Here is a 63,948-nt window from a genome sequence, read left to right as displayed (position 1 = left end):
TTCTGGCAGTCCAGATTTTGCCAGTCGAAACCTTCATAGTTCTTCCGAGCGATGTCAATGTAGTCCAAAACCTTGACAAAGTTCATCCCCCAGTTCGGTCCGGAAACGTCCATGGCCCTAGAAAAAAAAATCAAAACAAAAAAAATTCAGTACAGAAAGCAAAATTCCAAATAGAACAAAAAAACTGTCTCAACTTTCCCACTCTTCAAAAAATCCACCCCACACATCACGCCTACCCACCAACCAACCCACGCTTCATTTTTACCTTCCCGTCATCAAAACCAAAAAAAATTCAGTAGGAAGATAAATTTCTGAAAAAAAAATCGTCTCAACTTTCCCACTCTTCAAAAATCTACCAACCTACCAACCCACGCTTCTTTTTTACCATCCCGTCATCAAAACCAAAAAATCTGTACAAATGAAAAATTTCCGAAAAAAAATCGTCTCAATTTTCCCACTCTCCAAAATCCACCCCTTCCACCCTACCAACCCACGCTTCTTTTCTTTACCTTCCCGTCGCATACTGGTATCCACCATTGAACCCGTACGGTTGTCCAGGGCTGGTATTATAGACCGCATTACTGGTCACGGGCACCGCGTCGTAGGCGGCGTAGACGTAATAGACATAGTAGCTGAGAACCCCCAACCCACCGATGAAGAGGACCGAGCCCAACACCACGGAGCCAATGATGTACGAATTATTCGTGAAATACGTCAACCAAGTGTCATCCACGACCGCGACGTCGCGCGTCGTGGACGACGACGACGACTTTTCCTTCGCCTCCTCTACACTCGCGGACTCCTCTTTCGGAGCGGCGAACGCGACAGAGACGAGAATCCCGAAGAGGAAGATGACTTGGAGAAATTTCCCCATTTTCAGAAAAAAGTTCAGAAACTTTGGAACTTTGTGTCGTGTTTGGAGTGAGGGCTGGAGAGGAATTGAGGAGGGGAGTGGGTGGCAGGCTTGGTTTTATATGGAGGAGACTTCTTTGTTTAAGGGCCAAGCCAGCCAGCCAGGAAGTGACGCAGGGACGGATTTTATTTTTTAAGGGAGAGGAGGACTTGAGATGCAGGTGAGATTTCTCCAGTCACAGGTTGCAGCAGGGATGCAACAAGAATGCACTTAAGGGTACCTGAAATGGTGGAGAACCTTGACTCGGATTTTTCATCCCTTATTCTCACTCATGCATCACAAGGGATGATGATGATGAGGGTAGAAGAGGATCTTAAAGATGTGACCATGGCCTTTAGACAGAGGTCGGCGAATTCGTTTCACGTTATATTTTGAAATAAAATAAAATTTCCCAACAAAAAAATGAATTAGGTAAATTCTAATTCTGAAATATTTTCTTTCGACACTAAACACTTTTGTATGTTCGTTTCATAAAATTGAAATAAAATTTCCAACCAAAAAATTATGAATTATGTGAATTCGAATTCTGAAATATCTACTTTTCCTATTTTTAACGCTAAACACTTTTTGTGACATGAGGATAAATATGAATTTTTTTTAAATGTAAGACTTTACAGCCAAAAGTAATATTATGTTGAAATACGTAATCATAATAATTAAATTGCAGATTAATCGTTTATGCAATATATAATTTGAAATCCAAACTTTACAAGATCTAAAAAAAAATCTATTCAAATTCTTAAAAACTTCAAAACGATTCCCGAATTTTGCCGACCTCTGCCTAAAAAAATCTCGCTATATCCAAAAATTTCTTCCACAATCTGAACTTTGAAGATGCGTTGTTTCGTGACTGCCTTATTTTTTAAAAGGTCGCCATCCACCTGAATTATTCTACATGAATATTTTTTTATGAGAGAAATTATATTTTTACTTTCTTAAGGTTAGCGAGAAATAGAAAGCGAACGTATAATTCCGTCATCACATAATTTTTCGAATTCATGCATAAAAAATCACTTCTTAAAGCAAAAATATGTAACTATCCAGCCATATTTTTTAGCTAAACGTTTCATCCGACACAAACTTTCTAGAAGAGACGACGACAAGAGACGAGAAAAACAATTAAATCGAGTTCAAGGTTGAGAAGAAGAAGACGACGATTCCGAAAGTTTTACCATGTTTCGAGACGAATCCCGTTATCCTTTATCCAGGTGAAGATGAAGAGACTGCATCTTTTTTGTCCATAACCAAGACCAACAATCAACTTGTTGGAGCCCTTTTGACGAGAAAATCCAACCTTATAAACAGTGCCCGCGGAAGGGTGGGGACAGAGGGACAATGTCCCCACGGTTGTTGGATGTCCGCATCATCTGCCCATCTTATACAAACCCCTCCCTCCCCTGTCCTACAATGTTAATGTCCCCAGATGTCCCAACGGCTTCCACGGCCACTGCTTACAAGTGAATCGTATCTTAACCTATCGGGGATTACCCAACTATTCCTCGTCCTGCCTTTTTTGTTGTTATTATTATGATGCACCTGGAAAAGGTGAGATGAGATGACGGTCAAGGATTCACCTTTTTTGGAATCTGCTGCACTTGCTCTCTTCGTAATAAATATAAAATAGTTAGTTTTTAGGGCAAAGTACTTCCTGATTATTGGACATTTTTTTTCTCGTTACGTAAGCATCAGAGTTTACAAAATCTACGCTATATCGAATAATTTGTAACCTTATGACATACTTCATCTGGCGTTGAGCCCTATCAGAAAATTTTTAAAATAAAAAAAATGTCAGAAATTCATATTTATCCACTTCCTGATATTTTTTTCTCGTTACCCGAATTTGAAAAATGGAATCTAAACGTAAATTGTTGTAAAAATGTCTAATTTCATGAAATAATTCATCCGGCATTGAACCTGAACCATCTTAGAATTTTTTTAAATTTCGAAAAGCATATTAGAAATTCAGATGTAACTACTTCATGATACTTTAAGATTTTTCTCGTTGCATGAATTTGATTAGTGGAATTTAAAGTATATTATTTAAATATGCATAATTTTATGAAATACTTCATATTGGCATTAAACCTTTCAAAAATCAAAACCTTAAATAAATATCACAATTCAAAATTTCAAATATTACTCATAAATAAAAATTTCAAAATAATTGCTGACAAATTTTTACCTGCTCGTCCCAACGAACGGGTCTGTCCCGTCTTTTGGAATATTTAGTAAGAGTGGTTTGTAAGCGTCTCCTCCCAACAATTCCTGCTCCCAGCCTTGCCTTATCCCTCCCTTGTTCCCCCCACCACCGCCCTTTCCGAACGTCTTGTAGGAGAACAATGTCCCAAAAATGATCAACCATCCCACCATTATCACAACGATGACTGCCTTCTTATCCAACACGATAAGGGACGAGGGATCCAAAATTTTCTGGTGTTTTCTAGACACATAAGTAAATATAACAATCTGTAAAGAACCCCATGAATTTGGACAGTGGCCGCGGAAGCCGTGGGTACATGTGGGGACATTGCCATTGGAGGATAGGGGACGGAGGGGTTCATATAAGATGGACAGATGATGGGGACATCGAACAACCGTGGGGGCATTGTCCCTCTGTTCCGCGGCCACTGGATTTGTACATCAAGTTTATGCATGACCACCTACTTGATAAGTTGATCAGGAACCATCGCCGGGTTTCCTAACGGGTTAAGGGCATTCTGGAAGGTCAAGGTCAATGCCAAGGTTAATTTCATTTCAAAATTTTGCATATGCAAATAAGTTTAAAAGCTCCACCCACCATCACAACGGGATGTTGCGGATCGACAATCGGTCTCCCATCCCGATCCGTGACGAGACCTCCTCCTCCGTTGAGTTCTTCTTCAGAATCGTCCTCCTCCCCGTCCCTCCTCCCCATCACGGAATTCAACCAGTTCTGCCCCCCTCCTCCGGCCGAACTCTTCTTCACGATCTTTTTATTGCTAATACTACTTTTCATCCCCCGGTTTTTCTCGTCTAATCCAAGGTCGAGTGACCTTGCCGAGAACTGGGTCGCCTCGGATGGCGCGATGGGGAGCGTGGTCATCCGTCGGGGACGGTGCTGTCCTCCGTACCCGTGGAGTGGTGGGGGTGGGTACGACACGGTCGGAATCATGGGGCGTCGTCTCGCCTGACGATGATTGTTGGGGTGAAAATGGGGCAAATTTTTACCCGGGCGTGGAAAACGATGCTGAGGATGATGATAACTTGGCATGATCAAATTATTGGACACGATGGGTATCGAGGTCGAAAATGGGTAGGGAGCGGACGGGGTGGGGGGACGAAGACCGATTATTTGTTGTTGTGGAGGCGTAAAGTGGAACTTGGTCTGACTTTCGCCCCCAATTGTGTCCCCACTTTTTTGTCCTTGTTGGAAATTATTATTCGGATTGAAAGATGGTCTCACGTCGTTCGGAGTGAACTGCATGACTTGTCCTGGACTCGGTTTGGGTTCCGTGTACTTGGCTGATGCTCCAATTAATGGACCACCGGAAATGGAACCAGTACCACTTTTCTGTACCTCGGCGTCATTATAAGCCGTGTAATACTGCTTTTTTATCGTCGTCTTATCGGGAAATGGGTCCGACGTGGCTTCACTAATTTGGAAGTAATTAGTCCCCGGCGAGGATAACATGTTATCCGCCGTAGAAATCTGGACAACTTTCAAACTTTCGGTCGTCGTTGGAGGAGGAGTAATTTCCGGTTTGCGAGAATTTCTTACCATGGTTGACAAGTCCTCGCCCCGATCCGTGTGGGTGGCAGGGACACCGGGCATCTTAGAGGCGGAAGTTTTCTCGGGGTGGACAACGGTTATCGGAGGTACGGTGGTAATATTAAGAACGTTATCCTGATTTGTGGTCAATAATTTTGTGTCACTTCTTATCTTAGAATAACCCGATTTAGACGAGGATGACGACGACGTCTTGTTAATAATGATATCCGACCTATTCTTCTTCTTCTTACTGGACGTTTCCGCCACTATTGAAGTCTGATTATTACTACTTTTTGCCAACTTGGTCGTCTTGTAGGAAGGAATTTTCGTCTTGAACGTATCCCCAATCGTACCAGGCTTACTTTTAAGTTCACTTTGATTATGAGACATGACTTCTCGAGAAGTTTTACCTCTCATCCTCACCTTCTGAGTGGTCGCCGTCGACATCGTCGCCGGCGCCCTTGTCGTCGTTGTCGTTGTACTCGTCGCAGCATCATAGATTTTTATCCCCCCGCCATTAAAACTCATCCCCTCGCTGGCATTATTTTTCTGCGATTCGAACAACCTCGGCCCTTCCAAGCCGACCCATCCGTCATCATTTACAACTAAACTGCCCCCCTCTCTCCCCACCAGGAAATTATTATTACCAATTCCTACCAAATTATTACCACCACCACGATTTTCATTATTATCATCTCCTCTGCTACTCATCTTCACCTGCGGAGACGGCACGAATCCATCCTTTCTTAGAGAAGAATCTGGATTTTTTCTCCCAAAAAAATCCAACTCGTTATTAACAACATTTTCAGGCTTTTTCTTCTCCTGCTCCTTGTAAAAGGTTGACGTGACGAAGGGGAGCTCAGATTTTTGGTGTTGGTGAACACTATCATTTTCCACAATCCCCTTCCGGGCAGCCCTCGAGGTGTAGGAAGGGTACGATGGATAAAAGGGGAGACTCTTAAATCCAGCCCTTACATCGTCATCTTGCTGGTGCTGGGGCTGTCTCAACCCAAAATTCCCTTGATCTGCTGGATGATTATTGTTATTGTTGTAAAGGTTAAGCTCGAGGTATTTCGTGTCTGCTTTTTCATCTTCTCCGTTAAGATGAGGATTCGAGTTGAGAATTCTTGCCTGTGGTGGTGGTAATGGATTCTGGTGTAAAATACGGATGTGATGGTGATGATTTAGTGAGGGTGAAGATGGAGGTAGATAAGTATGTTGCCTTATCAAGGATACTTGATGACTCGAGGGGGACGAGGTTGACCCCGGAAACGCCATGGACATCGAGACCGGGACAGAATATTGCGCTTGACCCGTGGGGACGGTGAATGTTTGCAAATTATTTGCATAGGGTGAACGATATTGTGGAGGTTGCCGGTTATTACCAAACTGGTAAAGATGTGGGTTTCGTAATTCATCAAAATTTCGATAATTTCTTCCATGTGGGGGATGATGATGATGCGTGGGGCTGGATGGTGAGGGGTATCCGAGTTGGTAACAATGGGCAAAATGCGGGATTAAAAAAAATATTATTGAAAATGCGAAACGCCGCAAAACGTTTTTTGAAAATGTAATCATTATTACAAATAAAATTAAAGATGCAATGTTTCTGAATGATTAATAGGCACGATTTTAATCACTGGGCACAAATTGGATTTATTTTTTTTTCACATTTTCTGTACGTCACGAAATTTCGAAAATTCTCGAAAAAACCGTTTTCAAAAAACTTCTTATTTATTTCACCACAAATTGCATACACGAGTCAATGTCAAGAATACAGCAAAATGAAGAGTGAAACAGGAAGTGAGCTAGTTTATAATAAAATGCGAGGATGTTATCAAAGACGAATGATACACATTTTCCCCCCTACTTTTTTGCAAAATTATGTATGTCGTTATTCTGCATTTAATAAAATAAAATGCAGGCATGCTTTTTTGCATGGGAATCGGATGCCCTAAATAAACGCGAAGCAAGCTTATACTTTATGAATATAACTTGTGGATTAGCTTACTTAGGTGTAAATACATACACATTTCCATTTTTACGACAAATGCGAGCTTTTGCTTTTCCCATGAAATGGAAACAAAACAATGGAGGAAAAGTGGACGTGGATTGGATTGGATTGTTTGTTACTTAGCTCAGATTTTTTTTTTCGTTATCCGGTGGTTTTCGTATCAGTATGTATGAAAATTAATCATGCAACTTATTCCGATGAGAAGGACCTCGTGATCTGGTCTTATTTCTCAAAATTCTTTTTAAAAAAGTACATAGAATGATTTAGAATTTAGTTGCATGTCCGACAAAATCACAAAATTATGGAAATTATGCCGTCTCAAAGTTGCATATGTGGGTTACATTTTTCATGAAAATGTGTACATACAAATCTGCTCAATAAAAAGGATCAATAATTTCCTAGACCAAATTCACACTTTAAAGTTATTCTAATTTGCATGAATTGTGTTAAGGTACGTTTACCAATTTGCGCCAAGGTTTTACTTTACGTATGGCCAGTGACCGCGGAAGCTGTGGGGACATCTGGGGACATTAACATTGTAGGATATGGGAGGGAGGGGTATACATAACATGGACAAATTTTCAGATGATATGGAGACCGAATCATCGTGGGGACATTGTCCCTCTGTCCCTACACTTCTGCGGTCATTGCGTATGGTGTAAGTTACTTACAGCTTTACGAACTAAAAGTGATTATCACTCAATAAATCAGAAACACACGCCCAACAACTCGTAAAAGTTACAGAAACGCTGTTATTAAATACTTAAATGTGTTATTGCATTTGCATACACATTACTTACTTATTTACATATTTGCTCACTATGTCATACATACATAAACACAAGAAACTAAACCACCGGACCGGACGACGAAGGAAGTGAGAAAGGAAGTTGTTTCTTCCTCTTCTTCACTAACTAACAAAAGACTTGTTATTTTCTATTTAATGCCGTTCTGTTGTTGCGTATTATCATTTTCAAATCGTTATCTTGATTAGTTAGATAAGTTTCTATTTAATTTCATAAATGTGCAAGCATTGCTAATAAAATTGCACTTTGTGACGTGAGGAAATATTGATAACAACAATGACATGATTAAGATTAATTAAGGCGTAACAATGCTTCCGATGGAAAATAATGTATTTATTTAACGTGGTGGAGGTACATAAACTTGGACTGAAGATACATTAGAAGGACTCGATCTGTGCTTTATACCTTCGGAATTTTGAAGATTTATTTACTACTAAATAGTTTGGTAACAATTAATAGTGGATTTTTAAATTGAGATTATTTAAGAAATTTTTGTATGAGATACGCGAACATTAATTAGATTTGTGTGTAAATACATGTTTAATTGTTAATTGAATGCTAATCAGAATTTAAATAAAAAGTACATACATTAATAAAATGAAACTTGGCTTTATTCAGATAAATGACATTCTGCCTTTTCAAATTGTGTCCACTCCATCACTTTTGCTTTTATTAAATAAAATGTGTAATATGTGTTTCAGGAAATAAGAAAGTTGACACAGTCATTTTTTTGTCAAGTTTGCACGCCGATTTGTAATCTTGCTCAAATATGAAATATATTTTATTAGCACAGATCTACGCAGCTCGAAGTCGAAAGGAATTATCATCCTATTCCTTTCAGCATATTTTGAAATCTCAATTTTCCACGTGCTTACAGAACCTGTAATAACATTTGTAAGCAGTTATCATTAATCGACATAATTTGAATTTTTATCTTCCTCCGATAAATGTAACCGGTAAAATGCATGCATATTTATAAGCTATATATGCTACATTTAATTATGTCAATCAATTAATTATGTGGTTTGCCTACTCATAAATCAAATGTCACAAAAACCTAAATAATATGCACTTGTTAAGCTTAATGTGCAAATAATACTAGAATTTTTCCAAGATGAAAATTGATTATTGGTTCGCATCGCCTGGCAGTTTATGCATACAATTTTTATTAGGGGTGAATTTAGTGTTTGTCGTTTCGTTTCGTATCTGTTATATTTGTACTGTTCAGAAATATAGCTTTGCATGTATGCAACTGGTTTCAAAGCTGATTTGTTGGAATAAAATGATACCTGAAGAATATGTAAGTGCAATTTTCCATATCGTGGTTATTTTGGTTGGGTTGGTGAGCAAGCAAGTTACCGAAATACACAACTTTCTCCATGCTTTTGCATATATGAATCCGACAGGTCGTCATTTCCGCACGAAATCCTTGTTTGATTTGTTAATTAGGTGCATTTTTAGTTGTATTTCTTATCTGCCACGGTATATGTATGTGTTCGATGGATGATTTATTTGCATATCGATGCCAAAGCGTCTTATTGGCCATTGGAGGGTTGGGTTGGACATCTCGGTCAACGATGTACACCTTCGGAGTAGACGCTATGCCACGTATGTAATATTTCCAACTACGCCAAAACTGCGCCACGGTGGCATTTCCAGCGTCAGTAGAAGCTTTCTAGTCTTTCCTTATCCACGTTGAATTCTAATCTTCTTCATTTCTCTCATATTCCGACAACTTTCACTCGTTTACGTCAAATTCTAATCTTATTAATTTCCAACTACTTTCACTCTTTTTCTCTCAATTATTTTGGGTTTTAACTTGGCAAGTAATCCTTGAGGTTCCGCAATGGAGGGGGGAACTGGTCCGCGACCGCGGGAACGACGCCGCTCGTCCCCTCCAAGGACGCGCATACGTCCGGTAACCGTGCGGGAGTGGTTTGGTCGAGTCTGGCGGTCACAGCCGGACCAAGAAGGGCACGTGGTGCAGGTACACATTTGTTGATTTTTATATACTTGATAATAAAATAAACCTAATATAGAATAAATGCTATCCTTCCAATGGAGGTATCCCAATGTATCCTCCGCGATTTTGATTTTGATTTTGGCGTGCCAATCGATCACAAACTTAATTAGCATACAATTGGCGAAGGGCACCATCTCCCTATGCGCACGTTTAGCAGAGATATTTGCATTTGGAGAGGCGAAAATGGGCTTTAAAGTTGACACAATTTACACTTTCTAAATTTATTGCTCTTCTCCTCTTCCAAATAACTTCCCTAAATCTGAGCCTTGGGAGATGGTGACATTTGAAAATTACATCATATGAAATAATTTGTGATCGATTAAATTGGAGAGCATACGCTGGGAGACCTTCATTGGAATTGTCCAACTCCAGGGTAATCATTTGAACCAATTTAAAACGTGGCGAATTAATGGCACGCAGGGCTTGAAGCAGATGAAGATGGGCGGACTGAAGGAAGCTCTTCGACCTAAAATTCACATAAGCAAGAGGTCAGCACAACGGTTTTAAATATCTTTTTGCATCGCATTTCATAAAATATATTGAACCAAACGAGCATCTTTCATACATCTAACGATAAGCTTTGCGATTTAATTGCTAATAAAAATGTGATTAACTGCGACATGATGGAGGCTGATTTGCACGTGTGTGCATACGTTGCGATTGATTCATAACCTCAAGTGACGCATCTAACCAAGTAGATTTTAGAGATTTATTAGTAATTATTTTTGTTTACAAATGAAAAAGTTGCATAGGTTGATGCGTTACGCGAATTATGCCAATCAAACGGCTAATTGTGAAAATAAAAACCTTTTTACAAGAAAGATGTGCTTATTTATTTAGGAGGTACTTGTGCACGATATTTGTGCACTGTCACGCCATATCACATCCAGTTCAGAATTGTTCCAAATTGCAAATGTTGCAATTTGCGTGTGTAAAAAATGACACGAGACTCTGAATGTTTGGTTCAATTCTTCCGTGCATTCTGTTTCGGGTCTTCGGGCGCTTACTGCTTAATATTGATTAATTAAGGTGTAAAAAATGTATTAGCAACATGTATGTACGTATGCTAAAATGTATCAGGGTAAGATTAGCTGTCAAAAAGGGTAGCTTTGTATACGTTCATACGCTGTAAATAAGTAATATGGAACCAGGAAGGGTTACATGCCTCTTGCAAAAAATGAGATTGGAGAAAGTGCGCCCTTAAATCGTGTACACTTTGATCACCTTCGTCCATGCATGACTGATTTATTGGCTATGGACATTTACATCGTGAATTTATAAGTTTAAGAATTTAACTTTAACGTGAATTTAACTTTAAATTGAAGTTAACTGACGTGGTTCAATGATGAGACGAGAAATATTTAAGTGATCATCTTACCTAAGAGCACCAGCGCTTAGGATTAATTCAAACTACACGAATTGACACATGACGAGTTAATTAAGTAACGCCGGTTACGGCCAAATCGATTATGAATTCATAAATAAGCTATCTAGATTTGCAGATAGCTTATTTGTAGGTAACGTGTCAGGCCTGCATTTACATGCACGATATGTTCCCCCATCCTCCATATGCGGCCACTAATTCGTCTATTTTTATTCGCAAAAATAAAGACGGCCTCATCCAATACATATTTGATTGAAGAGCAAGAGTAATGGAACATGATTCTCTTTGAACTCCGGATGTTAAAAAACAATGAAATTGAATTTTTGTAACTATTTATTCAATGAAAAGCTTGTTTGCGTCATTAACGCATTCGAACAACAATGCGTTATTATGCAATTTACTACAGTAAGGAATTTTAGGTACAATTTTTTTACACGTGAATGTTAAATTATTTATTCACTACGTCTGGAATTTCATTGAACAATTTGCTTTAGGAAAACTTGCATGAGCATAACGTCGTCACGAGGAGGAATAAATTGAAAGATCAGCGGAAATGGTGCATGAAAAAGATGAGTTACTGGCGGAAAGTGGTATTGACCCATTTGTTGTCGCCAGTTCTGGAACAAATATTAAATTAAAATACAAATGAGAATAAAATCGGGGTGAAAGTTGTGGAGAAAATGAAATCTCACATGCGAAAGATATGGAAGAGAGTGTCATCGTCCCTTATCGTGTCGTAAATGAAACGTCTTGTCAGCATATTTGTAGCCATCTTCGCGTTTAAGGAACCAACAGCCTTCGCATTTAGGAGTTTCAGGCATTTACACCTGACTATTTAATTTCTACTTAAATTCTGATTAAAGCTTATTTTCATATGCATAGTTTGCAAATTATTCATGACCAATTAACCAATTGCCTAATTGTGAAGTGTTAAAATGAAATGGAACCAAGGAAGAGCTGCGTATGCATAAAATGAGGCTGGAGAAAGTGAGCAATTTCGCCCGCATCGTTGATTAGTTAAACATGCGCATGGAATTTATTCATATGAATTTCAACTGATTTTTTTTAAATTTCGCTAATGTGAGAAGACAAATAATTATACGGTCACTTCAAAAATAGAAGAATTTAGAAATAACTAAAAGGAATATGAAAGCTGCAGAAGTTAACAGTAAAATTTATAACTGTTTAACAAGAGGTTGTTATTAGAGTTTGGAATTGTAGCTTTATTTTCTATTATCATCTGTGCATTAACTGCATGAAATTTCATCGAATAATATGTTTTTTTAGAAAACTTGCATGAGCATAACATACAATCACGTCCCGAGGAAGATGGTGTGGGGAATAAATTGAAAGATCAGCAGAAATGGTGCATGGAAATGACGGGTCGCTGTCAGTGGGCTACTGACGAAATGTGGTATTCACCCATTTGTTGTTGCCAGTTCTGGAACATAAAAATCAAATCAGATTAGAAATGAGAATAAAATCAGGGCGAAAGTTATTAGGGCAGGCGAAATCTTGCTTGCGAAAGATGTGGAAAAGCGTATCGTTGTTCTTCCTCGTGTCGTAGTAAAAAGTTTTGTCCGCGTATTTGTATCCATCTTCGCGTTTAAGGAACCAACAGCCTTCGCATTTAGGAATTTTTCCGGATTCGATATCTTAAGTGAATTTGAGTAATTGACTTCAAACCAATTTATTCCATAAATCCATCTGTTGCTTTCAATTACCTTTAAATAAATACATTCCGTTATGCATATCAATGCAATCGGCAGTGAATCCATCGCCAATCGCAACTCTGGCACATCGCGAATTTGGGCAATAATTAAGCACTCTGGCGACCCGGTTGGGACCGTTGATGCATTCGTAAACGGCGTGGGTCATGCAGTCAGGGTTGGTTTTTGAAATCTAATAGCCGCAGTAGGTCTCAAGCTGCATTCCGGATGAGTGGCAGATGCAGAACGAAGTAAAATTGAAACTCCTATTTTCTGAATGCACAAAATCAGGAAATAATAAGAAGAGGGAGAACAATAGTTGGTGCATTTTCACAATATTTAGATGCAACTGCCAGAAATATGTCTGAAGAAATTATAAAGTTCAAGCAAAATGATGAATGATGGAAGTGGGCTGGTTTAATTCATGCGTCGATCTCTACTTTTATCCATAAACTATACAAATGTAATAAAAACTGCAAAAACAGGACGAACTTGAAGTCAAGAGAATTGAACAATATACACTTATTAAAATTATGGTGTATTTTATAGGGCTTTATGGGCTTTTATCTTTGGGGTCCTAGCTGCGTATGGTTGCTGGTTGTGCAAGAATGCATCCGATGACTACGACGCTCATGCACTGCACTTGACACGACATGAATCAACGGATGTGGCAAATGTGGCAATGGCGGCGGTGACCCTGTGTCCGAATTTTATGTTTAAAGAGGAGAAACTTAAAGAAGCAAAGAGGTACATATATAAATTTATTAGCGTAAAAACAAAACAAAACGACTAATACCATTATTATTATTATATATCAAAAGAATTTGGGCGGCTACCAAAGCCGGAGATAAAGTCATTAATGGGAAGAAATGGACACGCGAAGACGCAAGGAAGCTCCTGAGTTTCATATATCACACCTGTCAATCGGGAAGGACCTACCTACGAAGATCTGGAATTCTACGGAATGAAATTTATGTAGGGGATAACTTGGAAGAACTGGTGAAAATATATGACAACCACAATGACAGCGCTCTGACGGACAAAATAATTCCGTTCTTGGCCGAAGTACTAAAATAATATTGACATAATTCTTTTATTTTATGTGATATTTACACATATTTTAAAATCAGGGAACTGTTGACTGCACAAAACTAATTCTTGTGTGTCACTGGAATGAAGTTGAAATGGAGGATTGTTCCAAATTGTTCCGTCCGACGCAGACTGATGTCGGTCAGTGCTGCAGTTTCAACAAGGTTCCGGACCACATTCTTAGAGAGCAAGTGCATATGTACGTTTGCAACATTGTAGATTGTCCACTTTCAAAGTGAGCTTTGACAATTTATAGGAGCAATAGCTTTGGAAAATCATTGGTGCTGGCGTCAAAGGGATCGAACAAGGACAAGGATGATGCCGAGTGGGAGAAGTGGAATATGGATAATGACGAATCTCTAAAAGATAAGGATGCTAAACGAAATGGTAACGGTGTCCCTAAACGACAACTGCAAGCTGGGCAAGACTACGGCTTATCGATCGTTGTCAGGATGGGCAAAGAACCACAACTTTGTCCCCTATCTGATGGGAATGGATTAATGGTATGACTTTAACTTTGTGAACTGAAAATTTGAGGATTATTAAAAATTAATGATTTATTTGTCATAATTCAGTTGAGCATCCAAAATCCTGCCGAACAACCGCAAATACGAAGATATGGATTTTTGGTTCGACCAAATCATGAGACTACTGTCCAACTAACGACAAACTTGGTCAAGTCGACGGCCAACATGGAAGGGATGAAAGTGGTAATTTCTTTAATTAAAAAAGTATTAAATTAGATTTCAAGGTTGACATTATTTTATCAGGCTGATAGAAAATGCTACTTCAACGACGATTTTGCAAAGGGCGAAGAAACCCACAAGCCAAAATTTGAATATTCCAAGTACACCGAGGGCAACTGTCAGGAAGCATGTTTTGCTTTAGTGATTCAGAAAATGTGCGAGTGTGTCCCTTTGTCCTTGAGTGGTGGGTGACAACAATTGCTAAAGTTTTTCAATTTTTAAACTTCTTCAATTAATTTTAATGAAAAATTACTTTGTTAAAGCTGGAAATAAAAGTGTCGTTATCTGTGGACCCGAAAAGGAGCAATGCATCCGAGAAACTAAAAGTTCGTCAAATGAACGCAAATGATAACCCGTATCAAAAGTACTGTATGCAAAATATTTACAATTTCAGTTAAAGCTGTGGACACCGGTTTTTCTGAGAAGACTTGCAACTTGAAATGCTATCCAGAATGCAATCGAGTTTCGTACAGTGCGGAGACGTCTTCCGTGCCATATCACGACTTTGTAGATGAAGCCGTGAGAAAAGTGCTTAAAATTCCGTAAGTTTTAAAATAACTCATTGTCAAAATTATGACATTTTTAGCCATTTCTCAGATGTGGGAACTGATTATAAAATTTAGACGACTGTAGTCAGTGAGTTGATTAATAAAATGGGGGTGAAATCGAGACCCACGTTAAGTGCATAGCAAGAAAGAATGTCATTCATTTTTGAGTGATTCAATTTTTGATGTGAATGAGCAGGGAGGAAGAGGAATTTACCACGATTCATGTCTACCAAAAATATGACGACATCAATACCGAAGAAGCCCAGAATCTGCGCATGTTTATCATCTTTGTTGGTACGTTGTGCTTCAAAATATGCATTTAAATACTCCAGTCTGGATAAGAAGAAGATCAATTTTTTAAATTCCTAATATTTCAGGAACAATCGGAGGAATTCTCGGACTGACGAGTGGATTCAATCTGATGACGCCATTCAATCTGGCGGAGGGACTGTTGCACATCGTTCTCTCCTATCTCAAGCATATTCCATGCTTCAAGAAATTCTACGAATCGATCTTTGGACCCTATCCCGAGGATGCAAATCTTGATGCCAACGCGATCCCTCCGATACCCGACAGTCCTCCACAGAGTGACCACCCTGACGAGGACGACACAAATAATTCGGGGCAACCAGGGGGCGAAAATGACACCGTCAATGGCGAGGACGACACCGTCTCGACCAGCCAAGTCCGACAAGATCCCGTCGTCCCATTCGACGCAGCGACACCATCTCTTCCACCGAGGTCCGCTCATCGACAAATTTGATCTGCCCCAGCAGCAGGACGATCTGGATCTGGAAGATTCCCATCTTTCAAGAGAATGCTAAATAGTATAAGAAGACGCAAGACTCTCGACTCTGGCGATGACCCACGTGACATGATCCCACTCGTACCACTCGTCCGATCAGAGACCACAAGCACCATCGTCCCACCAGCCACCCCGGGGGACAAGGAGGAGTTAGGACCACTCGAGTCTGAAGTGTTGCCCCCGATCAAGAGAGACTCTGGATCGTCATCATCCTCCGCTGACAATGACGCGACTCCGCCACCCAAGCCAATGCGAATAAAGCCAATGGCCCCATGGTTTTTGAAGCAGTACTCTTGGCGCAAGAAGGTCAAGCCGACTAACGACCCGACAGCAACAGCGTCATCCACGACGCCAGCCGCCCTTCTTCCCATGATTAATCCAGCATCTGCTGCTGAACCCATAATTCCGGAACGCCAACAGCTTGAAGAAGTCGTCATCGTGCCAAGAACCGCACCCCCGTCGCCCGTCCTCTTCATCCCCCCAGTTCCGGCCATCTACTCCCAAGTTTCACCCCAAGCTGTGGAACGGGCTGAAGAAGGATCATCGACTTCTGGGGAGATTGCACCACTCCCAACGCCACGTAATAAATTGCCATCTCCACCACGCACTCCCAAAATTTCGTCCAGCTCCTCCGACTCCATCGACTGGGATGAATATTTGTAAATTGTAGACTTTGCAGTTATAAAATGCATTGTAAATAAGCTGTGAATAAGCTGTTCTTAAATTATAGAGTTCTAAATGATATGCAATTAATGCAATAATGTTAGCGACTAAGGATAAGATTATTTACTAATTCTGCACATTAATTTTATGTATATAAATAGTCAGAGTTTAAGAATTGCCATATTATTAGACTAAGGAGATTGCGAGTGAAATTGGAGCTTTTATCGTACATTTTTTGTGAAATTGCTCAAAATTATCCAGTGCTCTTAAAACCAATTTACAGATTGTGATCTCTAACATACACTTTTTGCACAGAAAAAAGAAATATTTAAAAAATGACTGCAATTGTTATTCTGTAAATAATCTGTTCTTAAATTATAGAGCTTTTAAACGATATGCAATAATGGTAACAACCAAAATTATTTAATGATTCTATTTAAATATTAATTGTATGTAAATAGAGTTTAAAAATTGTGCATATTACAGATATTAATATGTGAATTATTGTGCGTGAAATTAGAGCTTTTTTCGTACAATATTTTATCAAACTGCTCAAAATTACCATGAATTGATCCTAAAACCGATAGTGATCTCCAGCCTGCTCTTTAAGCACAGAACAATGAATATGTACAACTTCAATCGCTGTTAAAGATTAAGAGTTAGCAAAATATTTGTATGTATAAAATGGATTGTTGGCCAATTTGCACAACAAATTGCACATTATGTAATCCATTCGCATTTTACTATGAAAATCCAACTTTAGCCAATTAAGCATGTATATAATCAATCGCTTGCTTAATAAGTACTAATTTTATTAAGTAACTCCAAGAAGAATGTGCATACAATTTAAAATTGAGATTGAATTGAAAGTGCCAAAGAGCAACACGACGACGACCTGAGCTGTGTACATACATATTTATTAAATATTCAGAATTTTAGATTCGTTTTTACTTAAATTAGGAAAGTTATGACACGCTCGACAAGTAGGAATTACGGTAGTTTGCTAATAAACGCATAATGAAACTAAAATTGTGATCATGTCATGTAATGTTATCTACATACTTTATTGCATTTTTGCACATATCCATGAAATCATTTTACATATATGTATTTCGAAAAAGCTAAACGACCAGCGCCGTACAATGTAATGATCGCGTACATATGTACAATTTTCAGAGAAAAAGATATCCAGTTGACATGATTAAACTCTGTATTATCGAGCTTTATATGTAAATAGCTTCTAGTCATAAAATTCTTGTCTACTTTACATATCTAAAATTTTAAATAATATAATAATATTTAAAATTTTAGTCATTGTTTTGATTGATGCACCACTTAAAATTAACAATAATATTTAATACTGTATATAAATTGTTCGTTTAAAGTAACTAATTTTGCCGAGCAACTGTTAGAAGATTGTAGGCAATTTAAAATTGAGATTGAATTGAAAGTGTGCTAAAAAGAGAACACGACAACAAGCTGTGTACTTAAGTTCAGAACTTTAGATTTTACTATGGAACTTGTGACACGCTCAAGAAGTAGCAATTAAGCACAGTAGTTTTCCAATAAATGAAACTAAAATTGTGATCATGTCATTTAATGATCGCATAGATAAGTATGAAGAATTTTCAGAGAAACAACATATCAAGTTGATAAAACTCTGTATTATCGAGCTATGTAAATAGTTTATAATAGTCATACAATTCTAGTCTGATTTACATATCATAGTTTCGGTCGATGCACCACTTACAACTAAAAATTAACAATAATGTGTAAGTATTTAATCCTGTAAATTTTGTCATTGTTAAAGAAAGTAGATAGCTACGTATTTTTTGTTCTCAACCATTAATAAGGATCCCAAACCGATATTTTAGAAAGTTTGGTTTTGGAAAGAGCAAATCCTAAATATAAGATTTACCAAATATAAATATGCGCCTTTTTAATCACTTCATTGACTAGAATTACAGTTATTAATTGGTGTGTACCGTATTCGTAAACTTAAGTTCCCTGGGCTCAGAATTATTAGCGAAACCGGAAGTTTATGGGAGATGCAGATGACTTGTGAAGCATACTTACAAACGTCGTGGAGATTTTAGCGAATTTCAAGATAGGCACCTTCAAAGCACTGTTCGAGATCGTCACTTCTTAATTATAGAATGCATTTAATGAAATTATTAATTCTTTAAAATATTTATAAGCAATGAGATTTGAAAAAATTAGTCTTCAATATGTAGAAATATGTCACACTTTCATGAAATTGTGTTTTAATGTTTATCTCAAAGATGTTTAAAAATCAGTCAGATTTTGATCTTTACCAATATGCATAAACTAATTTGGATTATTTATAGATAACTTGTTCAAAATATGCATTATTTTCAATCGAAATTGTGTTATGCCTTAATTTTATGTTTATCGGGAATGATTAATCTCTATGAAATGGTAACCAAATACTCGTCACATTTACGATTATAAAGCTTAATATTTAGAATATTAGAGAGGTTGAGCAAGAGTACATGATTGTATTTTGCGATTGTAAACACAGCGGGAAAATCAAAATTAGTCAGACTTTTAGTCAAACCCAGGATTACAAATCTCCGTCTCCAGGCAGCATTGTATTGTACTCATATACCCAACTTACAGGAATTTCAAATCTGCCGCCGGAAATTAATGAGAATTACAATCCTCCCATAAAATATTCTTGCTCAACCTCAAGAACATACAATCATAGATTGTGATTGTGATTCTAGACTACAATGATTTTTTTACAATCATGTACTCTCGCTCAACGTCTCTATTATCTAAAGAACCGACTGTAGGATAAGGTAACCATTTAAAAATATGCATTCAAAAATAAATTTATTTTGCAGTTGTTTTTCCACGAAAGAAACTACTTTCTTTTTTCCTCCGTCGTCTGATTTAGCTTTATTTCAATGGCATTGTTAATAAGTGAATAATCTGGAAATGCAAGAATTCACAAGTAGATTTAATAATAATAAGATTAATGGCTACACATCTATCCAACTTTTTGACTGTATATACGTATATGTGTTTCACATAGTAAAAAATGTACACCAGTTCTGTCACATAATGCAATTTATCTAAATAAAAATTTTGCAAATATACACATGTAAACTTGACTTTGGAAATCAATGAGCAGACCGGATAACCTTGTAATGCTTATCTTTATCCCTAGTTAATCATATAATTTGAATGGCCAGATTTTTTAAAGTTCAATTGAAGTTCAACACCAGAAATAATTTTTAATTTCAAAGTCACAACTAATTTTGTTATTTTTTAACCAACCAACGGATGTTAGTGTGGTTTGAAGTTTCAAATTACAATTAAAATAATGAATTTTACTTGATTTAAATATTTAAATCAAGTTAGTGTTGAATGTAAATATTTTAGGCTTCATACTTTCAGTGTCAAAAAATTCATTTGCTCTACTGGTTAATGATAAATTAACGATATTTGCAATTTGCTTGGTCATACCGGCCAATCTGAGCCTAAACAAATTGTAAGACTGATTCGAAAACTGGTGTCATGCAATTTTATCCCTTAACTTTTACATACACCTTTATTTCATGCATCAACTTTGTCATCTGTCTTTTCTCCAGTATATTATCCGCTCTTCTTCTCCAGTATCTATTGTAGGTCACATAAATAGGTGAACATTTCTATCGTGGTATGACCAAGGAAAAGTTTCACATCTTTTCAAAAGAATGTTTCATATTCATATCTCTAGCAATGAATGAGACTGGAGAAAGTGTCATCAAATCGTGCATACAGGCATCACACGCGACCATTATTCTTAAAAATAAAGACGGTTAATGCAATATTTTAAGTTCTTCTTTAAACTCCGGAAGTTGGTAAACTATGAAATTTGTAACTATTTATTCAATGAAAGGGTTGCATCATTAACGATTTTAAACAACAATGCGTCGTTCAATAATTTATTACTGCAGAGAATTTTAGACTAAAATACATACATACATGAGCGTCATCCATTCATGAATTCATGCATACATTACAATGTGACCGAAATACAAGAAATATCATATATTTATAATATGCCATCATGAGATAGGAAATAAAATGAAAGTATGTAGCTTAGATTTTCTTAAAACTGCGGAAGTTAAAAATAAGTTTTATAACTATTGAATAAAAGGCTTGCGTCATTAAAGATTTTTAGTGACAATGTATTGTTAGTTAATTCATTGCATTTTTTAATCATGAATGTAAAGTTAATTATTAACTCATATAAGGAATTTCATTAAACAATTTGGTTTGGGAAAACTTGCATGATTACAATATTTCATCACGAGGAAGGTGGTATGGGGACCAAATTGACCGGAAATTGTGGATGAAAAAGATGGCTTATTGTCGGAATGTGGTATTGACCCATTCGTTGTTCCCAGTTCTGAAACACAAATATTAAATAAGAATACAAATTAGAATAAAATCAGGGTGAAAGTTGTGGAGAAAGTTACCTCCGAAAGATATGGAACAGCGTATCGTTGTCCTTTCTCGTGTCGTAGTAAAACGTCTTGTCCGCATATTTGTAGCCATCTTCACGTTTAGTAAACCAACAGCCTTCGCATTTAGGAATGTTTCCGGAATCAATTTCTTAAACAAATTTTCGTGATGGGCCTCAAATGAATTTGCTAAAAAATCTAAGTCATTACTTTTACTTACCTTTAAATAGATCTTCCTTATGCAAATCTAAGCAATTAGAACTGAGCCTATTTCCGACTGAAATTTTGCCACATCGCGAATTTGAACAATATTTCCACGCTCTGGTAGCCTTGTCAAGGCCGTTGATGCACTCGTAGAGCGCATGTGTCATACAGTCTGGATTTGTCGTCGAAATTTCGTGGCCATAGTATGACTTATATAGTTTTCCAAAAGAGGGACAGATGCAGAACGAGGTAAAATTGAAACTCCTATTTTCCGAATGCACAAAGTCAGGAAATAAGAAGAGAGAAAATATCGTTAGAAACATTTTTTCAATCTTTCTGCACTGTAAAATATAAATCGATCCCATTTCCTCCTCTGCCAGTAGGTAAATTGTAAAAATACTCCAAGACAATTGCTTAAAGTGAACTTGTTTAGTTTCATATTTCATTTATAGTCTATGTTTAAGTATAAAACAAAAATTTATGCAATAGCAATAAAATTCAGTAATAACAAGAGTTCGACAAGAATTAAATAGTGTTGAACAATGCAAAAATCAACTTTATATTTTATAACCCGACATTCTGAATCTTTGGTTCAATTCTTCTACCCAGTACCCGCAAAAGAACTGTTATAAGAAAAACTCATTGTAGCGGACTCAGTGATTTGAATTTCGAAAAAATAAGTACATAATTGAAAAGCCAATGAAATTTCATATGAGAAGCACTATTCACTTTTCAAAATGTCAATCTGTTAAGGCTACACGAGCCAGGAGTCTTGGTATCCACCACTCAATCGGAGTACACAAGCGTTCCGGGGGAGATTTACCTCATTTCTAGACCGTTGAATTTTTTATGGATTCCAAACTTGTGTGAGGTCTAGCACACACACCTAGCTCCAGTTTGTAAAATATGTCATAGTTCAGGAGCCTAAGCTTCGGCGACAGTGAATTTTTTCCTTAATCCGAAATGGAGTCAGGAATTTGGGATTTTAACCTAAAAATTTCCATCATGCCACATGAGCAGGACCTGAGCCGTGCTTGTATGTTATTTCGCTGTTTTTGGACAGGTTGTGGTTCACGGGTGTCACACTTCTTGAAAACTAAAAAAAATAATTTTTGATACCAAATTTCAGCCCCAGAGAAAGAAAATTCACTTTTTCGACCCAGTCCAAGTTATGTCCAACAAAAAAATCGTAAAACCCGGATGGTAGGTACGATGAAAATTTTTGAAATTTTTACGAATAGTCTAGACTGGTGGGGTGTTGAAACGGTATTTTTGCTATTTTATTTGGCCTCAGCCATAAAGTTTGGCTCATTTGTTGAAAATATCCGTTTCTATTTTTCAAACGCGTACCGCATGATCAGCGCCCGGGTTCTGATGGGTCTGTTTTTACTTGGCGTGTAGTTAGGAAGTGCTTCTCCTCATGTCTTGAAGACATAGGTCCAAGGTCCAGATTATGGGCCCGGGACACGGTTTTACTTGATCCATTCATTTGCGAGGGAAATTTTCTTAGGGCTCGGCATGGATTTTGGCGAATCCAGTTTTTTCGCGCCTTGGTGAATTTTGGTGACCTTTTTGGCCGGTTCCTTCCACTCCTTTTGCGGTTGCCAGTGTCACTGCATCATTTTATGGTACGGTCGACCAATCAATTCCGATTTTTATTGAACAATTTAAAAATGTCGATTTTTTATGTTCACTAAAATGTTGCTGAAAAATTGAAACAGGCCAAGTTCGCTGATCTATCATTTTGGCACCTTGGGTCACAAAAATTTTCGAAACATGGTTTCTGACGGACAATTGCATGGAGATTTCAATAAAAAATAGTACAACTTCCTAAAAGATTGGTTTGCCTGCTTAATTTACCCGGGAAATCTTATAACAGAACTTTAGCGGGTACTAGGTATATCTGTTTCTTGTCTTCGGGTGACAAGTGCTAGCTAAATAAATATTTATGAAAATAAGCTGCAAACAAATTCACAAGCACAATGTTATACATCGTAAGTAATTATGGGACAAAGGGAAAGTTGTGTATGCATGATATGCGGCTGGAGAAAGCGAGCTGTTTAGCCATCATGTATGTACTTTTTGATCAATTTAGTACATGCATCATTCATTAATTTGTTAAACGTGGAATTGATTCAAATTTCAATTTACTTTGATTTACTTTTACCAGTCGAGAGAAGAGAAATATTTTAAAATCATATGAGCAACACATTCCATCAATAATACTTAATTGACTAATTAATCATATTATATTTAGCTTTCATTTTTAAAACACAAGATTTGTATTTTAAAAGCTACATCGAAATGGAAGACGATTTTCTTGAGGCTGCCAATACAATTTGTAACTATTGAATGCAAGGCTTGCGTCATGCATTTATTAGCCATTTTGAGTAGCAATGCGTTGTTACTCAACTATTTTAGCATCAAATTTTTACAAATAAATATCAAGTTATTTATTAACGCATGTAAGGAAATGGTATTGAACAATTTCCCTTAGGAAAACAAAACATACAATTACGATCACGAGGAAGATGGTATGGAGAATAAATTGAAAGCTCAGCGGATATAGTGCCTGAAAATGATGGCTCGTTGTCAGTGGGTTACTGACGAAGTGTGGTATTCACCCATTCGTTGTTATCAGTTCTGGATTAAATGAGAATGAAATCAAAGAAAGTGAAAATCGAAGATGAAACTGGGAAGAAACTCACCTGCGAAAGGTATAGAAGAAAGGTTCAGAGTTATTCCTGGCATCGTAGTAAAATGTTTTGTCCGCATATTTGTATCCATCTTCGCGTTTAAGGAACCAACAGCCTTCACATTTAGGAATCGTTCCGGTTTCGATTCCTAAAAAATGGCACAGTTGAGACCATTTGATTTAAGTAATCTACACAATTTTCAATTACCCTTGAAAAATTTTGTCTTATACGGGTCTATGCAACCGGCAGTGAATCCATTTCCAATTTCAACTCTGGCACATCGCGAATTTTCGCAATATCTCAGCACTCTGGTGACCATATTTGCACCATTGAGGCATTTATAAATTGCGTGTGTCATGCAGTCAGGGCTATCTTTTGAAATTTCATGGCCACAGTACACTTCGGTTTTTATTCCGGAGGAGTGACAGATGCATTACGAAGTAAAATTATGACTCTTGTTTTCTGAATATACAAAGTCAGAAAATAAGAAGAGAGAAAATAATATTTGATACATTTCAATAATATTGCTATTCAACTGTAAAAAATAAATCTAACTGGACAAATTATAAAGATATTCAAAGGAAGGAATGATCGAAGTGTGCTGATGTATTTTTATGTTTCAATTTACGTTTTTCCATGAACTGTATAAATGTAATAAAAAACAGGGTGAAAAGAATGAAACAATGCAAAATTATAATTTTATATAAGCATTCATGGAATTATGAATAATTAGTTCTTAATAATTAAGAATTCATTACTCTAACAGATAGTTCACATCTTTGCCCAATGTCATACGTCGTACATAAGTAATACACTGGAACCAAGGATGAGCTGCGTATGATTATATCGGTAATGCAACAATAAAATTTGGTTGAATGCAAGACTAACGTCATTACCGATTTTGAACAACAATGAATTGTTATTTAATATACTGTCAACTGCGGATGTGAATGTTGGCTATAATTTTGTTGAATTCATGAATGTCAAGTTATTTATTAATTCAATTAGGAAATTTAATTAAACACTTTGCCGAAAAAAATAAAAGATTAGCCGAAATAGTGCATGAAAATGATGGGTTACTGCCGGAAGGTCGTATTGACCCATTCGTTGTTGGCGGTCCTGGAACATAAATATTGAATAAAAACACAAACGGGAATAAAATTACGGTCAGACTGAAAGTTATAAGGGTACAGAGAAACTGACCTGCGGAAGATATGGAAGAGTGTATCATTGTTCTTTCTCGTATCGTAGTAAAACGTCTTGTCCGCATATTTGTAGCCATCTTTGCGTTTAGTAAACCAGCAGCCTTCGCATTTAGGAATGTTTCCGGAGTTGATTTCTTCAATAAATTTTAGTGATTCGCCTCAAATGAATTTACTCAATAAAGCTAGGTCATTATTACTTTTATTTACCTTTAAACAAATCTTCCTTATTCAAATCTAAGCAATTTGAACTGAGTCGATTTCCGACTGAAATTTTGCCACATCGCGAATTTGAACAATTTTTCCACGCTCTGGTGACCTTGTTGGGGCCGTTGATGCACTCGTAGAGTGCGTGCGTCATACAGTCTGGATTTGTCGTTGAAATCTCGTGACCACAGTAGTACTTATTTTGCATTCCAAACGAGGGACAGATGCAGAACGAGGTAAAATTGAAACTCCTATTTTCTGAGTGCACAAAGTCAGGAAATAAGAAGAGAGAAAATATCGTTAGGAACATTTTATCAATATTTCCAAAAGAGAAATCGATCCCGTTTCCTCTCTCAGTAATTAAATTATGCAAATAATTCAAGGCAAATGCTTCAACTGGAATGGTTTAATTTCATACTTCATTCTAAATTTATATTTAAGCATAAACTACAAATTAATGTAATAGCGATAAAATTCAGTAATAGCAAGAATTAAATAGTGTTGAACAATGCAAAATTATGGACCTCTGAATCTGGTTCAATTTTTCGATACTTTGTTTCTTGCTTGACTGCTAATTAAATGAATAATTATTTCATTAATTTAACCTCAAATTTAAATATTTGAAAATAACAAATATGGAACAAAGGATGAGTTGTGTATGCACAAAATGCTGCTGGAGAAAGTGAACCATTTAATCATACACAACTTAAATATTCGCATGAAATTTATTTATTTAAATTTCACCTGAAAATAAAAAGTGTATTTAATACGCTTAAATAAGAACAATATTTAAAACACGCGAGATCACTAATTTTACGTAATTGACTGATTAAGCAGGCCGAATTTATTTAAGTTTCATTCTTAAGAGGATTCTGTATTTATGTAGGACTTATACAGTATTATTTTAAAAGCGGAATCATAACGGAAGACGATTTTCCTGAAGCTGACAATAAAACTAATTTTATTCGACTTCGAAATATGATGGATTATGTACGTAATTGACCTGAATGGAATGAATAATAAAACGAACGCAGAAATCAAAATGAGATTTTCACCCCTCAGATTTTATTTGTAACAAAATTTCCGCAAATTATTATTCAGATTGGGTATGATTGTTGAGCACCAGTTGCACCATAGTTGAATTACTTATTATTATTGGAAACTTGAGATCTCCTTTTTCAAAAAGTATCAAAATCTGGAGTGTATATTTAATTAGGTATTTGCCTCACTAAGAAAAAAAATGGTAACTTTGTCCCTGCTCGACAAATTTGTCGTTCAGAATTTTAAAATAAATTCCCAGAGGGGAGAAATGATTAAAAATGGATTTTGGTGGCGAGTCATCCACTCATGATTCTCACCAATATTGTCAAGATCCACACATTTGTTAACATTTCTCCGCATTGGGAACTTATTTTAAAATTCTGGACGACAATTTTTTTTCCTCCAGAATTTTCAACGTTGATTAATAAAATAACACCGAGTTTTTTTTAAGCCAGTTTCGAGTAGTTCCATACTTTGCCAAAAAAATAGACAAAAGGATTATGCAAATCTGGCCACGAAATTCGTCTTTAAAGAACTTGCAAAAAATGGGATCATCCCAGCCAACGGGGTCGACATGGGGAACCCCCAAATTACCAAAGTGCCAAATTCTCTGGAAGTCATACAAAATTATATTCCTGGTTCCCCTCGAGACAAAATTCTCCAAACAAAATTCGAAAAGATGAAAAAAGTTTCAAAAATTTTAAAAATTTCATCAATCATTGCAAAGTTAAAAGAACTCCCATCACCCAACCAAACCACGCACAAAGTTTCCAAAAAAGTTCAACTTTTAGAAAAATGGGACATGCCATTTCATCTCCGAATAAAGACCTCCGCCCGCACGGACAACGAGACAGCGACGCGCCCGCTGCTGATGGGGGGGCCAACGAGGTCATGGAGGTCAATGACCCTACCAAGGTCAACAACCCCACAGAGGCATGTTCACTTCCATTCATTTGACAGACGATGATAGAGAATGAAACTGAATGAAAATGAATTTCCCTCTCATTTTAAATGAAAATGACTGAAGGATTTCGTCATTTCAGACGAATGACTGAATGAAAAGATTTTTCACTCATTTCATTTTTCACCCTATTCTTCTTAATACATGGGGCGAAGTAAGAAATGAAGTCAGATGAAGTTAAATGAAATGAGTTTGGAAGAAAATGAATGAATGTGAATGGAAATCTTCAGTCAGAAATTAGTGACTGAACATTGAATGAAAAATTTTTTTTTGAACAGGTATGCACAGAGGACTTCGAGACGTTCCACGTCATGGAGGAAGCAAATCCTCTCGCGACCAACTACCTCGTCGCCACGTGTCTCCTCTCGCATTTCGGCAACCCCGAGGTCATGACCTTTCGCCTCGTCTGCTCGACCTGGGCGTCAGCCGGTGGCGTCATCTTGTCGCGGCGGGATGGCGGGAACGCCCGAGCCTACCTCCGACTCGAGGAAGAAGGCGATGCACTCCGGAGGATCGACCGGCTCGACGCGCTTCTCGCGCGGACATCCTCGCCGCGCTATCTGCTCCCCAGCGCGATCGCCGTTTCGACGTCCTGCATCCGAAGCAAGTCCGCGGACCCCGGGGCCACGCCGAGGGTTCAAGCGTTTCTTAAGCAGAACGGCGAGTACGTGAAGGGCGTCGAGTTTTTCAGATCGGAACGGCGAGAAAACGACGCGGAGATGTTTGACGAGGTCAAGATGATTCTGGAAACGTGTCAAAATCTGACAGATTTGGCCTTTTTGCCGTACAAAGCGAAAATCGGACAAACACAAGAGGTTTGTGTTTCGTTTTTTTTGCGGGGTTTTCAATGCGAAGTTAGAAACGCGAGAAATGGGAGGTACAAAACCCTGCAAGAAAGTGCAAGAAATATGTGCCATCTTTTAACCACGCGCTGTACGAAATCCAGCAGCGGTTTCCCCCCTTACATTTCTTGCAGGTCAAAATAGGTACTTGCAAAAAACCACTCTCGTGCCATTATTTCCTCCAAGTGATTACTTCCACCCGGAACTCTGGCGCTAATTAGTTTGCAACGAAATAAATCGCACGGGATTTTTTACCCTGATAATTTTTTTCTGGATAGGTTGCCGCATTTAGTCAATCCTTGCAGTGGACGCCGATCAGACCTGCGGCCGCGCTCGCGGTGAATCTGCGCCCATTAAAGCTGACCACGTTGGTAGTGCAGATGTGCCACCCGCGCCATCTCGCGGCAGTCATCGTGTCCTCCCCGAATCTGAGGGAGCTCAGCTTCCTCGCGCCCCACGAGGACACGCGCACTCCCGCCGAACTTTTGGAGGATTGGGAGGGGTTTCAGGAAGCGGTCAACGAGTTTGGCGGGGGGGTCAACCAGATTAAATCGTTAAGTTTGGAAGATTGGGACCTCGTGCCCAATGTGGAAATGAAAAAGTACTTATGCAAATTTTGAATATGTAAATATTTACGTGTAAAATGCTATTTTTATTTGAAAATAATCTAGTTTTTACTCGAAAATGTTGCAATATCTACTCGAAAATCTTCTCTGATTATCCAATTTTTGCTCGAAAATGATCCAGTATTTCCTCATAAATGATCTTATTTTTGCTGGAAGATGATCTCATTTTTACTCCAAAACTGTCCCTTTTCTACTCAAAAATGTTGCAATTTTTACTTAAAACCGTTGCAATTTTTACTTGAAAATGTTGCAATTTTTACTCAAGACTGATCTCATTTAAGGTTTCCAATTTTCTTTCAGCCTCAAGTCCGTCAAGCTGTCCATGCTGCAAGGTGTCTCCACCGTTCCCGAGTCTCAGAAGATTTCCTACAGCATAATCTACCCTCAAGTATATTTACAAATAAAATATATATTTCCGACCGGAAATGATGGCTCGGAATCTCTTCTTACAGGTGACCAGTATCCATCTCTACTTGTGCCAGGAACGCCTAACTCTGCTCGGGAATCGTCCTATCCACCGTTTCCTGAACCGATTTCCGGACATCACCACGCTCCTCCTCGAATTCCGGCCAGACCTCCGCCTTCATGGAGGATGGGATGAAGATGAAGAATTCGTCGTGAGCAATTAATCAATTATGAAAATTTTAGTCAGCCGGGATTAAAAAATATATTTCTGGGATCCTCTAAATTTATGTTAAAATTTGGAAAATTTAATAATTAGTTAGTTAATTAATTAACTATTTTTAGCGCGTCCTCGCCAACCGGAACCTCTTCAATCCGGTCGAGTGTGCCGTCAACTACAACGTGACGAACTTGGTGGTCTACAACACCAAAGCTTTTCAACTTGAAGAGGAACCCGTCGACATCTTCGAACAATCGAAACCTTTCAGTAATTTAACCAAATTGTGTCCGGACGTGGAAAATTTGGCGATTTATCGTATGTAGCAAATATAATGGGATGTTTACGTGTTTTCAAAATCTTGATGTGATCCCGAGTACTTGAAATGGAACCTTTTTTGAAACTGTACCAAGCGAGTTATATCAAAAAATCAAGCCGAAAATTAGAAATCATGTCGCGCTTATACATCTGTTTACGTTCATTTAATTAGTACAAAATGGAAGCAAGTTCCATCGCAAGTGTCGAGGATCAAGGGCAAGATTTTTTTTAAACCGTAAACATATCAATAAATTTGTTACATACTGTATTTGACAATTTGGCCCGGATATTTTGCAGGGTGAGTGTAACAATCGTCATCTGCCAATTCAAAGTTCATTCATCCCGATTTCTGACTGAAGATTTTCATTCACGCTCACTCATTTTCGTTCAAACTCATTTCATTTCATTTCATCTGACTTGATCTGACTTCATATCTTACTTCGCCCCATGTATTAAGCATAGGGTGAAAAATGAATGGAGTGAGAAATTCACATTCACAGTCACTCATCTGAAATGACGGAAACTTTCACTCATTTCCATTGAACTTCATTTTCATTCACTATCATAATCAGTCAAATGAATGAAGTGAACAGGTATGATTTGTTCTGATTTGTTATTTATTTTATTTCTAGCGATGCGACCCGGCCGATTCAATTGAACCAAATTTTCCGAGTGGCTGAAAAGTGGGCAAATTTGAAGGAGGTGGCTGTGTCAAAAGCGTCGTTTCGCTGTTCAGAAATCCTCGTCGCATTTTCCAGAATTAATTTTATGAATCGTACGTAATTCATTTCGTAATTTCGCATTCGCAATTCATAATTTTATTTGAAATTTGCCATCCATAATTTTATTTGCATTTATTCCCAATTTCACATTTATTCATAACTTCGCATTTGCAATTTCCCATTCATAATTTAATTTCATAATTTCTCACTGATACTTTCATTCGAAATTTTCATTTCGTATTTTTATTCTCAATTCTTCGAATTTTTCATAATTTTTTTCGAAATTTCTCCACCATGAATTTTTACCAGATTTTTTAAATTTTGTATTAGGCATCCGCCACTTGACCCTGGACCTGCACCCACCCGCCAAAAATAGCAACCAATGGAATGATTGGTATGACCGCTGGAACGACAAGGTTCTCTTTCCCGCCGTTATTGTGGTCGGAACTCGGCTCCAGTCCTTCAAGCTGAGCGGTTTCGGAAAGGTCAGTTTCTTTTTTGGAAATTTTAGAAAAACACGATCCCCAATTTCAAACATGAATACGTAAATCGTATCAATCGGCACCAAAGCGATTTAAATTTCCTTGAAAATGACACCAATTATGTAGTCTTGACCCTTGACTTTGTTCCCAAGAATCGAACAGGTTGTTTTTTTTGGGAAACTTTACGTGTTTTGGGTTGGTGACTTCTTCTTGTTGTCATACCTGTTCAAAAATTTAGTTTTCATTCAAAAGTCAGTCATCGATTTCTGACTGAACATTTTCATTTACATTTAGTCATTTTCTTTCAAATTCATTTCACTTCACTTCGTCCGACTTCGTTTCTAAGTTCGCCCCATGTATTAAGCATTGGGTGAAAAATCATTTCATTCACAGTCATTCATCAGAAATGACGGGATCCTTCATTCATTTTCATTAAAATAACTAGAAATTCATTTTCATTCAGTATCCTAATCAGTCAAATGAATGAAGGTGAACAGGTATACTCTCTATAACAGTATTATTTTATTACAGTTCACGCAGACCAGCCCGGACGATCTGGAGATAAACGAGACTAGCCACGATTTTTTTGAGAGGGAGGCGCCCGCCTTGGGAAACGTGTCGCTGGCGAAATTTGACTTCCGGAACCGCTATCCGACCGGAGCCGTGTTGTCGAAGAGGCTAAAAATTAAATTTTGAAATCCTCACAAATTTGAAATACTTGCGACCAAAAATTTCCGAAAATTAATTTTCCGTCGAAATTATGTAGATTCAAGGACAAAATGGAATAATAAAATGATGAAAAGCAGAATTTAAATTTATGTAATTAATGGTTTTTTCCGACTTTTGAATTTTTTGTACCAAAATTTCCGAAATTTAAGATTTATCTTATTATTTTAAGGAACTTGGGATCTTCTCTTTGTAAAAGGGGGCTTAAATCTGGAGTGTATGTATATTTTTAAAAATTGGGAACTCCCTGCTCTACAAATTTGTCGTCCAGAATCACTACCATAAAATGACAGTGTTAAGTTCTGGGTCGGTCCGTAAGTCAATGCAAGTCGCCCCGTAGAGGAGACAAAGATGGAAGCGGAGCAAACACTGCATGCATGAATGCATGAACTGCTACCCCATACATACATCAACTGATCAACCAACCATCATTACTCATCAATAGTGGTTATCATGATAAGTGATCGTGATAAACACTATTAATTAATTATTTTAGTTTGAGAAACTCCACCTACAGCGAGTGGCATATCAATTCGAATGTATTTTTGACGCTGAATCCAAAGCCATTAATGGTTTTGACCTCCGAGGCCCCCGTGACCTTCCCGTGACCGTGGCAGCCAAATATGGCTTATCCGTGATGTCGCATATCAATTCGAATGTATTTTTGACGCTGAATCCAAAGCCATTAATGGTTTTGACCTCCGAGGCCCCCGTGACCTTCCCGTGACCGTGGCAGCCAAATATGGCTTATCCGTGATGTCGCATATCAATTCGAATGTATTTTTGACGCTGAATCCAAAGCCATTAATGGTTTTGACCTCCGAGGCCCCCGTGACCTTCCCGTGACCGTGGCAGCCAAATATGGCTTATCCGTGATGTCGCATATCAATTCGAATGTATTTTTGACGCTGAATCCGAATCCGTCAATAGCTTGGCGTTAATTGTAGAAGTTAACGGGGTTTATGGAACTTAACGGGAGCGTGAAGCGCGGGAATATAAATAGTTAGCTATGCAGTTACTCCCACCCGACGGGAATTTAAGTAATTAGCTATTCAACTACTCCCACAGGGGGAAATCAAATTGTACTGTGACCAGGTTAATTAAAATGCAGTATGACTGGGGCAAACCCTCACTCTGATGTATGTATGTAGTACGACGAAGTCTCCACTGGGAATTATTTAAAGTATAGCATGACGGATTTTTCGCTTTGGGCACACCCCCCACTGGAACTCTAGAACCCGGCCTTGGCCGGGCTATACGCTAGTTTTAAAATAAATTCCCAGAGCGAGAAATGATTAAAAATGCAGGGCCCTTATGAGGGGCTGCCAAGAAAAATCAAAACCAAATTGTATAGGGGTGACATTTGGTTTTTGATTTTTCCTGAAAAATTTATAGCGAACAGAAAGGGAATTGATGTTATATTATGATGTAAAATATGTTGGTGCATGTACATGCCAAATTTCGCATCTCTAGGACAAAGTTACACGAATCAGTGCAAAAAGTAGGGAAGATTGCGTGCACATCACAACAGGACTTTTTGGGCAGAGAGGATATATCCCATACAACAGTAATACAAGATAACATTTTGCAAAAATTTGCAAACCCAGATAAAACTTAAGTCGAGTGAAAATTCTGTGAATATTTGCAATAAATTAATTTGAAACATAAATACGTCCCAAAACTAGGTAATCTATTTCCTATCATGTAAATCTTGCACATTTTTATGATGTCTGAGAAGATAAAGGAGCGAAAATATCATTAGAAGCATTTTATCAATCTTTCTACCCTGGAAAAGATAAATTGAGCCGTAAGGAATTTCATTGTACAATTTGGTTTGGGAAAATTTGCGTAAGCATAGCATACAATTGCCAATCGCGATGAAGATGGTGTGACGAATAAATTGAAAGAGTAACGGAATGGTGCATGAAAAAGACGTGTTACTGCCGGGAGGTCGTATTGACCCATACATTGTTGTCAGTTCTGGAATATATAAATTAAATGAGGATACAAATTAGAATAAAATAAGGGCGAAAAACTGACCTGCGGAAGATATGGAACAGCGTATCATTGTCCCTTCTCGTGTCGTAGTAAAACGTCTTGTCCGCATATTTGTAGCCATCTTCGCGTTTAGTAAACCAGCAGCCTTCGCATTTTGGAACCTTTCCAGATTCGATATCTTAAATAAATTTGCGTAACTGACCTCAAATTTTACGCAATAAATGTTTGTCCCTACTTTTAATTACTTTTAAAGAATTTTTTTCCGTCATGCGGATCTAAACAGTCAGGAGTGAACCTATTGCCGACTCCAACTTGACCACATCTAGAATTTTTGCAGTATTCCCACACCCTGGCGACCTTGTTAGGACCATTGACGCACATGTAGATCGCATGTGTCATACAGTCCGGATTTGTGGTAGAAATCTCGTGACCACAGTACGACTTATCCTGTTTTCCAGTGGATGGGCATATGCAAAACGAGGTAAAATTATAACTTTTATTTTTTGAGTGCACAAAATCAGGAAATAAGAAGAGGGAAAATATCGCTAGTAACATTTTAGCACGTTTTTTTTTGCGTAAAAGATAGATGGACTCCGTTTCCCGGCATTTATAAAACCACCCCCACCCCCACCTAAATCCACCCCCACCCTCATCAAATCCACCCCCACCCCTATCCACCCCCACCCCCACCCCCATCCACCTAGATAGAACCTAGGTAGCTAGGCTAGATAGAACCTAGGTAGCTAGGCTAGATAGAACCTAGGTAGCTAGGCTAGATAGAACCTAGGTAGCTAGGCTAGATAGAACCTAGGTAGCTAGGCTAGATAGAACCTAGGTAGCTAGGCTAGATAGAACCTGGGTAGAAATTCTAGCTAGCTAACCTAGGTAGCTCTGCTAGCTAACCTAGGGTGGGGGGGGGGTGGGGGTGGATTTGATGGGGGTGGGGGTGGATTTGATGGGGGTGGGGGTGGATTTGGGTGGGGGTGGGGGTGGTTTTATAAATGCCGTCCGTTTCCTCTCTCAGTAATTAAATTATGCAAATAATTCAAGGCAAATGCTTAAACTGCAATGGTTTAATTTCATACTTCGGTCTAAATCTACATTTAAGCATAAACTACAAATTAATGCAATAGCAATAAAATTCTGTAATAACAAGAATTAAATAGTGTTGAACAATGCGAACTTATGAACCTTATATTTTGACCCGACGCTCTGAATCTGATTTAATTTCTAGATACTTTGTTTCATGTTTTTGGGTGCTGGTTGCTAATTAATTAAATATTTAATTAAGAATTCATTACTCTAACAGCAAATTTACATCTTTGCACAATGTCATTCATACGTCGCAAGTAATAATATGGAATAAAGGAAGAGTTGTGTATGCAACTAGAGAAAAGGAGCGATTTAATCATACGAAACTTAAATATTCGCATTGAATGAAATATTAATTTGAATTTCGCTAGAAAATAAATTACACTTGCTAATGGTGAGAGTAGAAATATTTGTAAATCATATGAGCAACACGTTGTATCACTAATTACTTATATTAAATATATTTAGCTTTCATTCGTAGGACTTGTGCAATATTATTTTAAAAGCAGAATCGTAAATGAAGACGATTTTTCTGAAGCTGTGGAATTTGACCTATAAAATAGGAAATATTTTCCACTTCGACCTCAAATATTTTGGAAAAATTCCAAAATGTACCTAAATTAATACATATGTACATATTTGGCTTTCATATGTATGCCTTTTTGTTTTAAGGATCAACTTTTTCAAAATTATCATGAATTTCATTTACTTTATCACACACTTTTGCAAGAAAAAACACCGTTGACCGCTTCAATGCGCGTTGTTGGTCAGCGTGCACAATTACACAGCATATTTGCATGCGCTTCGTTTGTTTATATAAATTTATTTAGAATTAATTTGAACACAATTTTGACCTATTTAGTAACAAAGTTATGGGTAAGGTTTCCTGTTCTTTAGTAAAATTACTCAAAATTCGGAGTACAACAAAATGACTTCTGAATTTGCCCGACTTGAATTTATCTGCAACTGCAAGGATACGCTTTGCCACACGAAGGGCACGTGGGTGGGGGGTAGCTGCCATCATTCTCCCCTCGCGTCGGCGTCGGCGTCGGCGTTGCCATCTTGGATCGGATATTGGTGATGATTGCGCCGAGACCGCTACAAAAATTATTTCTGGTGGAATCCATTCTTCTCGATTGTTTAAGAGCTGAAAAAAGTGAAAGTGAAAAATATTATGAAATTGTAATTTTTGTTGAATGGTTAAGCATAGTTTGAAATTTTACTTCTCAAAAATATTGAAATTTGAAATAATGGGGATCTAAATGAAATTTGATGCTTTCGGATTGATTTGGATCTCGGAATGATTTTAAGTGAAAGAGACGATGGCTTTTTATACAAATCGACCAGATCCGATTGTTAAACTTCATAATGTATCATGAAATACTTCCGATGAGTCAAAATCCTCATGATAAATATATGAACAATGCATGCTAATTTTAGTTCTGGCTGAGACGTTCCGTCATTAAATAAAATTTCGCCATGCACCCATGCACGGTCAGGTACTTTCCTACGCATGGAATTTCATGAGGCATTCGTATTTTAATCCGAGAAAGTAAAGCAGTGACCGAGGTCATGAGCAGGAAGATGCAAAAAAGTTTGAGTGCATTTTGTGGACGAATTTCGCCATAGATAATTTTTATCAAGGCTCGTATGTAGTACCAGTTGTAAAAGAGTCAACAGTGTTGACTCAACATTATGCACGATTGATAAGGCTTTCCTCGCTCATGAAGTTATCGTCACATATGTTAATTTTAGGTGTGCGACAAGCTGGTCTCATGCATTCTCATGAACACAGATTATGTATAAACCAATTATAAATATTTTGTATTTAAACCGACAAAAATTCATGACTTCGAACAAAGAAGAGGTTTTTTCTGAAACGTATTGAGTTTAATTTGGTAAAATGTATGTATATAAAAGTGTGTAGTTGTAAATGACGAGGATGTGATTTAGTAACTTGAATGCGCACATATGTAAATTCGATTCCTTCATAATTAAACCATTCACAGCAGAGGCTTTACGTCTTCCAAGATTATCAAACATTAATATACACAAAGTCTACGTCGAGAACATTATTTTGCACAAATAGGAATTCTTTAATAAGCATTAATCACTCAAAATGTATCTGAAATTTAAAAATTGCATGCTGTTTTTGTTTCAAAGTTCATAAATTAGTAAAAAAAATAATATTGAACTTATATTTAATTAATCTTAAATTCGCTTTACGCTTTGAAATTGTTATTAAATTATAAGAAATCAGAAATTGGAAAAATCACAATTAGTTATATGTATTTGACTAATATAGAAAGAAATTATTTTTTGAAATATTTATTATGCTCAAGTTTTCATCACAGAACCCGACATGAAAATAAATATAAAAATTTGAAAAATCATTCCAGAATTTCTAAATAGTTTGAACTAATTCAAGTTTGACACGTGGCGAATTTTTCTTTCCTTGAAAACTAAATACGTCATATCTCGTATTATAAAATCCTAGTATTATTATAAATTTATTGCGAATTTATGGCGAATTTATTTATTGATTTGTTTATAAATTATTTTATAGATATATGTATGTACATGCTAATATTTATTGAATCGTTAACAATGATAATATCTGCTATCGATAATTACAATTACATTCATGTAAAAAAATACGAAAGGTGTCGAAACTTGCGGAGATGATTAAATAAGTTTAATTTCCTAAATTTTCAATTCTCGAATTTTCGAATTTCTATTTGCACCCACATCCATTCGTCGCACCGCAGTTGGAACATTGCTGTGGGGCCTCACTCTCGCAACTAAAACTCTTACAAGGCCGCACCCACCCACATGACGATGACTTCTTTGAAGTTGGTTGCGTTTCAAGGAAAATGATCCCACGAACGGCCAGAGAGGAAAACATTTCCATAATTTTTTGGGGGTAGATTAACGACAAGAATATAAGTCCAAACATGTCAAAAAAATGAAAGTAAAATACACAAAACATCAAAACGCATCACACATCATCAAAATTGTGTCGTAAGCAAATGCAATTTACGTAAAATTGGTACTTGAAAAAAATTAGTAAATATGTGTTGACTTTGTGTGAAAATATTATGAAAGTTTTTGTTGGATAGGTAATTACCTATTCAAACTAAGAATAAAATCGTATGAAATTTTACTTTAAAAAAAATATTGAAATTTGTAACAATGGGGGTCAAAATGAATAATGTTTCGGATTGATTGGATCTCGGAATGATTTTAAGTGAGGAGACGATGCCTCTTTATATCGACTAGTTCCTCATATTTTTCCATTAAAATATTTCAGATGAGCCACAATACCAATCAAGGAAGTATATGAACAATGCAATGCCGAACGTGCATGCTAATTTTAGCGACGACCAGTAAATAAAATTTCGTGCCCACGTGTAGGTACTTTCCTACACGTGGAATTTCATGAGGCATCAGTAATCCGAGAAAGTAAAACGATAACCGAGTTCATATATGCAGGAAGATACCAAAAGTTTGAATGAAACATAACCAAGTGCATTTTGTGGACGAATTACGTCATAATTTTTATCGAGGCTTGTGTGCGAGTTGTATATTATTTATGCACGATTGATAAGGCTTTCCTCGGCTCGTGAAGTTATCATCACATTAATTCTAGGTGTGCGACAAGTTGGCATGCTCATGAACACGGATTATGTATAAACCAATTATAAATATTTTGTATTTAAATTGACAAAAATTCATGAAGAACAGAGTTTTTTCTGAAACGTATTGGTTTTAATTAGGTAAAATGTACGTAAAAGTGTGTAATTGTAATTGTAAATGCCGCATAATTAAACCATTCACAGGCGAGGCTTACATAGATTTACAAACCTCTTCCAAGATTATCAAGAATTAACATAGAGTTTATATACATTATTATGCACAAATAGGAATTCTTTACTAACACTGCGATGGTGTGAAGTGTAACCCTCCGATTTGGTTGAAATTTTAAAATTATGTGGTCCATGTCAATACAACCATCGTTTCTTGAGGCACTTTGTGCGATTGTCAGAATTTGTCAAAATATTTGAAGTTAAGGTTGAAAAATTGGCGATTTTAACCAGGCGGAGGTAGCTAACTCAGCTTCCATTCTCTTCTCGTCCTAAAAATTGCACATTTTTTAACTTTAACCTCAAATATTTTGGCAAATTCTGACCATCACACAAAGTGCCACAAGAAAAGTTGGTTTTATTAACATACGTAGGTGTTTTATTATTGATTTTCAAAAGGTATGTTCCGCACTGTTTGTGATCAAACTTTTGATGAAATAACAAACTTCAGATACATTTAGGAGGCTGTGATTTTTTTCAGGTTTGTAGGTTGACATAAACACTAGCAATAAATCAGCAAACTTTACCTCGACGGAAAAATGTCAGATTTGCAAATTAAATATCGTAGTGTGATTTAACTTTTAATGCTGGAGGGGCAATACGTGTCGCAGATTTATGATCGAATGCTTAAAATTTACGATGAAAACTGCCCAACACAAGACACAAATTCAATTTGGTCAATAAGTTCAAATGATGGCGAAAAGAAGTCTCGGACAAAAAGCCGCTAGGACGCCCAAAATCTGTTTCTCCCACAGAAAGGCTCAGGAAACTAGATGAACCAATAATGAGAGATCCGCGATTGAAACTGTCCTATTTAGCAGATGAGATGGGTGTTCCAAAACCAACAATTTGTTCCATGTTAACTGAAGACTTCGGTATGAAAATGGCTTCCTCCCGTTGGGTACCAAAATTGCTTTCGGCATCTCAAAAACAGGATCGAGTCGACTTTTGTAATGAAAATTTTGCCCTTTCAAATGAAACCTGGAACCTGATTCATATTTTAATAGTTGGATATGATACTTGGGTTTACTATTATGACCCGGAGACCAAATAATAATTCATACAATGGAAGCACGGGGGGTCGCCACCGCCCATGAAAGCAAAAGTGCAAAAACCTGCCAAAACATTGATGATTCCCATTTTCAAGGACACCAAAGGTCCCTTCCTTATAACATTTATTGGTAGAAATACTATGATAAATGGGACAGCCTATGCAGGAATCCCGAAGGAGCTGTGTGCTGTGGTTGAAGAAAACGTGGGGTCAAAAAAAAAGAGTTGGTGCATTTTTAGCACGCCAAAGCGCCACCTCATACCTGGCATTTTGCGAGGACTGCTGCAGACGGAAATTGCTTCGCCGTCATAAACCACCTCCCGTACAGTTCAGACATGACCCTTGGTGATTATTATTCGTTTCGAAACTTAAAGAAGGACATCAGGGGGAAACGGTTTTCTGATGATAATGAAATCAAGTCGTAAATTTTGGCATATTTTCGAGGTAAATTTTGATGAGCTATTGCTAGTGTTAATGTTAACCTACAGAACTGAAAAAAATCACAGCATCCTAAATGTATTTGAAGTTTGTTATTTCATCAAAAGTTTGGTCAGAAAAAGTGCGGAACATACCTTTTGAAAATCAATAATAAAACACCCACGTATACCACATAATTTTAAAACTTCAACCAAATCGGAGGGTTACACTTCACACCATCGCATTGTTAGTTTGATTTGTAGTTCGTTTTGCAGAAAGAAATTACTTTTTTTTCTCTGTCGTGTAGGTTAGCTTTGTTTTTGCGAAATATATAAGCAAGAAATTTTTCACAAATGCAATAATTCTCAAGTTTATTTAATTATGGTGAGATTAGTGATTACACAAAATTTGTGACTGTACTGAGGGTTAGGCGAGATTATAGAACCTATCGCTTTTTGCCCATATGCGCTAAACAATGGCGCTAATTCCAAATATTCAAAACTTTTCTGGAAGCTTGGTTCAAGCTGCGCCGTGACCCAAAAGCTCAATTTCGAAATTTTGAAAACGGGTCCAAAAATGGACCCCAAAGAGCTTCATGCTGTTAAAACAGTTTGCCAAGCAATAACGACGTACAAAAAAATACTAAACCAACTCGAGGATGAAAACATTATCATTTCTAATGGCCCAATGTCTAAAATAAAGGATTCAGTTGAAAAAAGGAACCAGGCAAGAAATTTGACGGCGCCACACCCGTCGAACGCATCCTCCCCAGAATGTAAGAAACCCGACGCTCGTGAGAAAAATTGATGTGGACAAGGCAATAATGTTTTTATCAATACAAAATCAACTGGCCACGAAGTGTCAGGTCGCTGGGCGTACACTGAACTGAATTATTCACCAAGATATGCACAACTTCAGCGAGGATCAGAAGATATGAGGTCGACGCGAAACTTTTTCTCAGACAACGCTCGGATTACCACCCATTTCGCAGCCATTCTTTTTTTATTATTAGGAATTTAAATTATTTTGCATAAAGATAAACTAGTTACGTCCGGTTATGTGCTCCAGTGCTTTAATTTAGATTTGAAACTTCAGATCGACACTTTTTTCAAATGGACATAAAATTTTTTTTATGCATTTTGCAAACTTTTAAATGAACAGTGGTTCAAAGAAAATCTGCTGCCGGCTTTAAAAGCTCGGCTTTTTGGAAATTATAACTTCACTCCTCATGAGAAAAGGATGAGGAATACGATGAAATCATTCAAAATATCCATCAACGAATATTTCGCCCAAAGATTAGTAGTTTTCGACAGGCTCTATAATCTCGCCTGACCCTCAGTACTTATGTATGTTTCAAAAAAATAATAATATTGATATAATAATACCTACAATAAAAAAATATACACCAATTTTATCACGTAATGCATATTTTATGTAAATACAAATTTTTGCAAATGTACATAAACTTGACGGTGGAAATTAATAAGCAGACCAGATAACTTTGTAGTGCTTATCTTTATTGATAATTATTCATAATTAATCAAGTTGTCAAATTTTCCCAGTTTTGCATCTTCCTTAGTAGGCCTTCAACTTTACTTATCTCAATTAAAACTTCCATTGACTACCGAATCACTGCAATGGTAATATTAAATAAATTATGTACTAAAAATTTTAGCTAGCGAACGACACACTTTAGTTATAGACATAATCTAAAATGGCAACATTTGCATAAAAATAATCCTGAATTATTTCATCGAAATTTAATCTTGCATGCTATATTTTAAAAATTTACCTCAACTATGACTATGCAAATGCAAAGAACTTAAATTTATGCAAATTTCGCACACGTTTCCTAGGGCTCACTAATAACTCGTTGATGACCAATTATTTAAAAAAAACATGCAAATTTTCATAATTAATATTTTTTAATTGCACCATTATCATAAAACATTACACCCCCCAGTTTTGAAACTAAAGTTCGGTCATTAATTAATAATAATGACACTCAGCGAAGACCTCGAGAAAAAAGTGGCGTCTATAATTAGCCAATTCGAGAAGACGAAAAGGATCGAAATAGACAAGCCACGCTGGGATCAGTCCACTTACTGGGGTCGAGTGCGTCACTTCTGGGTGAAAACTAATCCCCTAAACATCCTCTACACGGACAAAGAGCTCGACTACGCGAAGGACATCGTGACTCGGTACCGAAATGGGGAAAACATCGCAAACCTGGACGAGGACGAACTTTGGAAGCAAAAGTACATTTACGACTCCGCATTTCACCCGGACACGGGAGAAAAGACTTTCATCCTGGGGAGAATGTCAGCCCAGGCTCCGATGAACATGCTCATTACCGGATTTATGCTCACCTTCTACAAGTATGAATTTGATAAGAGGATTAACTACGTGGAATGGGGGTGTCCAAGCGTATGTACTCAGATTTTGACTAAATTAGTGGAAATCGATGACAAATTTAAGTGGTATGAAATTTGGGAAAGACACGATCTCCCAATGGGCACGTTTGGCAGAGATATTTGCATCCCAAGAGGTGAAAATGCGCAGTAAATTTGGAAAGTAGACAATTTGTCAACTTTAGGGCGTGTTTTTGCCTCTTCGGATGCAAATATTTGTGCTTATCGATCACAAATTTAGCTAACGTTAAATTTGCGAAAGACACAATCTCATAATCGGCACGTTTGGCAGAGATATTTGCATCCGAAGAGGAGAAAACACGCTTTAAAGTTGACAAATTTTACATTTTGCAAATTTACTGCGCACTTTCTCCTCTTCGGATTCTGCAAATATCTCTGCCAAACGTGCCCATTGGGAGATCGTGCCTTTTGCGAATTTCATACTAATCAAATTTGTCATCCCTTGACACTAATTTGTTCAAAATCGGAGAGCATCCGCTGGGAGAGCTCCGTTGTCGGTGGAAATATCGATATTAGATCAAGTATTGTACAAAATACACACATTTGCCTGAATTTTAGGACGCTTCCAGCCATCCTGTTTTGGCAGTGGTTCAACCAGTCGTTCAATGCGATGGTAATATTATTGCAATTATGTATGCATTTATGCATAACGTTAGCAGAAGCAATGTCGATATTTTGGGTACATTACTGGAAATCCTTATTGCAGGTCAATTATTGCAACCGGAGCGGTACTGAAGAGCTCGGAAATTCGTGGGTTTTTTTTTATTGGGTTTACATCATTTGATTATTTTTGCTTCATTGATTTTGCAATTTTTATGCTGTAGCCAAATTATGAAAACTTACGCGGCTGCCACTTCCGGTGCAATTTTCACAGCGGTTTCCCTCAACCAAATGGCACATGCACGTTTCGAATATTTTATATGGAGAATTTACAAGTTGTGCAAATATTTTAAGAATGGCAGGTTTTTCTGATGTGCAATTTATACAGAGATTTCCTCCAGTTGTGGGGCGCCTAGTGCCTTTTACCGCAATAGCAGGTATGAATTTAAAAATTGTACTATTTTCAGAAAAATGATCGGAAACATATGCATCAAAATATGAATAATTCATATTCCATTATTTCCATTTTTGCATAGCCGCAAATGCAGTGAATCTACCATTATCCAGGCAAAAGTATAAATTCGCCCGTTTCATTGAATTTCTGATACGTTTTAAAGAACTGACTTCTATTTTTTAAACTGATTCTTCCAGTGAGATCAAACACGGAATGAAAATCATGGACGCGAACGGTGTTACTTTGGGCTATTCGAGCACAACGGCGAAAATTGGGATTTCTCAAGTCGTACTTTCTCGTATCTTGATGGCAGTCCCTTCAATGGGTTGGTTAATCAGTGGCCGCGGCAGGGTGGGGACTCGGAGGGACAATGTCCTCACGGTTATTCGATGTCCCCATGTTATATAAACCCCTCCTTCTCCCATTCTAAATTGTTAATGTCCCCACTTGTCCCCACGGCTTCCGCGGCCACTGTGATTAACAACACTGCTTTTAAACTAATTGTCTGATTAATAACACCTAAATTCTTAAATTATTCATCTGGTGTCCAGTGACCATTCCATTGTTCATGAATCGCTTGGAGAGGTCCGGCTTCCTCAAGCGGTACCCCAGATTCCCCCTGCCGTTTCAGGTCGCCGCGTGTGGAGCCATCCTGACTTTTTCTACGCCATTCTGCTGTGCTATTTTCCCACAAATCTCGTCCATCTCGGTGTCATGGCTGGAGCCAGAATTACAGGTAAATTAATTAGAAATTTGACTAGAATTTTATTAAATTTTCTAACAGTGGCGGCGGTAATGGGGGAAATATGTGGACATTATCATTTTGAGATAAGAGGGGCTTATTAGCAGAATATTTTTTAATTTCTAGGGGGGGGGCAATCTCCCCCTGTCCCCACGCTTCCGCGGCCACTGTTTTCTAAAGTGAGGAGACTAAAGTAAAATTATTTTTTTATTTCTGCGTAGGAAAAACTGAAAGCAATGGCGAATCCGCCCACAAAAGTGTATTACAACAAAGGATTATAATAACGATTCTATATGTTCACATATAAATATCTATATTTACAAGTCTCTGGACCGAGCTTACTCAAATTATGTACAATACTGTATTTACAATCAATATTCAGATAAGTATACGAAAATTAACAAGTATTAATCAGCAAAGTACTTGATAAAGGTACGCGCACGTAATAAATTTGCATCTGAAAAACAAACGGAAACATAGGAGTCGATGAATCATCGTCAAAATCAGCACATTTTAAATCATTTCTCCGCTCTGGGAATTTAATTTAAAATTCTGGACGACAAATTTGTAGAGTAGGTCGGGGCCAATTTTTTTAAATATGTACCCCAAATTTTGACACTTTTTGAAACTCAATGACTACAAATTAGTCGTCCAGAATTTTAAAATTAATTCCCAGAGCCGAGGAACAATTCGAAAATTTGCTGATTCTGGTGATAAGTCATCGACTCCTACCTTATCAAAATAGCGTCTAAAATTGAATAACGTCAAAGTGATACAGCGCATAAATGCCTCCTCCTACTAACAAGGCGATCACTACGAAAACAATGAAGCCAATTATGCAGCACCGGTTTCCTCCGGATTTTTTCTGTTTTTGAAAAACTTGTGGTTCTGAAGGGTAAACTATTTGTTGTTCGTTTCCATACGCCCCCACCACCGGGGTTCGGGGGGCTTCCTCTTGGTAATGGGTGACTGGCGGTGGAGCGTTATCCTGTTGTGGTTGTGGACTGTATGGTGGTGGGGATGGGGGGGATTGTTGGACCGGACTTTGTGGCCTAACTTCCGGTATGGCTCGGTCCACCTCGTCCTCCTCCTCGTCTTGGTTTCTCCCATCTAATAATTTAACAAGAAATTATTTCAAAATGGAAATATTTCATCATTTTAACATCTTGTAGAGTGCTCTACGGTATGTTTTTAAAAAATAAAGTTATGAATTTTTGGGTAAAGGCAGCGAATTTAAAAAATTTAACATTGAGTTTACGGGAAAACTGATTAAGACTCGTATATCCACAATGCAGCCTTATTTAGCCCGAGTCAAGTTGTTACCAATAATTGAGGTGGATATACGTACATAATACAACCACTGCAACTTTACTATTTTTGCACACATTTTGCTCGTTTTCGAGCTTCATTCCTAATTTTGCAAATTCTACGTTTGTACAAAATTTCAAATCGATTGGACAAATTTTACGAGTGTAATCGATAGACAGACATACAACCATCCCGAGTACATAAGCCCTGACTCGGGCTAGAAATTCATCTTCGAACTTGATTCATAATTTTGCATATTCTACGTATTTGCAAAATTTCAAATCGATTGGATAAATTTTGCAAGTGTAATCGATACACCGACAGACAGACAACCATTCCGGCTACATAAGCCCTAAAAATTCACAACTTTATCCCCCCAAAAAACCTTAATGCATCTCCCCAAAATGCTCAAATTAATTATCCCCCACTCACAATGACTATCTCTATACTGCTGCTGCTTCTGTTTTTGCTGGTGATGCTCCCTAATAATATTCCCCATCCTCTGCCTTGCCCCCAACTCCGCAAAGGTCACGGAATGCCGCGCCTTCTTGAGCAACTCGGCCGCCTCGGTTAACAAGGGTTGCGCCTGCTTCTGCATTTCGTCCGTCGTCTTCATGTCCGACGTGCGACTCAACGCACTTCTCGAAGGGTCCATCCCGCTCAAAATGTGCCCCTGAATGATCCTTATTTGTCCCTCGGCCACCGTGTATTGCCGCTCGGCGATGAGCAGCTGGATCTTTTTCTGCTGAATTTGCGCCACCGGATCGGAAAGTGGGACCCTGTTGTCCAACTCATTTTTCAAGTCTCTCGTAATCTTGAATAACTCTTCCGCCTCGTGGGAATGATGTTTCTCGCCAAGGTTTAAATGGGGGTTTTGTGGAAGTTGAAACTCCGTCAGTTTGGCGAGTTCGCGTTGTTTGTGGGCCAAATGGGCTTGAGAATTTGCTAAGACGGAGTCCATTTTGAAGGGGAAATTATTTAATTACTTTTCCTGATTCGGAGGGTGTGCAAGTGATGTCAAGTAAATGACACTTGAACATACGAGCTATTGTTGCTTGCTAATAGGTATGTGGGATGTGATGATCACCCAACCTGCATAGATTTGAAGGTGAGTAATTATGCAGAGGTGGGCAAAATACTTCGCGTGTTTTGATCTCCAGGTGTGGATTTTCGGGGCTGTTACACCCACAAAAAGACGAAAATCTGCATGGAGAAGACAACAGTGGTAAGAAAAAAATACGGGTTTTGTGAAGAAATTAACTTTTCATCGCTGTCAAAATTCAAAAATGTATGAAAACAAAATGTATTTTGTCACCGATAAAAAATTAATTTCTTCACAAAACCAGAATTTTCGTGTGACTGTTATGATAACAGTGTTATCTTATCCACGTAGATTTTCGTCTTTAACAACCCTGGGAAGAATATTGCTCAAAATATTGTATTTTGACAAAGTACATTTTTTACCCACCTCTGGTAATATGCAAATGTTTGCCATATGAAATATTTAGATATGTATTTGCAAAATGACCTTAACCACAAGTTTGATAAGATTACAATGGGAATAACGCACACAGCGAGGCGGATAAGCATGACAAATCAATCCTCGTTAAATCATTACATGTTTTCAGATAAGATTGTGATGCTATAGATCGGAACGGATACTGCTGGCGTAGCATTATCAATGACAAGTCGTTGCATTTTTTGTAATTAGTTATGTCATTACTAGATTTATTCTTGTTCAAGGCCATCACTGCTAAAATATTCGTGCCATGAAAATGTCAAAACTTCAACTTTGTCAGAATGCTAGGTACTTATTTATGCAGGCGACCTTCGAAGTTGGAAACTTTCACTACTTTTGGATACATATGTACATACGTACAACTCGCACGGGTACTACCCGACTAAAGACCCGGGTAGTGATATGTACATAGTACCCGGTATGTAGTTACAGGATCCGAACTTTTCCGGGAGGGAGGACTAAATTTCTTAATATTTCTTGTATTTATCAAAGTGTTCGAGAATCGACAAAATTAATTCTCTAATGGTAAGTAGTTATTGTTAATTAGGTTATTGAATCATCAGTTGCACCATTTTTTATCAGTTGAGTGTCGTCATCAAACCACAACCTGGCCTTTTCTCTTGAGAAGGGTGACGAGGCGGAGTGGCAGAAATGCCGTCCTGCTTACCGTCCACCTGAGTGGGCTGAATGGAGGTGCTGGGTTCAAGTCCTAGTGCCTGCAGTGGGTTTTTCTCGTTTTTCCCCACTGCCAAGCTCAGGTACTCTTCTCCCTCCCTGGGTAATGGCCCATTCGTGGGGTCCAGTGGTTGTAATAAAGGTTTTTTTTTTTTTTTTTTTTTCTAAACGTCACAGCTCATACAAATATCTCTCTCTGCGTGAAACAATTAGGGCAAATATCTTGCCAATATCCGAACAACAGTGGCCGCGGAAGGCGTGGGGACATGGGGGGACATTAACATTGAAGGATGGGGGAGGGAGGGTTTATATAAGATGGGGAGATGATGGCGACATCGAATAACCGGGGGGACATATTGCCCCTCCGTCCACACACTTCCGCGGCCACTGTGACGGTGTTGATTTTATCGTAAACTAACGCCCACACGAGAAAAGAACACTCATACATTCTCAATTTTCTTTTATTGTGCTTCTTTCTCTGTTAACTGTTAACTGTTCTGAAGTTGAGTTTTCACGTTTCCTATCAAAATAAATAATGATGTTGGTTCAGGGACTGAAAACCAATCCAAGGATTCGAGTCAAGACCAAGTTTCCAATTTGTCTTCGTGAAGAGAGAGAAAAGAAACCTTGTTTAAAGGAGTCTATATAATGAATAAATGTATATGTTTTAAGTATTTTTGGCAATGTTACGATTCATTGGTTTTGTAGTGCAGTTACATATATAACATAGTGTGACATACACTTTCAAATATTTCAGGTCTGACTCTCTGAACGGTAATTAAGGATGTACGACACAATCTTACGAGCGGGCTTAACTCTTCTTCCATGCACGATGGTAAGTAAATAAATCTATTTTCTACTCATTTTATAACGCATTCCTTACACAATCCTTTATTAGCTGCTTTATGTTATCATTTTGTCCGTCCGTCCGTCTGTGGGTAACAATATTTCCAGAACAGTTCATTATAGTCAAATGTGGTTGTCACCATTTTTGACCCTCAGATAAGTTCTAAAATGGGGTCCCAGGCGTGCGGTGAAACACCAAATTGGACTTCAAGTTTCAAATGAGGTGTTGTTTTAAAGGGAATTTCACCACGAATTTTTGACCTCCGACCTGTCACCTATGGCGAGGTCAAAGGTCACAAATTAAAAAATGTTCATGTGGCGTTATGCTATTTTACATTTTACTGTACTGACGCTACTTTTTTATGCTCGTTTGACACGGTTTATTTACGCTCGTAGAGAAACGAGAATACAAATATTTGTCAAATACGTAACATCAAGTCGACCAAGACGGTTACCTTTATATTTTTTACAATGTGCTAAAAATAGTGTGTGTGTAATTGTATTGTGTAATTAATTTATGTACATACATCCGTGTCACAGGAAATTAATCTCTGCTATGTACTTATTTTAGATTGGGCTCATCCTGATCATCTCATTCCTCCTGTGTAATTGCGAATATATTGGGGAATGCATTTCCGAACGGTTCTGCACTTGGAAGAATCGAAGCAGGAAATCTCGGATCAAGTCCAAAAAACAAAGTGAGAAAAATGCGAATGTTTACTGTTCAAGGAGCTCATTAGTCATCGTCCAATCTCCGCATTTTTCATTTTCCTAACAATATTTCGAGTATAAATAATCTCCGCAATCAGTGACCGCGGAAGGGTGGGGGGCAGGGGAACAATGTCTCCACGGTTTTTCGATGTCCACATCATCTTCCCATCTTATATAAACCCTACCCTCCCCTATCCTACAATGTTAATGTCCCCACGGCTTCCGCGGCCACTGACTCAGTGCTCGAGTGAGACATTATCCATCCAGATCGACAAGCACTGGCTGCGGAAGGGTGTGGACAAAAGGGACAATGTCCCACGGTTATTCGATTTCCCCATCTTATATAAACCCCTCCTCTACAATGCTAGTGTCCCCAAGATGTCCTCACTGGTTCCGCGGCCACTGATCTCCGTAACACATTCCTGTTACAAATGTTACTAAAATTGTCCCTCAAAATATTTAGGTGATACGTCAAAAAAACGGCATACGTCTTCCTCACATGAGACGTTTAAGTCGTCCCCCTCCTCAAATTTTGTACGCCTCAACGAACCTGACATCCGAAGTGACGACCCGATGTCATATTCCTCATCAAACTCTGAATTGGCACAAAATCACGACGATAACGACCCTCCACCATCCTACGACGAGTGTATCCGTTCAAAAAGGAAAAAGTAAAAAAAAATCTACAAAAATTTACAGAAATTAAAGTATTATGCAAACAGGAACTTACAGAATTTATTTGTACAACATAATCAAAGTGCTGAAATAAATACGGTATTTATAAACTTGTTAGATAATTAAACAATGCCGATCGTTTGTTTCTTTGAGTCTGGAACTTCCTTATTTTTTGTCTTCCGAGCATTACAAACTTGGCTGACGAGAGTATTTTTTTGTCCGAAAAGAACAGACACTCGTTAAAGGTAACATTTTTTTGTACGTATTTGCATACATAAACTGTATCGAACCTGCTTTATAAACAGTGAACAGGCTTCAAATAAAATAAAAATATCTACACATACACAATGACTTTGTTACATAGTTAACCGTGCGTGGGTGAAGGAAGAGACCAGATAAGCCATGTGTTTGCCAGAAGAAGTTGGTTGTTGTTTGCAATTTTTTTCGCAAGCTTTCCTAATCTCACTTCGACATCAAATTAGCAAACTATGCATGCATGCATTCTAAGCCTTTTTGTGTTCCTTTTTACTTCCTTCTCCATGTATTTTACATTAGTGGCCGCGGAAGCTGTGGGGACATTAACATTGTAGGATGGGGGGAGGGAGGGGTTTATATAAGATTACCATGGGGGTCATTGTCCCTCTGTCCCCAACTCTTCCGCGGCCACTGTTTCACATATGTGGAGCTTTAACGAGATTAAACTTTCTTGCACGCAAGCTACACTTTTCATTCAAAATAGCTACCACCAGTGGCCGAAGGGTGTGGGCAGAGGGGCAATGTCCCCACGGTTGTTCGATGTCCCCATCATCTGCCCATATCATACAAACCCCTCCCTCCCCCATCCTACAATGACAATGTCCCCACGGCTTCCGCGGCCACTGGCTACCAAACATATTTATAATGCAAGAAGCAATTAATATGCATCATACTAAAACTCAATTCTCTGCATGCATATATTAAAAAGGAACAAAAAGAACAAAAACCCTCGAGAAATGTGGGTGTGTCGAATAGCATTTCGTCAGTAAATGAATAGCATACGCATGTCGAACCATGAATAATGAACGGCTCCCATTTTCTCCAGTGAAGCTTACCAATTCGCCTTTTAGCCAGCCAACCAACCATAACTCGCTCGCTCAATAAACATTCCACATATGCATGTACAGTGTCGGACAGATGTCTACGTCCACATAGTCGCGTCAATTTCATTTTCAAATTGTCACTGAACTACTGAACCAATTTTCATCATTGATATATCAAATTCTCAGAAATTTAACGTAATTTCATAAAACATATGAGTTATTTCTGAAAATTCTGGGAAAACTGAGAATCATAGTGCAGAGCGAGAGAGGATGAAATTTGAGCGGACAAAAGTCTACGTCCACTTCACTTTAATTGTCAACAACAAAAATCTCTCCAATTTATAAAATCAGGTAACTTAATAAATCTATCAATAACATATGCCGCATTAATTTTTAAATAATTTTCTTCCAGAAAAATATGATGGCGTCGACACACAAGGAAATTCCTATCGCTATTCGAGATCTTGTCATTCAGGACTGGAAGGGTGGACAAAAAGGGGGCTGTCGCAGAGACAAATATGGACCAAGTATAAATTAGCAAGGACAACCATCCAGACAATCATTAAGAACTTTAAAGCTAATGGTTCAGTCCAAAACAAGGTCAGAAGTGGTCGAAAACCCATTTTGGCTCACCGAGAAGTACGCCACGTGCTCAACAAAGTCAACGTTACACCCTCACTTAGTGCTCCAAAGCTATCTACCGAGATCAAGGAGATGTTCGACAAACAAGTTAGTCCTAGGACCATCCAAAGAACACTGAACAAGGGAAATTTGAAATCCCACAGAGCAGTCCGGAAGCCTCTTATTGTACCGAGGAATGCAACCAAACGAGTGAAGTTTGCCAGAGACCACATTTCCAAGCCACAAACATTCTGGGACATATTTTATGGACTGACGAGTCAAAGTTCAATGTCTTTGGGTCAGATGGGCGTCGTAGAGTGTGGAGGTATCCAAAAGAAGCTTTGAATCCAAAAAATCTCAACCCCACAGTTAAGCACGGCGGCGGGTCGGTAATGGTGTGGGGATGCATGGCTTCAAGTGGGGCAGGAAAAATGGAATTTGTTGACGGAATTATGGACCAATACAGGTACCAGGGAATACTTGACCGTAATATCCAGGAATCTGTTCGAAAACTTGGACTTGGACGACGATTTGTCTTCCAACAAGACAACGATCCGAAACACTCTGCCACGTACACCATGGAATACTTCAAGAAAAAAAAATTTCGAAGCTAGAATGGCCTCCCCAATCTCCAGACTTGAATCCCATTGAGCATCTGTGGGACCACATTGAAAGAGAAATAAGAAAACAATCTTTTTCAGGAATTCAGGGCCTTAAATCCAGAATTCGTGAAGTTTGGGAAACCATTTCTGAAGATGTGACCAAGAATTTGGTAAACTCTATGACTCGACGCCTTGAAGCCGTCCTTAAAGCGAACGGAGGCCCAACCAAATATTAAAAATTAATTGTTATAACATTCCTTATAAATTACAGTTTTTTTTGTATGTTTTCTCTTACTGGACGTTGACTTTTGTCCATCCAATTGTTTTCATTTTGAATTAAAATACATCTCTGGCCTAAAATAAATTTTTTAGCGGAAAACTAATAATGTGCTATGAAATTACGTTAAATTTGTGAGAATTTGATATATCAATGATGAAAATTGGTTCAGTAGTTCAGTGACAATTTGAAAATGAAATTGGCGCGACTATGTGGACGTAGACATCTGTCCGACACTGTATAACATTAATTCGTAACGATATGTATGTAAAGAAGGATGATTTAGCAAATTCGGAATGGAGGTCGAACAGCGTATGCGGTCAGATTTTGGGCAAATTAGTGTCAATTGATTGCAAATTTAATTAGTATGAAATTTGGGAAAGACACGATCTCCAAATGGGCACGTTTGGCACCCGAAGAGGAGAAAATGCCGAGTAAAATTGGAAATTGGAAAATTTGTCGACTTTAAGGCGCGCTTTCTCCTCTTCGGATGCAAATATCTCAGCCAAACGGACCAATTAAGAGATCGTGTCTATTTCAAACCTGTTTACATTCATTCATTTGACCGATTATGATAATGAATGGAAATGTATTTCCTGTCATTTGAATGAACATGACATGAACATGAAGTATTCCTCATTTCATATGAATGACTGTGAATGAAAGGATTTTTCACTCTTTTCATTTTTCACGATATGCTTAATATATGTGAGAAATAAAAAATGAAGTCCGATGAAGTGAAATGAATTTGAACGAAAATGACTGAATGTGAATAAAAATCTTCAATCAGAAATCGGGATGACTGACTTTTGAATAAAAATTCATTTTTGAACAGGTATGAATTTCAAAGTTCTTATGAATCAAATTTCTGATTGATTGACACCAGTTTGCTAAATCGGAGAGCATACGCTGGAACATCTCCATCGTCAGTACATACAAGCCTTGTGTATTTATATACGTTACACTTTATGACTTTTCCCCTTTTACTTGGTCATAACCTCCTCCGGGTGGGTACTCGTAATTTGGTAAATACTCTATTTTACAGCGACCGAGTTTTTACATCTCCATCCATTTTGGGCAAAGTCATAAAATAAATTCGTGGATAACACTAAATTACTTTTCCGCACTCAAATTTCCACATATAAATAGCTTTTAGAGTATAATTCTCGGCCTGCTTTCTTTACAGGTCATCGTGATAAGGAGGCTGAGTACAATAAACCAGTTTCAGTGGGGAAAGTGGATCGTTGCGTCAACAAGAAAAAGAGGTAACGATGTATGCATGTAAAGTCGCAAACAGTGGCCGCGGAAGCTGTGGGGACATGTGGGAACATTAACACTGTAGGATAGGGGAGGGACGGGTATATATATAACATGTGCAGATGATGGGGATATTGTCCCTCTGTCTGCACCCTTCCGCGGCCACTGCACATAAGTAGCCCTTCATACTTCTAAAGACTTGATCTAATTATACACACTTGTAAAAATATATTTTTCTTCTGTCCCCACGCTTCCGCGGCCACTGGTCTTAAAAAGTGTGAAAGTCAATCATTTCTCGTTTGTTCATGGATTAGTATTCGCTGGGGAAATTGAGATTAAGAGTTAATCAAAGATACAAAACCTGTCCATTCCCCAGAGATTAATATTTCTAATCTTTATTATCTACCCTTCATTCCCGTGAGATTAGCAGAGTACGTATGGTTTAAAGATCTTCGTAAATATAATATTAACTCATTCCTCAAACCATCAGTAAATATAATTTAGTAGCAATCATTCATTTATACACGATGATAAATATGAGAATTTACGAGAATTGGTCCAGCCTAACCGCACCACACCTATGAAATGTTAATGATTAAACGGCCAAATTACTATCGTCAATATTCTGCTGGTATCTGACCCAATAAATAAAAGAAATAAATTTCACCTCCACTTTCCATCATTACGAAGTAATGACTTATACTAGATTTGATCTCTAATCATCATCAATTTTCCAATTTAATCCGTGACCCATTGCGGCCCACGTCCACATCCACGTCCACCCATCTAAAGGTTAAAACTGGATTTTCTCCAACCTACGTACGTACAGTGGCCGCGGAAGTTGTGCAATTTCCCCACGGTTGTTCGATGTCCCCATCATCTCTCCATCTTATACGTATAAACCCCTTCCTCCCCGATCCTACAGTGGTAATGTCCCCCGATGTCCCCACACCTTCCGCGGCCACTGATTTTCCATAGAAGAAGAGAAGGCCCAATTCCTAATCGTTTTAGCGGACTTGATGCTCTTCTGCTGCTGCCGGCAAGCTAATCGATGAACAACAGACATCCCAACAAAATACATGACTCGCAAACACTTTGCTTAGTCAATGTCTATTTCGTTTTTGTTGTACTACTTGCCTGCCTGCCTGCCTGCCTCCTTTGTCAGCAAAAAAAGAAGAAAGTAAAACCACCACGCCAACATGAAACCACCAAAAATCTACACTATCCATTAAGTAAATCTATAGCCGCATGCATACACTGTTAGAAATTAGTTAGGTATTGATTTCTCGGTAGTAAAGTTTTGCTACCGTTTGGTATTAAAATTATTTACACAAGTCCGAAAAGATTTGCTACCGAACTGGTAAAACTTTACTTTTCAGCCAATTTAATAGTCTCAATTCCTTGGAAATTTTTCTGAGAGGTTATTTGGTTTTATGAAATATCTGCCAGGAAACCTTTCAGATTTTTTTCAGACTATTAATATCGGCTGTAGCAGTAGTTAATAAATACACTAATTAATTTCAATTTGGTAGAGTCCTGCATACATGAATACCGCTTTGGTATTAGTTTAATACCGGATTTTTAAGAGTGTAACTTTCTCCTAAAAAAATACACAAGTCCAGTTTACATGCTTTCCAAGTAGACATTCGATCCGCAGATATTATCGAATTTCAATCTAACATCTTTTTGCGTGGCTTCTTGTCAGCCATGCCACGAAGTCATGACGAAGCCAAAAAACGCAATGAATTGATGGGAATTGAGCAAGAAAAATGATGGAAAAGGGCAATATTGAATTTCGATTCGTATCACATCACCACACGAGTAAATAAGTTCCATTCCACGGGTCGTTTGTAACTGATACTTCAATTAACCGTCGTCTTCTTATCACCTCTCGTTTCGTTTACTTTCTCCATTATGCACTTTCTCCGCTAAGCTAGCTTTCTCCCGTAACAAGCTATCTCATCTTACACGTATCATGTACACGCAGTCAGTGGCCGCGGAAGCTGTGGGGATATGTGGGGACATTAACATTGTAGGATGGGGGAGGGAGGGGTTTATATAACATGGACAGATAACCAGTGGTCGTGCGGACAATACCTGTTCAAAAATTCAGTTTTCATTCAAAAGTCAGTCATCCCAATTTCTGACTGAAGATTTTCATTCACATTCAGTCATTTTCGTTCAAATTCATTTCATTTCACTTCATCTGACTTCATTCCTTACTTCACTCCATGTATTAAGCATAGGATGAAAAATGAAATTAGTATGAAATCTTTCATTCATCTGAAATGACGGAATCCTTCAATCATTTTCACTCAAATCACAGAAAATTCATTTTCATTCACTATCACTCAGCATCATAATCACTCAAATGAATGAAAGTGAACAGGTATGATTGTAGGATAGGGTTCATATAAGATGGGAGATGATGCGGACATCGAACAACCGTGGGGACATTGCCCCTCTGTCCACACCCTTCCGCGGCCACTGCTCATGTACACAGCATCCTCATCCATCCATCGATATCCATACTTCTCCCAAATTCGCATGCAATTATCGCCAAACTCTGTTTAGTTTTCTGACATGCCATGCAACCCTATCCGGTATCTTCATACATCCAAAACCCTACCAGTAACCCGTCCTGGCAGGAAGAGGAGTACATACAAAGAATCTCAAAGTCAAGAATAATCCATTAGTCTCACATTAGACGTCCAACCGAGAACAAGACTTGATCCAAAATAAACCAGCAGCAGATTTGCAGAAGCTTGAGTCTCTAACCCAACACAAGGTTTTCCTATCCAACCCTACCCTACAAACTACCGAAAAACACGACACACTCCCGATTTCGGGCTTTTATCTGCATCCTTCTCTCCGCAATGTAGTTACTAGTAGCAAGTTCTATAACACTACTACCCTACAACATCTCGGATCAATATTTGGTGGCCTGGCGTCAAGCGGGAGTTTCATTTACTCGCTGGAGAAATCAAGGCAGTCAGTCAGTGAAAGTAAAGTACTAAAGTGCACTCGGTCGTGGTGTACAGTGGTGTGTCGGACGTGGTGGAGGCGACTACAGAGTGGTGAAGGACAGGATATATAAGACGATAAATCCGTGGTTTTCTTACACCTTAAAAAATAGACTCGATCTGCTCAATCTTGTCCAGGAGAAAGTTGTCCCCGTTAATAAATCCGCATACATATTTAGACATATTCGTCTCCCAGAAATACATAAGTTTACCTCATTTATGTCGTTGTCACGTGACGTGTACATTTTTCCATTATCTGAAAAATGTTGCGACACGTCACTTTCTCCGGTAATAAAGCTGACATTATTAACGCCCAGCAGCGATCACTTTGTACAGTGACGACGACGCTCTTGTTACAAATACCGTGAGCAATTGGGTACATACATATGTAAAAATACACTGTTTAACATAATATTTCGAAAAAAAATGAGGTTGCCTTTCACTCAAACTTCTTCTTCTTTACTTTCATTTATAGTTAGTTAGATAATTTAATGTCCCACTCTGCCAGACAAGTGCTCATTTTCCTGTCAATTTTCATCATCCGAGTCAAGTTAAAAGACGGCATCGGTTCGAAAAGATGGCTCAGTCTCTCTTCTTCTCACTTTCGTACTGGTGCTCACACTCATGACAAGAAAGGATATTTGCATACGAGAGAAATAAAACTCAAATTGAGGAATAAATAATTCAGAATGATTTAAACCGGAAGTAAGAAAAGGTGGATCACCTAAATTCTACAGAAATCTCAGTCGTGGTTGTGCTGCTACATACATTTTTTTACGGCCTGGTCGCATAATTACAGACAGACAGACACATACACAAGACACACAAATTGAAGGGATTCTCTCATTTTTGCGTGGAATCCGATAATACTTAATAAGTAACTAAAACATATGAAATTCATTAATCTAATTACATAATTGAGACATATTTAAATATATAAATAAGTAAATAAGTACATAAAATAATTAAAAATGTTGGGATTACTAAAGAGCATGGATTGGGATAATGTTAAGAGTCCTATCCTATTCGTGAGTGGGATGCTGGTCGGTGTCATTTTGGTAAGATTTTGAGATTTTTTAGTAGTGACCGCGGAAGTTGTGTGGGTATCTGGGGACATTAACCTTGTAGGATAGGGGAGAGAGGGGTTTGTATAAGATGATGGGGACATCGAACAATCGTGGGGACATTGTCCCTCTGTCCGCACCCTTCCGCGGCCACTGGTTGGTCTTGAGACTTTGTTATTGGTATATGTTTAATGAGACATTTCTTTTCTCAAAATGTCAATGTAGGTGGCAATAATCTGGTATATCGTCCAAGTGAGGAAAGCTCATGAAAAAAGACAACTCGAGAAGGAAGAAGGTGAACAAGGTGAGCGTCTCATTTTTCCATTTTACGTGTTAAAAATCTGGTAGAGTCATGTATCTACCCCGTACTGGTACTGATCTGGTAATAACTTTCTACCCGATTGGTAGCAATTTGTGGTAAATTTACCACTTAATAAAATTTTTAATTTACAAAGTTCCAACTTAGAAATTCCAACCTACTTAATGAATCTCCAATTTATGAATTTCATGTCACGAAGTACCACCTCTTAAAAACTAATGCATTTTTAAATATCAGAGCTTATCAAAAACTCGAAATCCATTTTTAACATGATTTACCCTGAAAAATCAGTGCCTCAATTATGCTATTTCTCCTGTTTTTTGTTGTGATAAATTTTTCATCACTACTAAACGGTAATAAACCGTCGTAAACGCACATAAGGAAGTAGCTTCAGACTCATTTCACCCTAACCACTCCCACGACATCACGAAAACACTCAGTTTCACTTAATTTTATCTATAAATTCAATTTTTGTAAAAATTTCATTTTGCCCCGACCACACCCCCTGGGGCAGAGTGGGTGTGGCACGACTCGGTATCACTTAATTTCACTCTGTTTCATCTATAGATCAAATTACACTAAAAATCTCATTTTATCCCGACCACACCCCCTGGCGCCAAGGGGTGTGGTCCGATTGTCCCCAAAAGTTGATAGGATCCTCCCCCTGGGGTCCTATGTATAATGTCGAAAACCGATTTCGATTATCTCAATCCGTTCTCCCGTTATCCTGCTTACAGACAGACAGACAGACAGACTGACAGACGGACAAAGTCTTCGCATAAAGTAGCTGAAGCTACTTAATAATGTGCCTTACTACCCGCCCGGGTAGAGTTACATATGTACTCTGGTCAGTAATAATTTAATACCAGTTTTCCAAGAGAGTGCCCTTTACACACGGCGTATTTCGGATTACGTAATCCAATTTCATGCACTACAATTCATTACTAAATCAGGTTGCGCAAAATCAGATTACATTTAGGAACAAGATGTGACACTAGGGAGCACTTTGAACAGCTTACTTATTTGACTATTAATTTCCTCCCGTGTAGACGAAGGGGACAGCGAGGTTGACCCTGAAGGGGAGAATTATCCTTCCGCAATAATCGTCGCGGACGCCAAGGGGGATTATCTGCTCGAAGACAAATCGCAACTCGGGGGCATCATCGACTTCAAAAAGGTTCCTCGACGAGAAAGCGAGAGGCAAGCGGCCCGCAGAGAACTCGTCATTACCATGCTCATCGCCGAAAGTATGAGCAAATGAGACAAATTTTACCGGAGGGTTAAATCTGAAGGTACGTAGGAAGAAAAACACGGTTGAAATTTGAATCATGATATTTAGTCCTTTTTTGCATGAGATGAGATATCTACTGACAATGGAGGTCTCCCAGTGGATTCTCTCCAATTTTGAGCAACCTAGTGTCAATCGATCACAACTTTAATTAGTATGAAATTTGTAACAGACACGATCTCCCAATGGGCACGTTTGGTCGAGATATTTGCATCCGAAGAGGAGAAAGCGCGCTTTAAAGCTAACAAATGATCTACTTTCTCCTCTTGGGATGCAAATATCTCTGTCAAACGTGCCCGTTGGGAGGTTGTGTCTTTTGCAAATTTCACACTAATCTTTGCGATCGATTGAAATAATTTGCTCAAAATTGGGGAGCATACGCTGGGACATGTCCATTGTTAGTTAAAAAAATGATTATTTTTGTAAAAAGTTCAGTAGACACTAAATTATTGAAAATTTGTGTAAATTTATGACATGTATGAACTTTTCATATCTTTGAATTTTCAAACTGGCCAGTAACGACTTACACATCTTAAAGATCTCCAAATGTCCGCAAAATTGATATCAATAAAATGTATTTAAGACGTGTCCCATGTTATATAAGGTAGAACACGTCTTATCGATATCAATTTTTCGGACATTTGGACATCTTTAAGTCGTCACTGACCGAATGGGTTATCTTCGATTTAATGATTTTTGTTACCTTTCGTGCCACAGATCGTGCAAGAAAACGGGCCGATCGTGCCCGCCTACTACGGGACGAGTTCAACCGGCTGAGCCTTATCCATGACGTGTCCAACTATTATGGCCGAGTGCGGACCAAAGTTAAGAACAATCTGGGGAACCAGTTACAACCTTGTCTTGGGGGCATTTGCTCCGGCAGCCATCATCACCACAGCACCTACTTGGACGACACCTGCTCCAGCGCCCACCTCCACATTTGATGTGGACACGGATCAATAATAAAAATATGCAGAGTACAACTTCTTATCAGCAACGATGATAATTTTGATGTTCAACTATTCATGAAGACAACGCAATTGCAATACAGATTCGAATTATAGAGTAATCTTTATTATTATTATGAGTATTAAGAGAGTCAATTATTATTTGTCATTAAGGCAGGATTCGATGACACATCACTAAAAGTATCAAAATCAGCACATTTCTAATCATTTCTCGGATATGGGAATTTATTTTAAAATTCTGGACGATAAATTTGTAGTCAGTGAGTTGATTAATGGAATGGTGGTGAATTTTTTTTAGCCAGTTTTAAGTTTTTCTGAAAGATTCTTAACCTTGAGATCTCCTCCTTCAAAAAATGTCAAAATCTGGAGTGCATATTTTTAAAAAATTGGCAACGATCTGCTCGTCCAGAATTTTAAAATAAGTTCCCAGAACCGAGAAATGCTTAAAAATGTCCTGATTTTAGCGTTCGTCATCTCGTCCTACCTTGAACCGTCTCTCTCCTCGTCGTTACAAAGTATTCTTGAAATTACTAATTGTTAGTGAATACGTATGTATGTACATGTATGACCAAAAAATCGTTTTTAGTTTTAGCTAATTAGCATAAATTAGCATTATTATTGGCTAATCGCATTTTACTTTAATCAAGCGAGTTATTTATTTCACTCTTTCTTTAGTATTGTGATTGCTAAATAAGTATCAAAGTCAATTGCCATTATATATTCACGTCGCAGGAAGTATATCGTCACCAACGCCGTCGCCATGAAATATCGCCACCAAAACCAACGCCATAAATGATATCGTCGCCACGCCAAGACCAGAAATCAAGAGAATTGCTGTCACCAAACCACCACCGCTGCCTGTTTTCTTCACGAATCTTCATCTTCACCACCACCACAACCACTTCAAGAAAAGTAAAAATAATAAAATCACCGATCACCGAAATGCCAGCTACTAACAAAAATCATCAGTATGAAAAATATCGTCGTCGACCCCCAATGCCTAGACCTCTTCGATCGTACATATGCAAGTAATAACTAAAAAGCTAAATAAGTATGTAACTGTCCATTTTCAGAATTTAGTAATGTTTTCAACTCACAAGGGAAGTCGGTCGGTGGATGCTCTCCGATTTTGGGAAAATTCGTGTGAATCGATGACAAATTTAGTTAGTATGAAATTTACGAAAGACACGATCTCTCAATAGGCACGTTTGGCAGAGATATTTGCAGAATCCGAAGAGGAGAAAACGGGCAGTAAATTTGGAAAGTGTAAAATTTGTGAAATTTAAGGTGCGTTTTCTCCTCTTCAGATGCAAATATCTCTGCCAAACGTGCCCATTGAGAGATCGTGTCTTTCGCAAATTTCATACTAATCAAATTTGCCATCGATTAACACTAGTTTGCCCAAAATCTGAGCGCATCCCCTGACAGACCTCCCTTGTGAGCCATATCGCCGCAGTTATTCATATTATGCAGGTTGGTATTAATAGGAGTAGTGCTATTGTAACATGATTCATGTAATGATGTATGATGCGCCTTCAATTCCTTAAAATTTTCAATTTTTTCTAAATTCTCAAATTATTACGTAGAGAAACAAAAAAAGAACAGTGAGATAATTCCGAATCCTTGATTCTCATAATAACTTTTGAATAGTTGATTTTTTAAAATTTTAAAATTTCAAAAATTTAAATACAAAGACAAATTACTTTCTTTCCTATGATTACACTTGAAACCTACACCGCATTGTGAAAAACACCTTCCCTGGATTTTGGTGATCTGAGAATTTGTTCCTGTTTAATAATCCATGCTTTTCAACCCTTCGGTAATTTGATCTCATCTCCTCCGCCACCTTATTATCTGCTCATTATTAAATGTAAATATGTAGTTATATGGTGATGATTATGTATAGCTTTTTGAGAATTTTGCAAATTTACGCGTCACAGCAAATTCGCACACTGCAATTTTTATGCATTACGGCTTTGACTTTTTTGAGCGAAATGTGTCCTAGTTTTACTTGCTGCTCGATTGTATATACAGAGGGTGTTGCATTGTTGTGTGAACAATAGAACTTGATAGCAATAAGACACTACTTTATTATATGGAAAATGTTGCAATTTTAGAGTAGTATAAAGGTTAAGTGGGTATACTATTTATCAGTGGCGGCAGAAGTTAGGGGGACATGTGGGGACATTAATAACATTGTAGGATAGGGGAGGGACGGGGCTTATTAACATGGGGAGGATAGGATTTTTATGAAGTTTTTGAGGAAAAATGTCCCCCTGTCCCCACGCTTCCGCGGCCACTGCTATTTTACAATATTTTGGTGGGGTTAGCACAAAACTATCGTCCCAGATTGTTCGTGCTACTTATACAATTGAAAAGTGAGATTTAAGCGCACTATATAAAAAATAATTAGAAGCTATAAATTAGACTTAATTGTTAAGCATTTTGTCAACTACCTCTATTTTACGAAACCATTTCAATCTGTACAAAGCGTTGTTGTTGTTGTTCTTGTTATTAGAAGAAACAGAGAATTTAAACATTTTTCTTTTCCGAAAAATGTTTATAAATAATTTACATAATTCCAGTCTTATGAAAATGGGAGAACTGGATTCTTGCCATGAAATTTGTCATTATCTTGATCACTGCGGAATTTTGTGAAGATTTTACTCAATCTTTACACTCTGAAATTCACACGTGACATGCTTTGTGAAATGTCACGCTTCTCTAAAATACTGCTGTTCTGTACCTTCTCGTTCCCAAAATTAATTACCTTATTTAGATTATTTTAGAAGATTAGATCAACTACAAGCTACATACATAAACGATCCATATCCATTCATTGTACCACACAGAAAAAAAGAGAGAATTATGTATTATTATCTACAAAAAATGAATGACCAATATTAATTTTGTGTAGTTAGTTAGTTAGTTAACCACAACCATATTCTAGTGCTCGAGTTAAAATTCTTAATATATAAACAGTGGCCGCGGAAGCCGTGGGGACATCGGGGGACATTGCCATTGTAGGATGATAGGGGAGGAAGGCGTTTATATAAGATCAACTAACCATGAGGACATTGTCCCTTCGTCCCCACCCTTCCGCCGTCACTGTACTTAAATAACCCTTCATATTTCTAAAGACTTGATCTAATTATACATACATCCTTGTGAAAATATATTTTAAAAACAATAACACACCAAAACTAGCCTTGTAACTAACTCAGTAGATATTTAGCAAAAAAATACTTTAATTCGATCGATTCGATAGTTAAATACATATTCGCTAATAGGTCAAACTAACTGTATTTAAATGGATACGAGATCCAGTCAATGATAACAACAACGATTCTACATAATTAGAATAGTTCAATGCATAATAATAACCAATTATGTTTTTTTGGGCAATTTAAATATGTTCATTGTCAACCTTACGGTTTTGTATTTTATAATTTGACTCTTTTCTAACTAAAAAAAGGGTCTAATTTTAATGCACAAACC

General features: G+C 37.8%; 6 protein-coding genes across 9 annotated transcripts in view; 4 read left to right on the top strand and 2 right to left on the bottom strand.

The window, feature by feature from the left end:
* The window catches only part of LOC110844373, a 6,976-nt gene extending 839 nt beyond the window's left edge, over window positions 1–6,137 (bottom strand). The window contains exons 1-4 of the mRNA XM_035848233.1: window positions 3,711–6,137; window positions 3,578–3,630; window positions 3,096–3,353; window positions 1–117 (exon numbers count right to left, since the gene is read on the bottom strand). The exon at window positions 1–117 is cut by the window's left edge and continues 81 nt beyond it. Coding sequence (XP_035704126.1) covers window positions 1–117; window positions 3,096–3,353; window positions 3,578–3,630; window positions 3,711–5,945 — 2,663 coding nt within the window. The 5' untranslated portion in view covers window positions 5,946–6,137. The remainder of the gene's footprint in view (window positions 118–3,095; window positions 3,354–3,577; window positions 3,631–3,710) is intronic.
* A 20,931-nt stretch (window positions 6,138–27,068) lies between these two features.
* LOC118434655 lies at window positions 27,069–31,639 on the top strand. The gene is made up of 9 exons (XM_035848678.1): window positions 27,069–27,206; window positions 27,513–28,049; window positions 28,355–28,677; window positions 29,003–29,090; window positions 29,155–29,319; window positions 29,450–29,643; window positions 30,272–30,414; window positions 30,692–30,846; window positions 31,375–31,639. Exons 1-9 carry the CDS (start codon window positions 27,069–27,071, stop codon window positions 31,537–31,539), a joined length of 1,908 nt encoding a protein of 635 aa, XP_035704571.1. The 3' UTR covers window positions 31,540–31,639.
* A 10,349-nt stretch (window positions 31,640–41,988) lies between these two features.
* On the top strand, window positions 41,989–44,570 carry LOC110845259 (sideroflexin-1). The gene is made up of 9 exons (XM_022091646.2): window positions 41,989–42,368; window positions 42,981–43,035; window positions 43,129–43,172; window positions 43,247–43,322; window positions 43,411–43,459; window positions 43,559–43,595; window positions 43,674–43,801; window positions 44,028–44,212; window positions 44,440–44,570. The coding sequence occupies exons 1-9, from the start codon at window positions 41,989–41,991 to the stop codon at window positions 44,497–44,499; spliced, it is 1,014 nt and encodes a 337-aa protein (XP_021947338.2). The 3' UTR covers window positions 44,500–44,570.
* Window positions 44,405–46,647, bottom strand: LOC110844237 (putative mediator of RNA polymerase II transcription subunit 26). Its single transcript, XM_022090391.2, has 3 exons — window positions 45,959–46,647; window positions 44,951–45,328; window positions 44,405–44,675 (listed from the first exon to the last, which is right to left on the bottom strand). The coding sequence occupies exons 1-2, from the start codon at window positions 46,485–46,487 to the stop codon at window positions 44,967–44,969; spliced, it is 891 nt and encodes a 296-aa protein (XP_021946083.1). The 5' UTR covers window positions 46,488–46,647; the 3' UTR covers window positions 44,405–44,675; window positions 44,951–44,966.
* A 689-nt stretch (window positions 46,648–47,336) lies between these two features.
* On the top strand, window positions 47,337–50,082 carry LOC110844983. 2 transcript variants are annotated; one of them, XM_022091340.2, is made up of 4 exons: window positions 47,337–47,570; window positions 48,478–48,555; window positions 49,138–49,264; window positions 49,741–50,082. In XM_022091340.2, the coding sequence occupies exons 2-4, from the start codon at window positions 48,505–48,507 to the stop codon at window positions 49,950–49,952; spliced, it is 390 nt and encodes a 129-aa protein (XP_021947032.1). In that variant the 5' UTR covers window positions 47,337–47,570; window positions 48,478–48,504; the 3' UTR covers window positions 49,953–50,082. The 2 variants fall into 2 exon arrangements, with proteins under 2 accessions (XP_021947032.1, XP_035704570.1); XM_035848677.1 differs by lacking the exon at window positions 47,337–47,570 and adding an exon at window positions 48,071–48,378.
* Window positions 50,083–56,475: 6,393 nt separating this feature from the next.
* Window positions 56,476–60,630, top strand: LOC118434571. 3 transcript variants are annotated; one of them, XR_004834107.1, is made up of 5 exons: window positions 56,476–57,187; window positions 57,287–57,869; window positions 58,101–58,179; window positions 59,244–59,486; window positions 60,200–60,630. XR_004834107.1 is itself a non-coding variant. In XM_035848369.1 (4 exons), exons 1-3 carry the CDS (start codon window positions 57,783–57,785, stop codon window positions 59,453–59,455), a joined length of 378 nt encoding a protein of 125 aa, XP_035704262.1. In that variant the 5' UTR covers window positions 56,480–57,782; the 3' UTR covers window positions 59,456–59,486; window positions 60,200–60,630. The 3 variants fall into 3 exon arrangements, 1 of the variants encoding a protein (XP_035704262.1); XR_004834108.1 differs by having other exon boundaries at window positions 56,479–57,688; window positions 57,801–57,869; XM_035848369.1 differs by having other exon boundaries at window positions 56,480–57,869.
* The last annotated feature ends 3,318 nt before the right edge of the window (window positions 60,631–63,948 follow it).

This window comes from Folsomia candida, unplaced genomic scaffold (assembly GCF_002217175.1).
Source record: "Folsomia candida strain VU population unplaced genomic scaffold, ASM221717v1 Fcan01_Sc002, whole genome shotgun sequence".
Lineage (NCBI taxonomy): Eukaryota > Metazoa > Arthropoda > Collembola > Entomobryomorpha > Isotomidae > Folsomia > Folsomia candida.
Note: the sequence above shows the minus strand (reverse complement) of the source record. Positions and strands in the feature narration are given on the sequence as shown.

Coding starts and splice junctions, on each gene's coding strand:
- LOC118434655 (XM_035848678.1), top strand. CDS start 27,069: ATGGGACATGCCATTTCATCTCCGAATAAAGACCTCCGCCCGCACGGA. Junction 28,050..28,354: donor AAATCGGACAAACACAAGAG/GTTTGTGTTTCG, acceptor TTTTCTGGATAG/GTTGCCGCATTTAGTCAATC. Junction 28,678..29,002: donor CCCAATGTGGAAATGAAAAA/GTACTTATGCAA, acceptor ATTTTCTTTCAG/CCTCAAGTCCGTCAAGCTGT.
- LOC110845259 (XM_022091646.2), top strand. CDS start 41,989: ATGACACTCAGCGAAGACCTCGAGAAAAAAGTGGCGTCTATAATTAGC. Junction 42,369..42,980: donor TTTATGCTCACCTTCTACAA/GTATGAATTTGA, acceptor CCTGAATTTTAG/GACGCTTCCAGCCATCCTGT. Junction 43,596..43,673: donor CTACCATTATCCAGGCAAAA/GTATAAATTCGC, acceptor TGATTCTTCCAG/TGAGATCAAACACGGAATGA.
- LOC110844237 (XM_022090391.2), bottom strand. CDS start 46,487: ATGGACTCCGTCTTAGCAAATTCTCAAGCCCATTTGGCCCACAAACAA. Junction 45,329..45,958: donor GCAGTATAGAGATAGTCATT/GTGAGTGGGGGA, acceptor TTAAATTATTAG/ATGGGAGAAACCAAGACGAG.
- LOC110844983 (XM_022091340.2), top strand. CDS start 48,505: ATGTACGACACAATCTTACGAGCGGGCTTAACTCTTCTTCCATGCACG. Junction 48,556..49,137: donor CTCTTCTTCCATGCACGATG/GTAAGTAAATAA, acceptor TACTTATTTTAG/ATTGGGCTCATCCTGATCAT. Junction 49,265..49,740: donor GATCAAGTCCAAAAAACAAA/GTGAGAAAAATG, acceptor CAAAATATTTAG/GTGATACGTCAAAAAAACGG.
- LOC118434571 (XM_035848369.1), top strand. CDS start 57,783: ATGTTGGGATTACTAAAGAGCATGGATTGGGATAATGTTAAGAGTCCT. Junction 57,870..58,100: donor TGCTGGTCGGTGTCATTTTG/GTAAGATTTTGA, acceptor ATGTCAATGTAG/GTGGCAATAATCTGGTATAT. Junction 58,180..59,243: donor GAAGGAAGAAGGTGAACAAG/GTGAGCGTCTCA, acceptor CCTCCCGTGTAG/ACGAAGGGGACAGCGAGGTT.